This window comes from Choloepus didactylus, chromosome 17 (assembly GCF_015220235.1).
Source record: "Choloepus didactylus isolate mChoDid1 chromosome 17, mChoDid1.pri, whole genome shotgun sequence".
Classification (NCBI taxonomy): domain Eukaryota; kingdom Metazoa; phylum Chordata; class Mammalia; order Pilosa; family Megalonychidae; genus Choloepus; species Choloepus didactylus.
Window position 1 is genome coordinate 24235291 of NC_051323.1, and position 72089 is coordinate 24307379.

The window sequence follows — 72089 nt, forward strand, 5'->3', positions numbered from 1 at the left end:
CAGAACCCATGAATCTCAAAGGCAATTGTATAAAAATGTAGCTTATGAGGGGTGACAATGGGATTGGGAAAGCCATAAGGACCACACTCCACTTTGTCTAGTTTATGGATGGATGAGTAGAAAAATAGGGGAAGGAAACAAACAAACAGACAAAGGTACCCAGTGTTCTTTTTTACTTTAATTGGTTTCATTTTAATTATTATTCTTGTTATTTTTGTGTGTGTGCTAATGAAGGTATCAGGGATTGATTTAGGTGATGAATGTACAACTATGTAATGGTACTGTGAACAATCGAATGTACGATTTATTTTGTATGATTGGTGGTATGTGAATATATCTCAAGAAAATGAAGATAAAAAAATAGTCTGAGGGATACAAAAACATCTTAAATAAGAGAAAGATATATTATGATTTTGAGATGAATGACTCAATATCATCAAAATGTCAATTCTCCCTAAATCAATCTAGAAAATTAATATGATCCCAATTAAAATATGGTTAATATATTTGTAACTATAAGAACTGATGCTAAAATTTATATGTAAATATAAAAAGGAAGTCTACCTTGGAGAAATGTAATCTAAAAAAAGAAAAATTGTGAAGGGAGGCTAGCTTTACCAGCTCTTAAAATACAAGATAATTCCAACATAATTAAAACCTATTGGAAATGGCATAAGACCAAATGAAGCAGTGAAACAAATTAAAAAGTTCAGAATTAGACATAAGTGTACATGTAAATGTATTATAAGATAAAGATGGCATCTCAAATCAGTGGGGAGAAATAGATTATTCAATAAATTATTAGGGAAAATTTAAGTAGCCATCTGGAGCCTCCCAACCCCCACCTCTGAGCCTTTGTATTTTTCGTTCCCAGAACACAAGTCTTTCTCCCTTACCTTATTACGGATCTTTGCTCATATGCCACCTACTCAGTGAAGCACTCTCTGACCACATTATTTAAAATTCAATCTCTTGCTTCTACTGTGGCATTCCCTATACCCTTTCCCTGCCTCATTTTTTCTTGGTAACGTTTGTTATCATCTAACATGAAATATATTTTAATTATTTGTTTACTGTTTGTCTCATCCCACGAAAAATGTAAATGCCACAAGGCCAGTTATTTTTATCTTTTATGATCACTTCTCTCTCTCCATCAGCTAGAACCGAGTCTGGAACATGGTGGGTGCTCAATAAAAAAAATTTAGTGGTTGAATGGTTGTATATAAATGGGAAAACTATGGATTCATTCTTCACATCTAATACTAGGAAAATCCAAATGGATCAACTATTTTAATGCAAAAATATGAAAGCACTAAAATTACTAGAAAAATTATTTTTTAATCTTGGGGTGAGAAAGACCAATCTCAAAGTGGACAAAGGACATGAAAAGACTTCTCAGAAAGGAAATAAATTACTCAATTCTAATAACATTAACTGACATTTATTTACCAATTACTCTGTCATTACTAATGTTCTAAGTTCTTTACAGTGATTATTCATCAAATTCCCACAGTATTGATATAATATACAGGTCAATACTATCTTCCTATTACAGATAAGATGACAGTGTCTTGAGGAGTTTAAGTAACTTATCCAAGTTTCTTACCTATCTAATGGAGGAACTGGAATTTGAACCCCGGTAGTATGATTCCAGAGTCTGTATACTTACAACCATCCTATATGCTCAGCTTCATTCATGTTAAGAACAACCCCCGACTATAATGGTTATGCCCAGGCCTCTTTAGAGCCAGTCTGGGCTAGTTTGGTAACAAGTTTTGAGGCTATTTTGAGAACCTCTATTCCGAGGCTCCACCCTGCAAGGATAGTAGATAGTGGGCGGATAAGCAGGGGGACTGACTGTGGATAGTGGGCGGATAAGCAGGGGGACTGACTGTGGATTACAGTTTGTCTTTTTAACCTTCTACCAATTCCTTAACTGCCCCACCCTGCTAGGCACACCTGTCCTGTGTGAAAGCTAAACTTAATCTCATTTTCACACTAGGATATTAGAATAGCTATAAGGAAATAACTGAAATGGTGGAACTGTAACCCATAGCATTCTTTGAAATTTCCTATATAACTACTGGTTAAATGATACCTTGAAAATTACCACTTTTCTGTATATACATTAAATTTCACAATTAGGAAATAACTGAACTTGTGGAAATGTAACCCGTAACATTCTTTGAAATTTGCTAACTACTTGTTAAATCATACTTTGAAAGTTATCACTGTTCTGTATATATGTTAAATTTCACAATTAAAAAATGAAAAAAAAGTGTATAACTATTTGGAGAAATATTTTTGATAAGAGGGCAAATTTTGTTTTTGCTCACATTCCCTCTTTAAAGTGGGTACCCAAAGAAGTAACATAGGACAGTATGTAGCTTGTCCTCGTTTAACTAAATGATCCATATGTTGCAAACTCAAGATTTCTGTTTCCAAAGTGATTTTCTCAATTTTTTAGCAAAGTAGCATTGTGACTCATTAATAAAGTTCCAGACACGGTACAAAAGCAGAAGCTTGACCAAGAGCCAGCATCAGAGAAATGAAATGTACTGATGGATAACCAAGGTTGGCATGGCAACAGAAATGTATATGTTCTATAAGTACACCTTCACTGGGAAGTTTCTGGGCATGTTTAAATATTTTCTGCCTGACACATGGCACCACTTGGATTACTATTTGTTATTATAGCTTAATTCTTCAATTTCAGAGCTTTTCACTGGACACCTAGAACTGTTCCTATGTTTTTATCCCTTGATTTGCTTAACTTATTTGGCTTCCTTTGAAGTGGAATATATCCAGCTTGCAACCAAAAATATGAGTTATGTGAAATCACAATAATACTCTCCTAAGGTAATCCACTGCTTCCGTCAGCAGTATTCTATATTCTTTCAAATACAAAGACTACATCCAACATTTTAAGAAGAGGAAAATGTGTTTGTGACATTATATAGTTGCTTATTATTGGAAACAACTATGTTCCTCTTTTTCTAATTAAGGACAGAAAATCTAGAATAATGAAACACAATTTTTGTTTTTTGGGTAAGGGCCAATCTAAGAAAATTAAATAGGTTACTCTTTTGTCTGACCCCTAATCCTTTTGGAAACTGTCCCTCTTGTATGTCACATTATTCTGGTAGGACTGTCAATAAATGGACTACTTCTCTGCTTCAGAGGTGACATGTGACCAAGTAGGGATAATCAGAATTCTTGTTTGGTGATTAAGATGGGAACTAGCAGAAGTTACTTCTGAGAAGTTCAGTAAAATAATGTAAACATAAGAATGTTAGGGGCTACCTTTTTTACTATGTGGAGAGAGCCTGGGTGAAGATGAAGGCAACAGGGAGGAAAACAGAATTGAGATAGAGCTACAGAGAGCCAACCACAGGCCATTGTTTGAACACTTGGATAAAGCTATACCTAAAGCATGGATTATAATAAAATAATTAAATTAATAGCTAAAATGTATAATTACATTAAACTGTTTTCAACTATATGGGGGAAAAGCTGTGAGATGCACCTTTAAACCTGAACTTTTGAATACCACACATCAACTGCCTTGTATCTCTTTTTGTATGCCACATTCATTAGAATTAGATTTATGCATGTCATGAAAGCCTATGGTTCTGTTTTGTCAGCATTACCATCATTATACAGTGGTGTTTGAGCAATTCTTTGAATTTTTAATATATTTTGTTCACATTTCACAAAACTGAATGAAAAACAGAATAATTAATGTGCTAATATTAGTGGGTTTAGATCATTTTTAAGTTTAGAAACAAAACCTATCTTTAAGTTCACTGTTGAATTTTCAGCTCTTCAATTTTTACACATAGTTCTACATACTATATGAGAAAAACAATAAGAGACTAATTGAAAGTATTGTTGGAACCATGAATATAACCCAAGTGAATTTGATATAATAAGTCAATTACAAAAAGCAGACAAATAAAAAACACTTTCAACAGCTACTATATCCTGTTATAACTTGTTCTAGTTTGCTAATGCTGCAGAATGCAAAACACCAGAGATGGATAGGCTTTTATAAAATGGGGGTTTATTTCACTACACAGTTACAGTCTTAAGGCCACAAAATGTCCAAGGTAACACATCAGTAATCAGGTACCTTCACTGGAGATGGCCAATGGCGTCCGGAAAACCTCTCTTAGCTGGGAAGGCACATGGCTGGCGTCTGCTCCAAAGTTCTGGTTTCAAAATGGCTTTCTCCCAGGATGTTCCTCTCTAGCAAGCTTGCTCCTCTTAAAAACGTCACTCACAGCTGCACTCCGTCCAGTCTCTTTGAGTCAGCATGTTTTATATGGCTCCACTGATCAAGGCCCACCCTGAATGGGTGGGGTCACACCTCCATGGGAGTATCCCACCAAAGTCACCACCCACAGCTGGGTGGGGCACATTCCAAGCAAATCTACCCAGCACCAAAACGTCTGTCCCACAAGACCACAAAGATAATGGCATTTGGGGGACACAATACATTCAAACTGGCACATAACTCTATCAACACCAAAAGGGTTTTTTTTGTTTACTAATTTTTAAAAATGAAGCCAAATTTGATGACAGGTTGGAGTAGTTGAGAGCTAGAAGAGAACAAAGCCTCCACTGCAAAATAAATCAAAATTTATACATTGAAATAGACTGAATTGTGTAAAGAGGGAATTATATTTACATTGAAGTAAAACAGTTAACATCAAGAATTGTAACATCAGCCTAGAATTGAAAATGAGAAATTAAGCAAATATTAACAAATTGAGCAATAATGAAACATGACAAGCCATGATTTAATTTAGAATGTATTTTAAATGATTATAATGTCTGTGTAACCTCCTTTTAGCTAGATGAAAGACTGGAACTGTTAGGTTTTGGTGATAAGTTTTTAAAACATATATATTTATTAATTAATTAAAATGACATGAGTACTTTATTCAACAAAAGTTATCTACTGGTAAAAGCTAATAATCCTATACAATAAAGCTTATAGGTCATTGAACCTAAAATCATGACATGAGAAGCATGATTATTTCTAATATTTCTAAAACAAGAAGGTATACTATAATGTGTTTTTGTGGGAATAAACATTTACACAAAAGTTAAATTAGGAAGTGATTATTTTTAACAAAAATGATCTCTACAAAAGAATAAGCCACACAATTCCTATTAACTGCAGTCTTTCATTATGCACTTTAAATATTATTTCATATAAATGAACATGTAATCTTTCTGGGAACCATCTATTATAACAAGCAATCTAATTAAAGCTTCCTAGTTAAAATTTTGGAATTGAATTGAAGCATTATTCCTATCAACTATATTACTACCACACAAACACCCATAGCATGTGTGTGTGTGTGTGTGTGTGTGTGTGTGTGTGTGTGTGTGTGTGTGACTCAAATATATAAATGGTTCAAACGAACCTACTTCCCTGGGGATCACAGAGCCTTGAGGGTAGTTTAGATATCTACTTTAATCTCTTCATTTTCATATATGAGCAAACAGATATCCAGAGAAATTCATTTAGGCAATTAATAGCAAAACTAGGAATAGAATCCTGATCCTAGCTATTTTATAAGATAAAATACATACTTGTGTATCTGGATATTTTGTGTTATTTTGGGACTTGTGAAATATGACATGGTTATGTGCAGATTGGAAGTTTCTCATGACTAGCATCTACTTTCTATTTCTCACTATTCAAAATATTTAAAGTTGGCTGCAGTTCCTTCTCTAGTATGAAGAGAACATCCCTAACAAACAGACCATCTCATAGATAACAACTAAAAACCATGGAAAAAATATTTATTTACTTGAAGGCTCTAGAGAATTGACAAAAGCAAGATTTTTTGAAGGGAGCTAACATGTGGAGGCAGTGACCTACAGAAAGTGAGTTTCCTCTATATGAGGCTTACCTCAAGGGCAATCTCAACTGATGAACAGTGCAAAGTGGCTTACCAGCTGAGAGAAAGTCAGCCATCTTTCTGTTCAGAGGAACTACAGGAAGTTGCTGCTAGTGTGTGAGGGGGAATATGAGAAAGAAGAAGGCAAGATAAGGCAAACCCCAAATTCTAGGTAAAAACTCTAAGTCTCTGGCTGAATCCTGAACCATACATGTGCAGAGCTGAATAAAAACAATGTGAATTGAGATTTGAGCTGCTATTCACCACAGGTAAGGCAGTTTGCTGTTTGAATCTATAGAAGTTAACTGTGTGCTAAAACAAAAACGTTGACACTCTTCAGAGAAATATAACCAAATCTAGAGGCTTCACACATAATCATCACAATGTCCAGGATACAAACCATACTCATTCTGCATATGAAGAGCAAGGAAATATGACCTATTCTCAAGGGAAAAGATAATCAATAGAGGCCAACCCTAAGACGAGTTAGATGCTGGAATTATCAGACAAGGTCTTTGAAGCAACTATTAAAACTATGCTCAATAATATAAATGAATATATGTTTGCAATGGATAAAATGATAGGAAATATAAACAGAGAAAACATACATTAGTTATTAGGGAAATGGAAATCAATGAGCTACCATTTCACACCCACTAGAATGGCTACTTTTAAAAATAAAGGAAAATAACAAGTGTTGTAGAGGATGTGGAGAAATAGTAACACTTGTTCATTGTTGGTGGGAATGTAAACTGATGCAGCTGCTGTGGAAAACAGTTTGATATTTTGTCAGAGTTCAGTGTAGAATTAAATGACATGACAATTCCACTTTTTGGTATATACCCAAAATAATTGAAAGCAGGGCCCCGAACAGACATTTTTACACTGATCTTCAAAGACTCATTATTCACAATTGCCAAAAGATGGAAGCAAGCCAAGTGTCCATTGACAGATGAGTGGATAAACATATGGAATGGAACATTATTCAGCAGTTTAGTCTAATACATGTGACAGAATGAGTGACCCTTGAAGACACTGTGTTGTGTGAAATAAGCCAGACACAAAAGGACTACATTGTATGATCTCACTAATATGAAATAATTAGAATATGTAAATTCATAGAGCCAGAAACTAGAATACAGGTTACCAGGGGCCAGGGTGGGAGTAAGAAATGGGGAGATAATGCCTTATTGGTCCAGAGCTTCTATTTAGGGTTATGGACAAATATTGTATGATCTCACTTATATGAAATACCTAGAAGTAAATTTCATAGAGATAGCTAATAGATTATGGGTTACCAGGGGCCAGGGGTGGGGGAAAGAGGGAGTTATTGCTTAATATGTGCAAAGTTTCTGATTGAGGTGTTTAAAAATTTGGGGTAACAGATATTTGTGATGGTAGCACAATATTGGGAATGTAATTAATACTACTGAATTGTACCCTTGAATGTGGTTAGAATGGGAAATTTTGAGTTGTATATGTTATTATAATAAAAAGTAAAACATGTATAGAAAATTATATGTATTTTCAATCTACCCTTAAAATATCCTCTTATAGATCTTTTCTGTACCTCTCCCCTACTCTAATAATTGTTTTGTAGATCTATTTATATTACTGAATGCAATCCTAGCCTATTGCTTTTAATTGTTGCATTGTATACACTTTATCAGTGGTTGTCAAAACGTAGTCTACATTACCCCTAGGATCCCTGAGAGACCCTTTCAAGAGGTTAGCAAGGTCAAACTCTTTACAGAGTAATACTAAAACCTTGTTTTTTTCACCTTGTTGACATTTACACAAGTGATTCAAAAGCAAAGATGGATAAGAACTACTAGCACTGTAACACAAATCAATAAAGTAGAACTGACATGTACTAGCAGTCATTATATTAGTGATAGTTCATGTATCAACTTGATAGGTTATTGTGTCCAGTTGTTTCATCAAGCAAGCAATAAGATAAGTTTCATCCAATCAATTGAAGGCCTTAAAGGGAGAACTGATGATTTCAGCAGTCAGAAATGCCCAATCTCTATGGTCACGTGAGCCAATTCCTATAACAAACCTCATAATATATACATACCATATATATCCTGTTGGTTCTGTTTTTCTGGAGAGCCTAATACAGTATTGTGCCGGTTTGAATGTATTATGTCCCCCAAAATGCCATTATCTTTGATGTACTCTTGTGTGGGCAGACGTATCAGTGTTGATTAGATTGTAATTCTTTGAGTGTTTCCATAGAGATGCGCTCCACCCAGCTGTGGGTGATGACTCTGATTGGATAATTTCCATGGAGGTGTTACCCCACCCATTCAGGATGGGTCTAAATTAAATCACTGGAGCCACATAAATGAGCTGACAAACAAAAGGAACTCAGTGCAGCTGAGAGTGACATTCTGAAGAGGAGCTACAGCCAAGAGGGACACTTTGAAGAATTCACAGAAGCTTAGAGAGAGCTGTAGATGAGAGACAGTTTGAAGATGGCTGTTGAAAGCAGACTTTTGCTCTGGAAAGGCTAAGAGAGGAAAAATGCCCCAAGAACAACTAAGAGTGACATTTTTGAGGAACTGCAGCCTAGAGAGGAACGTCCTGGGAGAAAGCCATTTTGAAACCAGAACTTTCGAGCAGACACCAGCCACGTGCCTTCCCAGCTAACAGAGGTTTTCCAGATGCCATTGGCCATCCTCCAGTGAAGGTACCTGATTGCTGATGCCTTACCTTAGACATTCTATGGCCTTAAGACTGTAACTGTGTAACCAAATAAACCCCCTTTATAAAAGCCAGTCCATTTCTGGTGTTTTGCATCCCAGCAGCATTAGCAAACTAGAACAAGTATCCTTCACTGTCATACCCCTGAAGTTCAAAAAAAGCATTTCTCTTAATGTCTTTTGATGAAGAAGTATATGTCTTCTTAACATTCTGGAGGAACAAATGGGAAGTATAAACATAAAGCTCTTCTACTGCATATTAAAGTACAAAGGTTATCTCAAGGAAAAGCATTTGTTGCAAGCTTAATTAGCTGCTTTTTTCATCAACACCATTTTTACTTGAAAGAATAACTGACAAAGTATGGTTATTCTGAATTAGGTATCTGCCAGACATTTTCTCAAAAATGAACAAAGTTAGTCTATCAGTTCATGGAAAATGAGCATTATTTTTCAAGCAAAAATTAGAACTTTGGGAACTCATATCAGCCACCATGAGTTTGAGAACTTCCAACATTTGACTTATCTTAAGAATGTTGGTGACAGTACAGAAAAGTGATTGTATAATGGCAATTGCCAATATTTGGAAGAGCTGTATAATTTAGTGAACCAATATATTCCAAATAATGTTTGTGTGATATTTTACACATGGGTAAAACATCTATTCAAAGTACTATATATATATATATATATATATATAAAATAGGGGGTATGCTGGTTTGAAACTGTTATGTACCCCAGGAAAGGCCATGTTCTTTTAATCCAGTCTTGCAGATGTGGACTTATTGTGGGTGGGATCTTTTGATTAGGTTGTTTCCATGAGATGTGACCAACCCAACTCTGGGTGGGTCCTTTGATTAGATTATTGCCATGGAGGTGTGACCCACTATTCGGGGTGGGTCTTAATTAGATCACTGGAGTCCATAAGAGAGCTGAGAGCCTACACAGACCCAGATGCAAAGAGATGCTTGGTGATACAAACAAAAAGATATTTGGAGATGCTAAGCTAAGAGATGAAGCTGAGTTTGCCCTGGAGAAGCTAAGAGAGGACCCCCAGGCGCTTAGAGAGAAATGCCTTGGGAGAACAAGCAAGGATGCACAGGAGTTGAGAGAGAAAAGCTGAGAGAGACAGAAGCCCAGAGACAATTTTGAATTTTGGAGAAAGCCATTTTGAAACCAGAACTCGGGAGCAAAGGACCAGCAGACACTGTGAGCCACTGACTGTATACTTTGGATGGATTATATGGTATGTGAAATATCTCAATTAAAATTGCATTAAAAAAAGTACAAATACAAACCAACTGATTTTTTATATACCAATGTATAAGAATTGTATGGATATGGTTTCAGATTCTTCAAGGGAACTAACTTTAAACAACTTTGAGGTATAACTGGCATACAATAAACTGCACATCTTTAACATGTACAATTTAAATTTTGAAATATGTATACAGCCATGACATTACCACAATCATAACAGTGAATATATCTATCACCACCAGTTCTCTACTGTGCATTCCATCCCATCCACCCTTCACCATTCCCATCTGCAAGCAACCATTGATCTGCTTTGTTACAATAGATGAGATTTTCATTTTCTAACTCTGTATAAATCATTCAGTGTACTCTTTCTTTGCGTTCCCTCACTGAGTGTTAAGTGTTTTCATATCCATCCATGATGTTGCATGTATCAATAATGGTTCATTTCTTTCAATATTTGAGCAATATTCATTGTATGGATATACCACGATTTGTTTCTCCACACGTTGATGGGCATCTGGGTGTCTTCCACCTTTTGGTTACTACAAATAAAGCAGCTGAAAGCATCATGTACAAATCTTTGCATGGACATTATATTTCCCTCTTGTTAGGTGGGAGGGTTGTAAGTAACTAGACTAGGATGGCTGGGTCAGATGGGAGGTGTATGTTTAGCTTTTTAAGAATTTTCTAAAGATCTAAACTTAATTGTTTTCTACTTTTTCCATCTGTTCTTTGTTTTCTACTTCTTTTCCTACCTTTTTTAGGATTAATCAATTGTATTTTACTATTCCATTTTATCTAATGAGTTGGCATCCTAGATATAATTGTTTTATTTTAGTCACTGGGGGTTTATAATGTATATTTTTAACTTATTATAGTCTACCTTCAAGAGATATTGTACCACTTAATATACCATATAAGAACTTAACCATAGTACACAGGCAGTTGACACTTTTCATTGTAGTGCAGGACCATAAACATGACTATGCAAGCCATGACTGAGCAAAACAACCTTAATACTGAATGGGAAAATTTAGGATTGTTCCATGTCCTTCAAAAAGTTTTGTCAAAAAATTAAAAACTGCCCACTGTAAATATATAAAGGAAATTTGAAATATAGAGGAACTATGTATTTAGTATACTACAATCTAAAACAGTAGAAACAGAATTACAGGTGTTTTTTTAATTTGCTGTAATCAGTTTATTTTACATTTTTTATTGTAAAATATAACATATATCCAAAAAAGTGATAACTTTCAAAATACAATTTAACAAGTAGTTAGCAAATTTCAAAGAATGTTATGGGTTACAGTTCCACCATTTCAGTTATTTCCTTATTGTGAAGTATAACATATATACAGAAAGGGGGTAACTTGCAAAGTATAATTTAACAAGTAGCTATGGAACACATTTTGAAGCATGTTATATGTTACAGTTCCACCACGTCAATTATTTCCTTCTAGCTATTCCAGGACCCTAGAAACTAAAAAAAAAATAGAAACTAAAAAACATTATAAAGATTCGGTATTCATAATCATTTGTTAAATCCTATCTTGTCAGTTGTTACCCCACTGTCTCAATCTTCAGGGATATCTAGGAAGTGACCAACCAAACTTGTTCATATTGAAAAAAGGTGTAACATTACAGGGAAGGGGAATGCACCTGGCTGATGTTCTCAGAGAAGCTGTTGCCTCTGGGTTTGGGGACTTAGCTATAGGAACATTGTAAGGATTTAAGTTTCTGAAAAGTAAACATAGTGAGTGAAACTTTTATAGTCTCAGATAGGGACTTAAGTATTCTTTAGTATTTTCGGGACTACTGTTGGTTAGGGCTTGGCATACTGTGGCATTTGGAATATCTAGGTGGGGCTTGCATAAGAGAAACCTCCAGGATAGGATCTCGACACTATTTGAAATCTCTTAGCCACTGAAACCTTATTTTATTTTGTTACCTTTCTTTTCCCCTTTTGGTCAAAAAGGCATTCTCAATCCCTCGATGCCAAGGTCATGCTCATTCCCGGGAGTCATGTCCCATGGTGGGGGTGGGGGGGTGGTTAATGAATTTATTTGTAAAGGTGTTTTGTTTTTTTTAGTGTTTTTTGTTTTTTTTTGTATGTAACTCATAAGATAAGCATCTTTTCTATGTGTTGGCAAATCATACTACTACTTTCTAAATTTGGATCAGCTGCCTACATTTTAAACTTTGTTCTTTTAATGTCATGAAATAGCACCGAAAGTTCCTTTAAAGCTTTGTTTGTTTTTGCCAGCATCACGTCCTCAGGGACATCTTTATTCTTTTAATCACCACTTTCCTCATTTATGTTGGTAAGTTTGCCTTCACTAAGCACCTCACTAAGCATCTCTTAGATGCACCCTCTTGAGACGGTGTAGTGCCAACATTCCTATGAACAGCAATTTCTTCTGTAAATCCATTTATGTTGGATTTGAATTTCACTTCCAACATTATTACTTTCTGGTTTTTGCTGCATTTTCATCTTTGTTGGCCAATTTTCTTTGAATTATCCATTTTTGTAAAATGTTATGTGGCTTTATCACTGTGAGAAAAGGAGACAACTCAAGGACAAGTTTTTCTTTGTGTACATGAACTGAATTACAGGTACAATCACAAATAACAAAGTCTTTGAAAGAAGTGACATGACTGGTCACTGATGATGATGTACATCTGTTATGTAAGTGTGATCTGTAAACTGAAAAGTTAGCAGTACAGTTTGGACATTATGCAATTATTTACAGGTAATATACTGTGGTAACAGAAATTTGAACCCTGTTATTGGGGGGCTTTTATTATTTAACAAAACCATGGTGGTAACTCAATCTCATGCATGTTGGTAATGTGTAAAATGACTACCTGCCCTTTCACTTTTCTTCCTTTTATGCTATTGTTATGCATTCAACTTCCACATACATTATAAAACCCATAACACTATTTTTGTTTAAGCAATTATCTTTTAAAGAGATTTAAATAATTTAAGAAGTCTTGTTTACTTACCCATGTGTTTACCATTTCTGGTGCTCATCATTGGTTTCGTAGATCCATATGTCTATCTAGTATCATTTTCCATCTGTCTGAAAAGACTTCAATATTTCTTGTAGTGGAGGTGATGGATTTTTTTTCAACTTTTCTATGCCAAAACAAAAACAAAAACAAAAACCACCATTTCACCTTTGTTTTTGAAATTTATTTTTGCTGTGTACATAGCTCTAGGTTATTTTTCTTTCAGTCCTTTACAGATGTTTTTTTCCCTATATTGTCTTTGCATTGTTTGACAAGAACTCATTGATGTCATCTTCATTTCTCTGCACATGCCTTTTTCAGGGGACTGTTCCAAATTTCTCATCACCAGTTATGATGTGACTTGGTATAGTTTTTCTTCACGTTTCATGTAGGTGGGGTTCATTGAGCTTCTTAGCCATGTGGTTTATAGTTTTCATCAAGTTTGGAAGGTTTTTGACCATAATTTAATCAAATATTTTTTATACTCTTTACACCTCTCTTCTTTGGGGACTCCAGTTAACTTTATAACAGGCCACTTGACATTATTCCATCCACGTCACTGATGCTCCTAATTTTTTTTTCTCTCTGCTTTATTAGATACTTTCCATTGCTGTCTTCAGGTTCACTAATCTTTTTTTCTGCAATGTCTAATCCACCATTAATCCCATCACGTGTAGTGTACCTACCTCAGGGATTGTAGCTTTCATCTGTACAGGTTTCTTTTTTTATGTCCTCCATGTCTTAACTATTTGAACGCATGAATAGTTATAGTGGTTTTAACATTCTTACCTGCTATTTCTAACAATGTGTCAATACTAGGTTTGTTTCAGTTATTGATTATTCTCCTTACAGCTTGTATTGTATTGCTTCGTGTGTCTGGTAATCTTTTATTGAATCCCAGACATTGTGAATTTCACCTCATTAGATATTGAGTATTTTTGTTTTTCTCTAATTATTTTGAACTTTGTTCTCGGATGCAGTTATGTTACTTGGGAACAGTCTGATCCTTTGGATCTTGTTTTTATGCTTTTGGGCAAGGCCCGAGCAGTGCTCAATTTAGGGATAATTATTCCCTATTGAGGCAAGAACTACCCAATTTCCTGTGGCTGGTTGGAATTATGTAAGCACCAGATACTGTCTTCTAATCCTTTCAGATGGCTCTTTCTGCAGACTCAGGGAGTTTCCTCACATTCACGCACTGATCAGTACCGAGCTGAATACCTGAGAGGTGCCCTGTAGATCTCAGGAGCTGTGTGCTCTCTCCTCAGTAGTATTCTATCCTGTGAAATCTTTCTTGGTGTCCCCAAGACTCTATAAGCTCCATCTCCTCAACTCAGGGAATCTGCTGGACTTTGTCTCAGTTCCCCTTCCTTGCGTCATGATCTGGAAACTCTCTCAAGGCAATGAGCTGGGGCAATTGTAGAATTCAGTTTCCCATCACAGGGATCACTTTTCTAATTGCCTGATGCTCAGTTTCTTGAAATCCATTCATTTCATTGTAGTTTGTCTGTTTTTTCATTTGGTTTCTTTTCAGTTGGAAGGGTAAATTGAGTTTTGTTATTACATCTTGGCTAGAAGTCATAACTAACTTTTTTAGTTTTAAAGAAACAAACACAATTATCTGAAAAGACTACTTAAAATATTTCTTCCTTTCCCAACTACATTATCTGTGAGAGACTGGACTTTCTTTATATACTTCAACCATAAAAACATATTGCAACAAGTTAAATGCAAAGACATATACATGAACTTAGCCATTATCTATAAAGTCAAATATCAGCGATTTGCCAAAAATATAAACAATGCTACATTTTTTTCACTAATTTTGTTTTAGAAAATATATTTTTCATAGGAAGTATACTATTCATTAATCTGTAATGTTTGCTACAATTTTTAAGTGAAGATAAATATAATTTTAAATGATATATCATTTCTAATTTGGTGGATATCAACAGATATATATAGAAAGCAGCTTTTTGGGGTCTTCAACCTTTAAGAGTGAAAAAAAGGCCCCCAGCATAAAACATTTGAATACCACTACTCTATATAGTGTGCATTTAACCAGAAAGCTGGATGTGAGTTTTATTAGCAGCTTGCAGTCTGCCATTACATACTGAATTAGGCAATTAAGTTTTTCCCAATAATTTAAAACCAGAACACCCAGAAGTTACAAAAACAATGAAGTACAATGAAGACATTTTAAATTAGATATACATTATATATATATATATATATATATTCTTCTGTTTAATAGTTGAATGACAAAAGGCCATTCCTATGTGGACTCGTATCATCAACACATGCACACCCATACACAGACACACAAAGTACACAGCCATCTGTAACAGAAATTGGAATTAAAAAAACAAAACAAAACAAAAAAACTCTCCTAGTTATAAAATTAAGGGGCCTATAGAATTTTCATGAGTTTTTGGTGTTTTTTTGCACATATGCCTGAAATGCTACAATTCTTTCCTGTACATAAGGAAAATTTCCAAACCACTAGTTCTTATGAATAGTTTCCATGGATTGACAGCATACTCAATGGTAAAGAGCACAATACTTAAACTGCTTGGGTTCAAACACCAGCTCTAACCTCTTTCGAACTGTGTGATCTTGAGGTCACTTAATCTGCATACTTCAGTTTCCCCATCTGTGAAATGGAGGTAAAATGGTAATTTATATGGCTATTTTGGTAAGAGCTTAAGCAAACGTAGAGATATCCAAAGCAGTCAAAGCACAGTGAAGCCACTTTAGAAAAAGACAAAAAGTTCTCAGTTTTTCATTTTTCTTAGGGAATTTACCTGTATTTATTTAGGTCCTTTATTACAAGTACTTTACATAAATAATAAAGGTTATTTAGAATCTGTAATCCACTGTGTATATGAAAATAAATTTGTAAATAATTTACAAAATGATCTATACCTATATAGCAATAACTTAAAATGTATTTAGTCATTTCTATATTATCACAGCTCTAAGACACATGAATAGTGCTGAACAACCATGATAGAATAGGTGTTTCCCATCTATAACTTTCCTCAGGTCTGTTACAGCCATTTGGGAGCAACAAAGCTTCCTTACTGCCTTATGTCCTCTGGTTGGATATCTATTTCTGGCTCAGTAAGTTCCAAACAGGCAAAAGGAGGGGAAAAAAAAAGTAAGAGAGAAGAAAATTAGTAAAGTCAGTAAATTAATCAAGGAGAAAATTGCACAGGTACATGAAAATTGAACAGATTCTCATTTTTATATCTGGTAACAATTCTTTAATACAAAATAAGAAACAATGAGCATTATTAATAAGTAGTCTTTAATGTGTCTTTAATTACATTTTTTTAGTTTTATGCTATAAAATAATTAATGTTTCTTCATGCATTAATATTCTGAAGCAAATGGTATAACTGTCTGGGTAGCCAAAGAAATCATTCTAAACCCAACACAGTTTTAACTTGTCTTGTGACTTTGAGAATAATAGTACTCATTTTTTTCTTATCTATACAATAAAGAAGCTGGACCAGATATTTCTGAAGTTTCTGCCAGCTGTAAATGTTAATAATGATGCTACATTACTTATGTAACCATACTAATCCACAACTTCCTTTTTTCTAAACTAGACTTCTTAAATAAGTGTTGTCCCTAAAAATGTTGGAAAGTTTCAAAATGCATCATGTTTTGGAAATATTAAAATTCAAATCGATTTCAGACTAGAAACTAAAAGTAATTAATAATTTCCTTACAAGTAAGTTGAAGTCCTTTATTTCCTACCAACTATGTTCCTAGGAATATGGAAGTATTAAAATTCAGAAATGTTTAAAAACCACAGTAACAGTTATTGAAAGTAAAATTATAAAGTCTCTATTATCTTAGTAATGAGCTCTGTATTAGGAAAAGACTTAGTATGATAAGTAAAGTATCTACTTTTTGATGATCCTCTGCAATCACAGTACTTAAAAATATTACTTTCCTCTACATAATTGTACGACATAATTGCTAACTTTTCTGAATTTCCAAAATGTGTATGTAATTACTTTCACATACACCTGCAAAGAAAAGTTTCATTTACCATTGCAATCACTGATTTATTAAATAACAAAGTAGAAGTCCATGCTTTATAAGTCAGCATTAAATTTCTCATAGAGAAATTAAGAAAAAATTTCCTATCATGGATAGTTATCAACAGTCTTTGTGAAGTCTTCCAACCATTATTTCATTAAAGAAATTGGGTTAAGTGGGAGCTGCATTTACAGATGATGCTTGTGCTTTGGCCATTCTTCGAACCAGTGCTTCTTGCCTCTTTCTCTGAATTTCTTCAGGAGAATACTTTCTATTTCTCTCTTCTTCCTCTAAGATTTAAACAACAACAACCACAAAATAGATAAATAAATGTATCAGTTTCAGAGACTGCAAAGTTATTCTGAGTATGATCTTTAATTTTTATTTCCAATTTGCCACATTAGTTTAGCTATGAAATCTTACTACCATACAAAATATAAGATTCCAAGTAAATATATACAGATATAAAGCTCCAGGCCAAAAGAAAATCAAACACTGAACAAAGAGTTTACTTTGCCTACCCACCAAATAATTCTTGTGGACAATGGCATCTAATTTATATAACCTGCAGATTAATATATTTTAAAAATAAACAATTTGGGATTTTAACTATTATACAGATCATAAAAGACAGTCAAGCTATAATGAATTCAATTGGCTATTAATATTTCAAACAGTGTATTTTTACTATAAGATAAGCGATATTAATATTCACATCTACATTTTCCTTTATAGTGCGACAAGGTTCTCATTTCAGCCACTGAGAAAAAATAATTTGGAGTGAAATCGATCATGCCAATAAACCTACGTTTGGCCACCTGTGACATTGTCAGTTACGATATTTTTATTGGGAAAACGTATTTTACAAAAACATTAGAAAATTATTCAACAAAGCAGAATATATGAATAAAATCTTTAATATGAATATATTTTAATATATAAAATGTGAAGGTATTTTGATATATTCTTATGCAGTATACTTTAGTTTTTACTTCAGACTAACATACTATAAAATAAACAATGTTTTAAATTAAGTATTTGAAAATAAGAAAGCTCTACTTTAATAAACACATCCAATTCTACCTTTGTCAAAATAATGAGTTCCAAAAAAAGTGAATTCAATTCCATGGTTAGGCCACAAAAGCAAAAATATTAGATTATCTATATAATGCTGATAAGAACCATATTTTAAAATTAGCAAACCTATTATCTGATTTAAATGATACTTTAAATTTAAGATCATTACCTTAATACATATTTAAACCAACTTTTATTGCTAAAATTGTTTGTTATAAAATCTGCTTTTCAGAGAACAAGAATCTATAATATCATCAGTAGAGAAATATTATTTATACTAACTTTTTGATAAAGGTTTAGAAATTGTTATTAAAACATTTCTATTATTAACTAAGGGAAACATTTTTCCAAAATATATCGCCTATCACCCTTTCCTTTCTTGGTATAATCAGAAATGAGAGTGGGTGTTTAGGGTAAGAGATATATATTTTGAATAAACTCCCTTGATTTTTGTAAGTCTTTTATTTCCTAAGCTAATTAGCTTATAGACTGTAGCTCTTTTTCCTTATAGAATGATAATAGGGGATACTTTATAATTAGTTTAAGTAATTATCTAATATTGTACTCTTAAAGTTGAGAAACACAAGAAATTCAGTATACATACTTTCCCAATTAACTGGCCATAAGTTTGGAAGAAAAAGTTTTTGTTTAATAGCAAAAATGAATATAACTTCATTCACAATAGGCTTGGTTTCTGGAAAATGGTTTCAAATGATATAATAAAGTCACACCATGAAAATTTGATTCAGAGAGTCATTTATTTTCCTATCAGCCATTCCTCAAAGTCAATCTACACTAAAAATACACAACAAAGTCTCAAACTATTGCAAGGTACAAAGCAACAGTGGCTCTTCTTTATTTTATATTTTAAGGTAGGAGCTGGCAATTTTATTCTGTGAAGGCCCAGAAAGTGTAAGTTAGCCTTTTTTGGCTAACAACTGCTCAACTCTGCTACTGCAGCACAAAAACAACCAAGGTGGGGGGAGCCATTGATAATACATAAACAAATACTGAGACTACATTCAAATAAACCTTTATTTATGGACAGTTAAATCTGAATTTCATGTAATTTTCAGATGTCCTGAAACAGTATTCTTCTTTTGATTTTTCCAACCATTTAAAAATGTAAAACATTGCTGTTACTACAAAAATGGGCTGCAGGAAGGATTTGGACTGGCCAGAGTTTGCTAACCTCAGCTTAAAGCAACGAGGTAGTTAAGTGGGTTTTGTTTCAAATATATTCTCTGGAGACAGCTTGCTGTATACCAAAATAAAAGGAAGCAGAAACAATAGAAAATATCAACAAAGTTAACAATAATTAAGAAACTAGGTACTATAAATAAGCTTAAAAAAAAATCAATAAGAAACTGAAAGGCAGATTTCCCATCCAAAATCAACCCAGCAATCTTGGGGAAATGCAAATATTCCTGAGTAAGTTAGTCTCAATAGAATTGGAACTATCTGTAAATAAATTTATATTGGGAACATGGTTCAATTAACTGCAATATACTTAAATATAAATTTAAATATTTAAAATTATTACAGATTGACAATTGAAAACTTTCAAAATCTTTGGTTTGGGCTATAATGTAGAGACATTCATTTCTGGTGTTCATAAGAATGTAAATTAGTGTAATTTTGTGGAAGGCATTTTGGTGATATCCATCATAATTCAAAGCATTCTCTGACATCTAGGAATTGACAGTATCATACAAGCACTGGATATCTATGTAGAAGGATATTCACTGGAACATTGTCTGTGTTTGCAAAAATCTGCAAGCAACCTAAACTTTATCAACAGGGAAACAATTAAATAAGTTATGGTACATCCATATAATGACATCCTATAGTTATTTAAAGGACTGAAGCAAATCTATATGTACTAAAATGAAAAGATAGCAATACTATGCTAAGTGAAAGAAAAGCAAGTTCTAAATAGTGGGTATGTAGTATATAATTCCATCTATTTAAATAAATCTATATACACATATATGCACTTGTATTATAACATGCATTTGTATTTATGCATATTCTACATATACGTATATATATATGTGTGTTACCATTCCAAACATACATACATTTGTATATGCATAGAAAATGCTAAATGATGTTTACCAACTGTTATCAGTGGCTTCCCCTAAGGAATGAGTGTGGGAAAGGAGAAATAAAAACCTTCACTTTTTACTTCAAATTATTCTATACTCCTTTCTTTCATTTTTTTTAAACAACTAGCATATAACTTTATAAAGTTTTAAAAGGGGGTTACTTAAATAGAAAAGTAATAGCATCAATGCCAACAAAAGCATCACTTAGAATCTAAACATTTGAAAATAATAATCTAATGTTAAAAGAAACTTGTAAGTAAGAGTCCTATCCTTAGCCTCAAATGAGGGAGATTAATTAAGAAAATCTATATACAAGCCAGCATATAACACAAGTTTGCACAAGTATTGAAGAAACTCGGAGAAAGTGAATCTAAATTATTCTGGGTGGCTAGAAACATATTGTGTCTTAAAGAACAAATGGAAATTGGCCAGGCAGATTTGGTGTATGCAGGTGGGAGTACTTGCTCTGGTGAAGGAAACTGTATCTGCCAGATGCTGTGGTAGGCCTAGGAAATTCACTGGTAAGACAGACAGTAATCAATAAATATTTAATTGCAATCTGTGTAAATGAAGGAAAAATAGTGAGATGGTAGAACTATCGAGGAGAAAATCTATTTATAGGCTGATCAAGGAAGGCCTCTGTGACAGGGTAAAACTTAAACTGAGACTGAAGGATTAGAAAGTGCCAACCAAAGACATCAACTATTTTAGTCGAAGGAAATAGCATGGTCAAAGTTCCTGAACTAGGAAAGAACCTATTTTGTTTGAGGAATTGAAAGACAGCTAGTGTAGCTGAAGCTTAGAAGGTAAGGGAAAAAGTAGAAGGAAATAAGGTTAGGGGCAGGCAGTTCAAGGAGAGATAAATCCAGGCCCCCGTAGGTCATGGTGTATAATCTGTATTTTATTTGAAATGATGGGCAGCCATTGTAGGTTATTTTCAGCATCAGAATGTCATTTCTGCCTATCTGTTTTTAAAAGGTTATTCTGCTGTGTGACAATACAATTGAAATGGAACAGATAAAGAACTACAGTGGTCTAATCAAGAAATGTTGCCTTGGATAAGAGTGGTAGCATTGCAGAGAAAAATGTACAGTTTTGAGACATATTTTTGTAGGTAGAAATAATGGAACTTGTTGATAGAATGAACAACTGGAGAGGGTGAGAAGAGTGGAAAGAAAATGGCAGGTTATACCAGGTAAGTAAATCACAATACAAACTGTCACAACTATCAGTTTTATCTGATATAAAACTAACTTGAGTTTTATATCAGATATTATACCAGCAAAGCTGTTTAATTAGAATGCTCTAAATTTTCAAATATTGTTCATTTCAATGTTCTAAGTGGGAATAAGATTACTCAAGTTTCAAAACAATATTTAACAAATATACACAATCTTAAAACTTAAACAGCAATGCATATTATCTAAAAGAGCTATTTTCCAGGAAATATTTGATAAATCATTCAACAACTATTTATTCAGTGCCAATTACAGGTTAGTCACTGTATTATTGGAAAAGTATACTGTCTACTCTTAGAATACTACAGGATAATTATTTGGAAGAATCACTAAGAATGCTAGTTAAACATCATGGAATGGTTTTTATCTTACACTTTGTTCAAACTTAAAACAAATAACTAGTTTACTATTTTCCAAGATGATACTTTACAGACTATTTCATACATACCTTTTGAAGGTTGTTTCAAAGATTCAGAAAGTCTTGTCAAAGACTGTTGTCGGACAGCCTCCTCAAGTACTGGGTTCACACATGGAGTTTTATTTTCCCCTAAACGCTGTGTAATTTTAGTATCAGATACAATTCCTGTTTTACAATTTTGATTAAACTGAGAAAGAGTCTGAGAATTTTTCATCTTTGTGAATGTATACTTTGAAAATTTAACTTTGTTACAATTACTCTGAGCTTCATCTGTCGTCCTAGAAGATAGATATTGACTACTCATTTTTTCCTTATAATTAGTAATTCCTGTACTCCCATGACCTGAACTCACATTCAAACTTGAACTTCCTGCAAGAACAGACTTGGAACTATTCACTTTTATTGGAACACCAGTGTTATTCCAGGAGACATGCAGATTATTTATTTGACAATTTGAGTTCTTAGAGTCCATAGTCAAATTCATTGTAGCATCTAATATACTTGGGGAATTTCTACAAATTTCCCTTTTCTCCTTCCTCATTGATTTATCTAGTTTTGAGCAATTGGTCAAGGAAGATGTTTGCAACACAATGCTGTCCAGATGCAAATGCTTCGACTGCACCAACTGGCTTCCTTGTTTGGATGTAAACAGGTTTTTAACACCATGTTTGGAACTACTGTTGATCTCAAATATACTAGCTGATGTCTTCTCATCCTTCCTAATGTCTTGTTGCTGAGTTAGTCTTTCAATATCATCACATGCTTGATACAACAAATCATCATCTACATCATCTGCTTCCCAGGTATTCTCTAATTGGTGACATGCTTTAATAATTTCATTGGAAAATGACGGATCATTCCAATCATCAAAGAAAGGACCTAACTTTGAAGCATTAGTCTGATTTAAGTTAGTAACAGAGATTTTGTTGCTTGAAGTTGCAGAACCAAAAGGATCTATATTGGCAGATGCCTTAGAAGAATGATTTAAAACGGGCTTATTTTCTTGTTCATTAGCATGTCCTGTGTTCAAAGCAAACTTTTTTTCAGAAGCACTTATATTTGGAGTTAACTTAATATGAGTATCATCCTTTACTTTTGTTAAATTAGATACATCTGTACCACCTTCAATTCTGTCTTGAGTAACAATTTTATTGAAAGATTTCTCAAATTTAGTTTTATTTCCAGTGGATGGTAATTTATTTGGCTTTTCATTTGGATTTGGTGAAAATCTGTCTTTTTCAGCATCTATTAATTCTCTATTATGTGTATTTGAAGGAAGATCCTGTAAAATTTTTGAATTCCCCAGCCTCGCATCTAGACTTGTATTTGTTCTTGACTTACTTTTATCAAGTTTACTGTTGGAAGTACAAATACCTTTGTGAACAGCACCATGTTTTGTTTTTGGAGCAGGGAAGAGTTCAAGCATTTCAACATTTTGCATAACAAAAGGTTCGCAGTCTAGTAAGTTTTCCCAATCATCTTCAAAATCACTGGTAGTAAATGGATCTACGTGCTTGTTAAAAGCTTCTAGCTCCTTAGTATAAGATGTTATACAGGATTTTGCCATTACGGGAGTACCTACTTGAAAAGAAAGTGATCCTACCATTTTATTTTGCAGTTTTTCAGTGACCAGAGTTTCTCTAGTAATGATTTTCTCCTCTTTCAAACTGCTTTTCTTTCCAAAGGTAGTATTACTGGTGTTCAAAACAGCATCTGATGGATCTTGGCTTAAGTGTCCACTACATTTCTGTGTGGAACCATCAAAAATGGCATTAAAGGCTGCTTCAACATTTTGGTCAAATGGCTTTTCACTGCTATATTGATCATTTGCCACAGACATTCTGGTGTTTTCCCTCATTGGTTTCTTTATTATAGCATTATCAATTTTGGGTACTGTATCATATAATGACTGCTTCTGTACATTATCATTATGCAAAGTCTCTGTTTCTGAAATTGTCTGGATATAATCATGATTTCTATTGTTTTGCTCTTGAATCACATCTAGTGCTTCCATATTTTTATCAAATTGCTTAGCCAACTTCATAAGTTCTTCTTCTTGATTTTGTGTTTTTAACCTATTAAACAAACATTCAAAAAATGACAATTGAGAAATGTTTTAAGAGCCATTTACATTCAATTGTTATTTAACATATTTTGATATGTTAACACTTAAAAATTTAAAAACTTACACTATAATTACTTTAACTCCAATATTTTACATGTCAAAACTAAGGAAAATAATTTATTAACCATTTTAAAGCATTCAAAAAATAACAACAGAATGTCATTCAAAATACTTACTTCACTGAATCTCAGAAAAGCAGAAAAGTTTGAACTCACTTTGTGCAATTGAATTTTGCTCTTGATTTTCCTTTTGCTACACTGGGAGTACAAGGAATAGCAGATGCACCAATCCACATGCCCAGCATAGAATTCGTTGTTGGTTTCTCATCCTTTGGCAGAAGGGGAACAAAAGACATTCAAAAGTACCATGAAAAAGGAAGGAAGGAAGGAAGGAAGGAAGAAAGAGTTATCTACTTTGAAATTTTTTTCCTTGAGCAATAAATTTGGGTGAGGTTATAGTTACCAAACTCAAAAATAATGAGAAGTTTGGGGGTGGAAATAACAAGTTGCAAGAAGTGATCCATTCATGTTTTAGGGAACAAAAATATTCAAATTTAGGAATTCCTTATTTTCAAAAATTTTTAAGTTTTAGGCATTAAATTACTAACCAAATGCATATTTAATAGTAAAAACACATGTTTTTATCAAAAGAAAACTGATGCACTTATTTCAATTAACTCAATATAAAATAAATATCAGAAATAAACAAATTGTGTGGCAGAAGTATTCAGAACTGAGAATAAAGGGAGATACATATTGAATACTTTCTGTATCACCTGACTATACAAATTTTTCCTATTCCCATTATAATCTCTATCTAAATATGAACAACCCATTTTGACCTGAATTGAAAACATTTACATGGAATTAAGGTCAGGATCATGTTAAAGCCTGGTTAGAACTGATGCTAAGAAAAAAATAAGTACAGAAATAGTTATAAGAACAAAAATAAGAAAGCAGAAAAAGAAGTTCAACCAGGATAAAACCTATGAAAAAGCCATTTTAGTACTGTATATTTTTGCCATGCCTTTCAATCACATGACCATGCAAAATTTTAGAGAATGAGCTTTATGTATCAGGTATGAACTAAACCAACCTATCAATCTTATCACTAGATTATAGGCTACTTAAAGGTAAGGAATTCTCTTATGATATCTCAGCATCTAGCACAATTTGGGATATAAAGATGGCAGTTCATGTTTATTTATTAAAAGGATTAGGTGAAAAGAGTCTTATATCTCAGTATATTAAAATCCTCAATTAACAAGTAATGTTCTTAGATGCCCACTTGTACCTAACTGATTCCAGCTTTGCAAAATACTCAAGAAAAAATGGTAATTTCACTTTCAGACTCAATATATATTTTTGCCTTTTTGTTCCAACACAATCTTGAATTTAAGGAAAATAACATCCTTGATTTAATTATGGACTTCTACCCATTTACTAAGTAATTTTAGATTCATCCACTTTTTAGAGAATTAAATTGTAACAACTTTATATACACATAGGTCTTTTGTATGTGTGTATACCATTGTAAGTATTATAGTTTTAAATTCACTTATTAAATTTTACATAATTTACTGATACACTATCCTCTAGGTGCTGTATAAGGCATCTAAACACAGTACTTCATTTAATCCTAGAGTCTACTATGTACATTTGTATATGATGGAAAGATGTACACCACATTTGAACAAACAGTCCTGGAGAAAGTGAAATGACTGACAATTAAATGGAAGTGTGGATTAAAAAAGATGGGCCATATCTGAAAATATTAAAAGGAAATTAAATAATGATTTGATGAAGATAGCTTACCTAAAAAAATAAACAATATTAATATTTGTCATTCTGAGATTGTTGAAAGCTTTTAAATAGATCTTGGTACTGCCAAAAATGTATATGCTATAAAAGTGCTCAGACGAAGAGGGTAACATTTAAAACCAATTTATTTCACTGTATTTTTTCTTTTATACAAGCTACCACTTGCATACTTGCATTTCTTTATGTAAGCTCTAATTTCCTCCCCGTTTACGTAGAGGGTCCAATAATTTACTCAACTGCCTTTCTATCACTATTTAAATTGGCCAGTCCAAACACATTTTATTATATTTCTTTCATGTGAAACCCACAATTAATGAAGATATATTGTTAACTTATAAGGTGAGTAGTACTATGGCATAAATGCTATTTAACTAATGAACTGTATGTAAAATGAAATTCTATGACATGCCACACATGGAATGTCAACTAGTAGCAACAGAGTTGTTTTGACTACACTAGCTATAATTTTAAATATTTTATAGCCATGAAGAAAAACTTCATTTCCTGTCTCCACCACCTGGATGATGGTGATTCTGGAAACCACAGTTTGGGCCACTGTGATTTATTGTTTATGATCAACATATAATAACTAAACAAGGGCATTTTTAGGAAAAATACCATGCTTCCTTCAGAGAAGACACCAGGCAACAAATGGACATTATCATTATTTAAATATTCTTAAATAAGAGAGAGAAGAAAGAAAGTAAAGAAACTCAGAACAGTTTCATGTATTGGACCCTTGCTTCTTGATAACAAGAGATAGGACTAATATGATAAATGGTTAGAGTTACTGGATTCCTTAATGTCAAAATATTAACTAAAATCATATTTTTTTCACTCAAACAATACAAAAACTGAAATGAAGAAAAGAAAAAAGCAACTTTTAAAGGTGGTCTCATTACAGCAAATAACTTCAACATAACCTAACATTTATCGTGCTCTATAATTTACAAAGAATTTAACATAGATTATCTAATTTAATTCTCATAATAATATAATGAAGAGAGTAAAACAAGTAATAATCACAGTTTATGGCTGAGTGAACTGAAGTTCCAAGGGCTTAAGTGACTTGGCTAGGGTCACGCAGCATAGGAGGAGATACGGGACAACTCCTAATCTCCGAGTGTTCTCTCTACTTTTACAAGTGTTTCTTGATGCTCTTATGAGTCAACAAGTATTAAGACGAGCAGCTTAAATGGGGAAAAGGCATTCTATAGATAGTAAGCAAGTATTAATCTCAAAAAAACTCTCAGAAGTTTAAATTTTTATTAGTTACCTTATTGTATTACAGTATTTCAGTAACTTGAAAAATGACATACATTGTTAAACACAAAGCTATAGTCCAAATCATCACTATAAAAATTAAAACAAGAAATATGCTTAGTAAACTATATTACCAATATTATGTTCATCTTTCCTAAGTGTGTATTTCAGAGTTAGAAACAGTAAAAGTAATCTTTGCTGCCCTATTTTTGGAAAAGAGTATTGTAAAAGATAAAATTTGTTTTTCATTTTTATTAGCTGTACAAGGACTTAGCAGAACATTTTTTCACTGTTTTAAAATAAACTATAAAACTAATGATATTTACCTGAGGAGCAATACGATTAACAATATGTGAAATCTCATCACTATCTGGGATGTATATCTGTTTTTTGCTTCTTTTACCTAAAGAACAAAGACATTTCTATAAATTGTAAACAAACAAACAAAAAACTTCTACGTTTAAAAATAGCTGCCACTTCTTAGAAAATGATTTTAATTACCACAGTTTTCATCACTATATGCTCTGACATCACATGCATATCATGGTGATAAGATAAAATTCTCAGAAAACATCTACTGAACCAAAGTTCCTTGTGTTGTTACCCTATTGAAATTCCACAGTTAACTCCTAATTATTTATCAAATATTTACCCACTGAAAAGCATTAATAACAAATTACCTAACTGTTTTGTCATCGGAGAATTTTGATCCCAAAAGATATCATTCTGTCCATCTGGATCATTAGGAGAACTGAAGGTACATGGGAATAAATCCATTTTCAGCATTCTCTTTGGTGTTTCATACCTTTCTATATAAATATGATTAAAATAACAATTGTTGCACTTAAAGGCATCATTTTACAACATAATATCCAAATGTCAAATCAGGTTGATTATTTTTTATAACAATAAAATCTGTAATTAGATTGCTTTTTATAGTCCAAAATAAAATTGTCTCCCAGAGATTATATTAACTAGAAATGAAACATTTGTTTCACATAAAAATCTGTTAACATACACAAATTTGACATTTTTATGTGATAGTAATATATCAAATGTTCAGATTATCTAGTTCTTTGAATGTGAGATAATGTACTATATAACCTAGTCACTTGAAGTTGGAGGCTTTGGGGAGTCACCTGTAATTCATCACTACATTTCAAAACTCGAGATTCACAATGGAAACTTCAGTAAGTCTTTATTTAGCCCCCTTTCACCAACTCTATCCATCTTATATTAATTATCTCAAAAAGCATTAGTGATACATTTCTTGCGAAGTATTTTCTAGTATCACCTGAATTTCTAAAAGACTTATTTTTGTTCATTCTGGAACTGCTTTAGGGGAGCCAAAGTAAACAAATACATGTAAAGTAACAAAAAACCAATTTTAAGAACACGCTCTAGGAAAAAGTTTTTGCATGAGTTTCAGTTCCTACCAAAGTTTATTACAAACTTTCTTAAGAATGAAACATCAAAAATTGATCAGAATGAAATGCTACAGGGCCTTTAGTTCCCTACTTTGGGGGACGCCCTACATCGGAATTACCAGTTTATCAGTAACAGGAGTGGCATTACCAAGGCTTTGAAGAAACAGCAATAATATTTCATACGGGCCCCTTCACTAAAGTTTAAGGTGGAACTAATTCCCCCGGGAATAGGCTAAAGGCAACGAGCCGATCAGATATTTCTCCTCACTGCTGGTGACTGGAGGAGCCGCCTAGAAACTAGCCCTCCCCACTCCCACCCCCCACCTGGTAAACCACACGACCTGTCTCTGTGCAGGGCGACCAGTGGGTAGCTGACCTAACGTTGCAGTGTTCAAAATCGGGGAAATGGTGTCAGGTTATTCGCGACTCATGAGGGAAGATGCCCAGAAAAAGTAAACACCCTTTAGGCTCCACCCTCACCCTCACCCTCACCCCAGACCCCAGGTTTCCCTGTTGCCAGCTGGGTTATGGGGCTGCAGCCCCAGAGAGGCCGCGCTGCCGACGTCTCACCCTCGGGATTACTTTTACTGCAGGTAGCGGCTGCAGGAAGCTGCGCTTGCTGCCGCCTTGTCGGGGGAGGCACCTCCGCAGCCCCACGGAGCCCCGAATCGCGGGCCGACCTCAGCCGCCTCCTCCCTGGCTCGACCACCGAGCTGCACTCCTCAGACACCGCCGTTTTACGCGGCATGTCCCTAGGGCCAGGGCCATCTCCGTGTTTCCTTCGTCGACTCATCGCCTATGACCCCCTTGCACCAGCCTTTTCTCTTTTAGCATTTTGCAAAGGCAGAAGGGCAGCGGCAGTACGAGCGGGAGCCCGCCCCAAGGACCACCGCCATTTTGGCCGGTGGGACTCGCGTAAGAGACGGCCGCTGATTGGCGGCGCCGGGGTTGGGGGCGGAGCGGCGTTGGTCTTTGCTGCGCGCGCTTCTTTGGGCCGGAATGGAGCCTGCTCTGGACGCGGCTGCGGCTCACATTTTGAGGCTCATGGGGTTTAACAGAGGGTGGAGGCGTGGTGAAGTGGGAAGATTGAATTCGCAAGCATCTTTTTATTGAATTTACAACTTGAAGGACAGGTTATTATTTTAGTCTGTCAAGAAGAAGAAAGCTGTAAAGAGTGGGAAGGAGAAGTAAGATTGTAGTTTTCATGGGTAATGTGTTACGTGCATAGAGAACTCCGAAAACTGGGACAAAATTATTAAATTAGTAAGTTAGTTTAACAGAGTTGCTGGATACCAAGCATTGAAAAATTGTGTTTCAAAAACCACATGATTGAATTTCTAAAGAAATATGATTGACAGTTGCTTACAAAATATTAAATAACTAGGAAGAAATTTAACCAAAGATCGGATTATCTCCATGGAGAGAACTCAAACGTTTTTGAAAAAAATGGAAAGATCTAAATAAATGAAAGTTTATGATGGCAGAGGATTCTTTGCCTGATGTGCTTAAATGACCAGTTCCTGAGACACCTGGGTTTCAAAGAGCGAAAGAGTTTATTGCTAGGCACAAAGCAGGAGAGCATATGGCCTATTAGCTCAAAAATCTGTCTCCTCAAACTGCAGTTATTCTGATAGTTTTATAGTATTAAAAGATGGGCAAGTTTTAGGATAAAGAGCACAGTGGCTCCAGATGATGTAATTAGAGATGATCTAATTATTGCGCATGCTCAGCTTGATTACCTGCTTAATCACAGGACATATATAAGAAAACAGCGGACTTCATATGATGATGGACGTGATTTTTAGTATTATAATGAGGTATAGGTCACTTATAGGTTACAGTCTGAGCTATTGTGTATGTCAACAGGGCTCATTTTGGTTAGATCCAGCTTAGATTATCAAGATAACTTTAGAGTTGGGGTGGGTTAATTCTGGGCTTACCCAAGACCCTTCATTAGTAAATATTAGGGTCTGTCTTTAGTGATAAGACTCTAATGTCAAAAAAACAGATAAAGTGGGTACAAATGAAGGTCAAAGTTTTTACGATCGCAAGAGCATAAGATAAAGGCTATACAATCATTATCAGAGATCAAAGCAGCTGGATTACAGTTCAGAGATTTCAGATATTTCCCTCTGTCTACTCTAATATACTAGAGAGTAAAAAGGACTATATAATGATTCAGTAATCGTAATCATCCCTAAAATCCCAACATCTTGGGTACAGGTTATACCATGTTCATGGGTTGGGAGACTCCATATTGTTACAGTGACAATTCTCAGATCAATCTACAGGTTTAATGAAAATCCATTCAGAATTCTAACAGTTGTTTTTGTTATTTTGTCTTTTTTTAAAAAATTGTGGAGCATGAGTTTATTCTAGAATTTATATGGCATAAATGCTGAGTAAGTAAGCCAGACACAAAAAGAGAGATATTGTATGTTACCACTAATGTGAACTCTGTGAAAAATGTTTTTAAAAAAATGTATTTGGAAATACAAAGGGCCAAAAGTATCCAAATAGTCTTGAAGGTCTCTTGAAGAATAATGAAGTGGGATATCTACCAGGTGTCAAGACTTAATATAAATTTAGTATAATTAAGACAGTGTGGTAATGGTGAAAGAATAGACATATAGATGAAAGGAACAAAATAGATTGCCCAGAAACAGACCTCCACATAAATGAACACTTGTTTTATGCCAAAGATGACCTTCCTGAACAGTGGGAAATGGACTTTTTGAAAATAAATAGTGCCTGCTCAATTAGATATTCATATGGGAAAAAAAAATGAAACTTGACCTCTCAGACCATATTCCCAAATCAAGCCCAGAAGAATTAAAGATTTAATTGTGAAAGAGAAAATAATTAACATTCTAGAATATGACATAAATTGCCTTCATGGTAGAGAATGAATTTTAAACAAAACCAGAAGGACGCTAACCATAAAGAAATAGTTTATAAGTTTGACTACAGTAAAATTGAGAATCTGAGAACTTTCCATCCAAAGACAACATTAAAGAAAATGAAAGGCCAGCCACAGATTAGAAGAACATATTTAGGAGACATATAATTAAGGGTTTATATGTAAAATATATAAAAGACCAATGTAAATCACTAAGAAAATGATTGACTACTGATAATCAGGAAAATGCATATTAAAATGAGAAACTACTGCATTCCCACCAGAATGGCTAAAATTAAAAAGACTGACCATATGCATATCAAGGAAGTAAACCAACAGGGACCACTTACATATTGCTGTTGAGATTAGGAATTTGGTACAAGCATTTTGGAAAACATTTTGGATATTATTGACCTTTGGATCTTACAGTCCCACTCCTAGAAGTATGGTCAATGGAAATGGATAGACTTGGTGCCTGAAGATTCATTGTATAAAAATAATGCTTTTAATAGTTATTTAAAATTACCCCAAAGTGGAAGCTAATCACATTCCCTTCAAGAGTAGAATGGTTAAATATATTGAAGTATATTCACATAATGAAATATTAAATAGTAATCAAAATGAAACACTACAACTCCATGCCAAAATGTGGATAAATCTCACAGACATAAAGTTGATCAAAAGTGGCCAGATTCTTCCCCCTCCAAAATATTGTATAATTATACTTACATAAATTACAATAGGCAAAATTAAACCAGTGTGTATAGGGATGTAAGCCTAGGTGGTAAAATTATAAAGAAAAATCAAGGAAATTACCGTCATAAAAATCTGAATAATGGTTATTTTTGAGAGGAGAATAGATGGTGATTAGAAACAGAGTGGTTAGCCTTGTTCCATTTCTTGTCCTAGTTGTTGGTTACAGGAGTGTTCATTTTGTGATGACTCATTGAGCTGTACATTTGTTTCATGTAGTTTTTTGTATGTATGTCATATTTATTAATAGAAAAAATTTTGTTTCCATCGAGGAACTGATGTATTTCTTCTATTTTTGTAATTTACTCCACTTTCCCTTTAGTTTTGACTGACAGGAATCCTAGAACTAAATCTGAGGTTCAGCTCTAGCAATTTTGCAACCCATCATGACCAAATAATTCCATTCTTTTTCCTCAGTCCTTGACTGTCTACTAATACTTTCCCTTGCCATGGTTATTTTTACCTGTATGTTTTTAAAACATTATTTAGTTCTATGTATTTATCACCGGATATGACTGCCTTGGATATATGTAAGGTTTTATCTCTTAAAATTCAAATTAATTACTTGAACCCAATTTCTAAATTGGCAGGAAGACTTATTCTCCTGGTAATGTTTCCTACCTCTGAACTGAATCCCAGAGGCAGAAAAAAAAGGCTAATGTCCACTACAATACTCTATTAAACAGATAGCATCATAGCTGTCTAAAATACCTAATTTATCCTGAGAAATACCAATCTCACATTTGGAAAATAGTTTAGAAAGGTGTTTGAAGAATTTAATGATGCCTGTAGGAGTCATAACCGTATGCTAATCCTTTAAAGCATATTAATGCCCCAAATAAAATAACAGTGAATAATTTCCCATAACTGTCCAATTTCTACAGTGCCCAGGTAACTGTTGTTACAGGTAACAACTAGAGCACAAAGAACAGACATGTGTTGTTACTTTAGCACACCCAGGATGGCTGTAATCTATAATCATTATCTGGTAGGAAACTATCTTAAGTTTTAGCTTGAAAGTTATTTACTTCACACAATCTGTTATAGTTCTAGTGTTTCAAATTAAATGTTCTTCCTGAATATAACTCCAAAAATTAATACAGTACAATTAGCTCCTTAATAAAATGTTTTTAATATGAAACAAAGATAAAAAGACTTCTAAACATTTGAATACAGTATGATTCAAAACCCCTAAATTTTGCATTTCCAGATGTTTGTTTTGAATGATAGGAGCATATAAGTAAGGTTTAAGACAAGTGCAGACTTTTTAATGAACCAGAGTTAAACTCTTATTCATTTCATTTTCAGAAATTATCCATAAGCTTGATGGTGATTATTAAGCATTGAGAGTCTGTTGCTGAGGGGTTTCTGTGTGGAGTGATTGCCTTGTCAATTATATTACAGTGATACTATCTGCTGCATCAATGGCTAATTTTGAGAAGCCTTTGTTTCAAGAGAAAAAACAATATAACATGCTATCGCTACATTATGGGTACAGAGTTCTGGCTACAAATCTATCAAGATACATTTTGTAGAACCTCACCAGGTAACAAAATGGTTAGAGATTTTTTTAGAGCCTGGTTAGTATGTTTTTTTAAATACACCTGAAAATGCACCTGGTAAATAAGTGCTGGGCCCATTTTCCTCAGTCCTAGCCTATTGGCAATTAAAACCATCATGCCCATCCCCATTCCAAGGAAACCCTTCCATCAAGGGTCTCCGTTGCCTTTGTGACTGTGTGTCCCATAGGTGGTCCCAATCAGGTAAAACTGGACTAGAGGTAGACACCCAACTTTGGTAACCAGTCCATAAGCTGCCTCTCAACCTCTGATTTGTCACAAAAAGGTACAAGACAAAGATTATCCAGTTGCACGTTCTCCTTCCTGTCGGGAACATGGAACTTCAGGAGCTATCACAGGACCACGAGGACTAAGAATGGTGGAGCAAAGTATTCAAGGAACCTAGGTTCCCAATGCATCAGAGAACCATTATTTTTGCCAAACATTTGTATCCGTATCCAACGTCTGCTTGGTATTGATGATCAAGTAGTTCTGATGTGAATGTTGGTTGATATCTTTCTTTACATTAAATGAGGAAGATGAAAGATATAATATATTCACTCGTTCGTCAATTAAGTGAGCAATTTTTTTGTTCAATTGCTTAATAGTTTTTGAATACTAGAGGAATATTTCTTCAATTTTTTAGTGCTATGCACAAAGTTATGCTATAGAAATGACACACTTTAAAGTTTAGTCTGCAGTTTCTCCAAAACTGTCTTAAGTCTAGATGGTCCATAAAACAATAAATCAAGCTTTGATCTGTAGTGTTTCCCACTTTCCACAGTTTAAATCCTACCACCATGGTTGATTTCAGGCTACCAACTTGACATCACATCACAGAAGGTGAGGTTTGGAAGAGAAATGCAGTATCATGCCAGTATTTAATATATCTACTATTCAAAGACAATAGACTTATAGAATATGCAGATAAGTAATAAAATGTAATAAAATCATTGGAATGGATGAGTTTTTATTACCTTTTTAAGAAAACTTTATTAAGGTATATTCGATATACAACAAACTGTACATATTTAAAATGTACAATTTGATAAATTTTGACACGTGTACACCTGTACCACCTTCACGATACTCAAGAGAACGACTTATCCATCATCCCCAAAAGTTTCTTTGTGCCCCTTTGTGTTCCTTTTGTTTGTAATATAATTTGTTTAGTTGTAAGCTTTAATGGTTTACATATTAATGGCTGTGTTTAACAACCAGTTTGCAAAATTCCTAAAATTTATCATTCAGCTCTTGTGAGTTGGTATGAGCTGGCTACAGCACAGCACTGATCCTTTTGCCTCTTATTCTTCCTTTCTCCAGTTCAAGTTACCTCCGTTCCTCAAATATTTCCTTAACTAACCTATTTTTCATGATAAGTTTTAAGCCTTTCACTAGATAGTTGAGTTCAGTACTGGTCCTAGAAAGTCCTATACTATAAGTTATAGGCTTAAAAAATTAAACAAATCTGTAAATGTTAAAGGAAAAAGAATGCCCAGGGAAGTTTATAATCCCTGGGAAATTGGAAGGGACCTCTACCATAGAAGGGGCCCCCATCTAACTGAGTCACTCTTGGGAGTTAAAATTGTGGCTATCAGTAGAAGGACAGAAGCAAAGCAGGTTACCTGATCCTGGAGTGGCACATAATTCTGTGCATCATCCTTCCTGCAGACATTGCTTAGCAGTAATACTAATCGAATCCAACCCCAATGACCATTTCAGGCACCCACCCCCATCTCACTTATGTTTTCCCAAGAATAATGGCTGTAGGTATCATAGATGTAGTTTGAAAAGACATTTCCCTCTACTGCTTTAAGTGAAATCTTAGGAAAAAAAATAATCCAAGCAGCCCCCAAATGTCTTATTCGTGGTTAGTAACTTTCTTTTCCCTGGCCGTAATGGAATTCAGTCATCATCTGTGTGTTTTGACTTTATGAATACCCAGAAGATGGACTAATTTTAAAGCTTATTCTTGACTTGCTTTGAAGTAGCAAGATCCAGTTTACTATGTTGCCATCATTTTAATTTAAAACTGTGTCCAAGGGAGTTGGGCAAGATGGTGGCATAGAGAGGAGTGGAAGCTAAGTAGTCCCCCCTGGAACAGCTACAAAAAACCAGAAACAACTAGTAAATAATCCAGAATAACTGCGGGGGGACAAACAAGACCATCCATTCATCATACACCAACCTGAATTGGGAGGAATGCCTGAGAACACAGCATAAAATCTGTAAGTAAAACCTGCGGATCCAAGGCGCGAGACCCCATCCCCCATAGCCCGAGCTGCAAAGCCTCGTGGTGCCAGAGAGAAGCTCTCTCCCAGCAAGTGAATATAGCTCAGCTGAGCTCCAACTGGGGTTTTAAGTAGTGAGTGTGAACTGCTCACTGCAGGTACGCATCCCCAAAAAACAGACAGAGGCTTTGGGCGACAACTGACCTTGGAGAGACAGAGGGTCGCCTTGGACTGGGTCTGAAGGGGACTATCTGTTTCTTTTTTGGCTCAGTGGAGAAAGCCCCAGTCATATTCAGTTTCCAGGGCTGTGACTTGGGGAAGGGTGGAGACATCACAAGCAGAGAGAGAGACCATTGAGATGCTAATGACCTCCACCTGAGGGGTCTGTCTTCTCTAGGAGGAAAGGGATGGGGCCCTTTCCATTCAGAACCAGACCTCAGAGCCTGGGGGAACACGGCCATACCTCCTCACACCAGTCAAGAATTATAGGCTAACAGGCATCACCTGCTGGGCAGAAAAGCACAGTGACCTGAGGCATCATAGGGTGGAGCAATTTTCTAAGACACACCCTCAGGAAAACCAGATACTGAATATTTCTTCCCTCTGGGACCTGAGCCTGTTCTGGTCTGGGAAAACCTGATTTGGATAACCAAGGAAACCATGCCTAGACAACAGAAAATTACAACCTACACTAAGAAAAACAAAGTTATGGCCCAGTCAAAGGAACAAACACACTTCAACTGAGATACAGGAATTTAAACAACTAATGCTAGATCAATTCAAAAAGTTTAGAGAAGATATTGCAAAAGAGATAGAGGCTGTAAAGGAAACACTGGGCATATATACGGCAGAAATCAAAAGTTCAAAAAAACAGCTAGTAGAATCTATGGAAATGAAAGGCACAACACAAGAGACGAAAGACACAGTGGAAACATACAACAGCAGATCTCAAGAGGCAGAAGAAAACACTCAGGAACTGGAGAACAAAACACCTGAAAGCCTACACACAAAGGAGCAGATGGAGAAAAGAATGAAAAAATATGCGCAACGTCTCCGGGAACTCAAGGATGAAACAAAGTACAATAATGTACATATCATTGGTGTCCCAGAAGGAGAAGAGAAGGGAAAAGCGGCAGAAGCAATAATAGAGGAAATAATTAATGAAAATTTCCCATCTCTTATGAAAGACATAAAATTACAGATCCAAGAAGCGCAGCATACTCCAAACAGAAGAGATATGAATAGGCCTATGCCAAGACATTTAATAATCAGATTATCAAATGTCAAAGACAAAGAGAGAATCCTGAAAGCAGCAAGAGAAAAGTGATCCATTACATACAAATGGAGCTAAATAAGACTATGTGAGGATCTCTCAGCAGAAACCATGGAGGCAAGAAGGAAGTGGTATGATATATTTAAGATACTGAAAGAGAAAAACCACCAACCAAGAATCCTATATCCAGCAAAGCTGTCCTTCAAATATGAGGGAGAGCTCAAAATATTTTCTGACAAACAGACGATGAGAGACTGTGAACAAGACACCCGCCCTACAGGAAATACTAAAGGGAGCACTACAGAGTGATAGAAGACAGGAGTGTGTGGTTTGGAACACAATTTTGGAGATGGTAGCACAACAATGTAAGTACACTGAACAAAGATAACTATGAATACGGTTGAGAGAGGAAGGTGGGGAGCATGTGAGACACCACAAGAAAGGAGGAAAGATAAAGACTGGGACTGTGTAACTTGGTGAAATCTAGAGTATTCAACAATTGTGAGAAAATGTACAAATATGTTCTTTTACGAGGGAGAACAAGCAAATGTCAGCCTTGCAAGGTGTTAAAAATGGGGAGGCATTGGGGGAGGGATGCAATCAGCATAAGCTAGAGACTGTAACTAATAGAATCATTGTATTATACTTCCTTTAATGTAACAAAGGTGATATACCAAGGTAAATGCAGATAAGAGAGGGGGATAGGGGAGGCATGTTAGACACTTGACATTGGTGGTATTGTCTGATTCTTTATTCTACTTTGATTTAAGGTTATTTTTCCTTTTGCTGCTTCCTAGCTGTCATTTTTTTTTTCCTCTTTCTTTTGCCTCTCTACCTTCTTTGATTCTCCCTCCTGCCTTGTGGAAGAAATGCAGATGCCCTTATATAGATAGTGGTGAAGGTGGTGAACACATAAATGTATGACCATGCAGAGAACCATTGATTATTTACTTGGGATGGAATGTATGGTGAGTGAACAAAACCATATTTAAAAAAAAAAATGGGTTGATGACAAAACCTCGAGGGCAATGTACTGAGTGAAATAAGCCAGACACATAAGGATAATTATTGCAGGGTCTCACTGATAGGAGCTAATTATAATATGTAAACTCATAGACATGAAATATAAGGTACCAAGATACAGGGCGAGGCTTAAGAATGGGGAGTGGTTGCTTAGTATGAGCAGAATGTTCAATTAGGATGAACTTAAATGTTTGGAAATGAACAGGGGTGTCGGTAGCAAGATGTGAGAATAACTAACAGCACTGAATGGTGTGTGAATGAGGTGTAAAGGGGAAGCTCAGAGTCATATATGTCACCAGAAGGAAAGTTGGAGGTCAAAAGATGGGACTGTATAAAACTGAATCCTATGGTGGGCAATGTCCATGATCAACTGTACAAATACTAGAAATCGCTTCCATGAACCAGAACAAATGTATGACAATACAATTAGAAGTTAATAATAGAGGGGCATATAGGGAAGAAATATATACCTATTGCAAACTATATACTACAGTTAGTAGTATTTCAACAGTTTTTCATAAACAGTAACAAATGTGCTATACCAATACTACGAGTCAACAATTGAGGGGGGTTGGTTAGGGATAGGGGAGGATTAGAGTTTCCTTTTCTTTCTTTCTTTTTTCATCTTTCACTTTATTTCTTGTCTGGAGTAATGAAAAGTTTCTAAAAATTGAACAAAAATTAAGTGTGGTGATGGATGCACAGCTGTATGAGGGTACCCAGGGGCAAGTGATTGTACACTTTGGATCTTTGGATAATTGTATGGTATCTGAACAATCCCAATAAAAATGAAAACAAACAAACAAACAAACAAACAAAAACTGTGCCCAAGACTATTACATATGTCTCTATTTTGCAGTAAAAATAAAGACTTACATCTTTTACATATTTTAATTGTGTATACGTTAACCTAGCCAAATGCGGCCTAGGGATGCTTTGAGTGTCCTGAATGTAAATGGTCCTTCACACAGAATACTCTGGTCAGAGGTGAAAATGGTTTTTGATTGCTTTAAACCAGACTAAAGTTTTAAATAACATTGAGAGCAATTTGAATGTAAAAGAATAGATAGGAAAGCGGTTTGTTAAATTGCAAAAACTGTATCACAAAACTAACATGAGTCAATTCAATTCAGTTCACAGCCTATGAAAATGTGCATTTTATCAAGGCTTTTCCTGTCTTTCAGATTACTAGAAAAATTACTGGTGGATTTCACCTGAATGTAAGGGATTCTTTTGGCTTTCATCTGGTATCAATGATCAGGGTGACAGTGTTGGGAAAACTGAGCCCTGGAGTTGTCATCTCATTGGCAAGAAAGATAAGGAAAATGCAGGTGCATTCATTCCTCCGTTGAACTTTTTTCTAAATCTGCTACCATGGTTTCCAAGTGCAATAGGCAGACCCCTTTATCTGTTTCTCTTCATGCTTCCAGACCTTCCCAGTCCTATTAAAAGTTCTCGCGCTTCAGAGTGCAGGGTGTAAGAAGCCCATCCCTCAGCATCAACTGGGAGCTAGTTGGAAGTGGAGAACCTGGGGCCTGTCCCGGAACCCTCATGGTAACAAGATCTTCATGCCATTCACAAGCACTAGAAAATTCCCAAGATAATCCTCTCTAAGAGGATCCTCTACAGGAACTTTCCCTAATAATTTGGCCCACAAGGATTAATGCCTTTTTTTTCTGAACTCCCACCTTATTTCACTCTGTTCTATATAATTGAGCTCTGGGCTATATATTATAATTTCAGGTTTCTCACTAATTATTGGAGGTATACAAATAACAATTCCTGTCAATATTTGACTTCAAGGACTGGCACATTTCTGTAAAAGGCCAGATGATGAATATTTTAGGCTTTGCCAGCCACATACTGTTTCTGTTGCATATACTCTGAATTTTTGTTTTTTTTTAACAATCCTTAAAATATGTAAAAACCTATTTAGCTCAACGACCATACAAAAACAGGCACTGAGCTAAATTTGTCATTTGCCCACCCCTGCCCTAGATAACAGGGCATGTGTTGTGTGCTCGGCTCTTGGTACAGTGCTGTTACTAAGATTTGCAATCACTGCTTGTTAAAAGTCATGCCATAATCCTGTCTACCTTAGGTTCCAAAGCATCTTGAAGTAAAGTTTAGGAAAAGTTATGAATTTTTTCCCTAATATTAATAAAAATAAATATTTACATGTTTTAGATGCTATTAATTAGAATGGAAGATTTCAAATAACTTTATACATACTTTTTCTCTTCTTATGATGCCTGTATTGTGTATTTAAAATGAAAACATGGGAGTCCACTTAACCAAAGATCTAGAATATAATCATAATCCTTAAGTTTTTGTTAAGACAATATTCATAAAGGAATATTGATATTTATTCCAACCTGGTATGAGTACACCAATAGCAGAAAGCATGAAGGTAATATACCACAGCAGTTTAAAATTTTTTATGGCAATATCCTTATTGTGACTTGACCATAGTATTATTCTTCAGTCTCTAAATGCTTGTAAGTATGCAACTTAATATCATTATGGGCCATTCCTTGATCTTAAGGTATATATCCATCAGGATTAGTTCCCTGATTGCATTAATGCTCAAAGGTTTAAAAATAATATTAGCAGGAGAAAATGAAAAAATCTTCTAGGAAGAACAGCAACATAACACATATATTATACACACACACACACACACACACACACACACACATGTACATTCATGCACACAAACACACACATGAGTGTGCTGACCTGACTGCGTTACTGCTCCAGGCTATCTTGGAGAGAGAAATGGGTTTTCTGTTTAGGCTGATATTTTGTGGATTTTTTTTTTTTTTTTTGACCCTTATGAGAAAACCAGTAATAACCTTATTTTAAGGCCAGAAAAAAAATGTAGTTTTCCTATTAGAAAAGACCAAAAAACATTACTGTTATGTATCCTGTAGATTGTTTCTTTCATTGATATAAAAAAATTAGCTTATTTTTTAAGGTCTGTATTTAATGATAGCTACACAGAAGATAGTTTATAGTTGTAATAAATTTGCTATTAATATGATAAACAACAACTGCTGTAACCTCAGCTTGGCCCATAGTAAAGCTTGGCAATTCTCGTGGAGAATCCCCACCTCTTCCATTCTTCCCACAGCATTTCTTAACCTTCATCATTGAAAACTCCGTACATAATCTCCCTACTGTTTCAACTTCTTAGCAGACCATACCTTACCCTCCATGATCTGATCTCTACCTAGGTAGGTTGGCTTTTCTTACCACTTCCTCACACATCTTTATGGCTTCTGCATGTCAAACTTGTTTAGCCCCTAAAGACCACTATATAACTCCCAAATTAAAAAATTTGACTGTAGCATATAATGCCCTCTGTTCTAGTTTGCTAATGCTGCTGGAATGCAAAACACCAGAAATGGATTGGCTTTTATAAAAGGGGGTTTATTTGGTTACACAGTTACAATCTTAAGGCCATAAAGTGCCCAAGGTAACACATCAGCAATGGGGTACCTTCACTGGAGGATGGCCAATGGTGTCCAGGAAACCTCTGTTAGCTGGGAAGGCACATGGCTGGCATCTGCCCTGGAGTTCTGGTTTTAAAATGGTTTTCTCCCAGGATGTTTCTCTCTAGGCCGCAGCTGCTCTTCAAAATGTCACTCTCAGTTGCTCTTGGGTGGTTTTCTTCTCTTGGCTTCTCCGTAGCAAGAGTCTACTTTCAATGGCCGTCTTCAAACTGTCTCTCATCTGTAGCTCCTCTCTCAGCTCCTGTGCATTCTTCAAAGTGTCCCTCTTGGCTTTAGCAAGAGTCTGGGCCTGTGTGGCTCTGTAAAGTACTCCAGTGATCCAATCAATACCCACCCCGAATGGGCAGGGTAACATCTCCATGGAAATTATCCAATCAAACGTTTCACTTACAGTTGATTGAGTCACATCACCATAGAAACACTCAATCAAAGGATTCCAATCTAATCAACACTAATACATCTGTCCCCACAAGACTGCTTCAAAGAACATGGCTTTTTGGGAGACACAGTACATCCAAACCAGCACACCCTCCCATAAAAATAGTGACGTGTAACTGAAAAATATAAGTGGTCTCACAGATCCCTAATGAAGATTATTGCATGAGAGGCAATCATTGGCCCTCTTACTGGCAAGGAAATGCTCTCAAGCCCACCAGCATTTTAGATGTAGTCACCCTTCAGTGACATGACAGGCTGCTGCACATCCCCTTGACTTGAATTACCCACATAGTGAAGCCTGAGCTCCTGAGTACTAGGGACTTCTGGATTAGCAGTTCTGGGAAACATCTTTAGGCTTTCTCTCACTTCATACTTTGCACACGAAATTCCCTCTGCCTAAAAGAAAAAGATTCTTTCTCCACCCTCACCCCCTTTCTTTAACTGGTGAGGCCTTACTTCTGGTATTAGTGGATCAAAATTTACAAACCTTAAGACATTGTTATGCATATCCCTGAACTATTTCTTAGGAATGTGTTCCAATTTAGATTCCTACTAGCAGTGTGTTGAAGTGTCCTTCCCACAGCATGGAGAAAGTATTTTTTAATATTTTGTGTTCAAAATAATCTTAATTGAGTTATTTCATAAGATTGTTTTAAAATACATAATTGCATGTATGTCCAAATGCAATATTTTGTTCTGTGAGTTATAATTATGTTCTTTATCTTGGTTTATTCTGTGGAATTATTTCAGCACTTTGGGAGAAATCATTCTGGGCTTATTGTAAAAATTTTTTACTAGTCATGAGTGGTACCTGAAACTGTAGGATTTAAGCGATTGCCTCTTGGGAAGTGTTCATGCAAGTGCAAATGAGTTTGGCTCTGAAGAGATTTTAGCAGGCATTTGACAGCTTGGATGACTGGCACATTGTCATCTTCATAACACACCTTAAAAGCAGAGTGCCAGAAGTCACAAACAGGTTGGGTGTAGTTAAAGATCGTGAGACCTTGTCCAACTTAGTTAATCTTTTAAATCATAGCAGCAGAAATATGCCAACTTTAATTAAAATTGCATCCTTAGTGTAAAGCATGATTATCTTATCTGAAAATGTTTTTTTATTTTTAATATTCCATATTTGTGTTAAAATGTGTCTTTGCAAGACTCTTATGCAATACGGGATTGACAGATGATGGGACTGAAAACCAGCTTGTGGAATGACAGTATACCAACCAGCATTTTCTTTCTCTGGCCATTTTGATTTCTTGCTCTGGGACTACGAAACTCAGGGAATTTTTATTGATGAGGAGCAAAATTCATTTTTGTGATATCATATGATGTTAATAAACATTATAAAGGACAGTGAAAGTACCTAGAGAGATCAGTGGTTAACAGCACATAAAACACTCATCTCTGCATGTGCCAGGATTTAATAAAAGGCACTTGGGATCATGGTGTGTATGTGTGTGTGTGTGTGTGTGCATTTTGGTTAATGCTCATGATTTAGTGGAATACAAAAGGGAGAGAAAGGGCTTGAAAATGCATAAGAATCAATCTTTTTTTTTTTTTTTGAGTTTGGTTTTCAGAAATATTTATCATGTGCAAAATATTCACTAGATCTTTTCATTCCTAGCACAATAAGTCATTAATATATGTCAGGTCCCCATTTTTTTCCTTTTCACTAATTTTTTTCCCAGAGAGGGAATCTAGGAATCCTGCTCCGTTAAAGGTCTGAGTGTGCAGGGGCATTGCATATGCAAAGGAAAACAGGCATCGGTGGTAGAAGGAGACTCAGGAGAGTTTGCTATGTTTTCCTGAGAATCAAGACTAGAGCATGATAGCATAATGGAAGCAAGGACATTGGAGAAGAGGATGCTGAATTTAATTAATAATTAAATTACTGATGGTCCTGAAAATTAATGCCTTGAGGAATGGTCTTATCATAAAACCATAAAGAAATAAAGAACTGTGAAAGAGCATGGTACATTTTCAATTCTCTCCTTTTCCAAACAAAGAAACTGAGATCCATAGACTTGTCCAAGATCTCACAATGAGATGGGGTTAATAGTGCAGCCATGGGCAGATACTAGATTTCGCTCTGTGATCTTGCTTTGATGATTCAGAAAATATGTCCACTTGAAAATTTGAATTCTTTGAAATCTATACCAAATGTGGCTGATGTTTTTTAGAACAAACATGCTAGAATTTACACACTCAAATGAGTTTTATCCTTTAATAGGATCATGTTAAGAAATTATACATTGATTCTAAAACTGACTTATGAGCTAGTAGCCTTAGGCAAATTACTTACCCTTTCATTGTCTCTTCTGTAAGATGAAGACAATATTGACATTGCAAGGTTGTCATAAGTTATAGAGACACTGTGTGTAAAGCATAAGAGCCACTCAATAAATAGTACTAGTGATTAAAAAAAAATAGCTAATATTTGATATTACAATTATTTAGTAATTTGCATTAAATATATTTGATCATTAGGTTGTTTTTATGGAGATTGCTATTTTTAAAATATATATTTATTATTGCTCAAAGTATGCTCTGGCTCTTTTTTTGGAATGATTTCATTTGACTGATCAGAAGAGCTGGCATTATGAATGTGAAGCAGCTGCTTCATGTAGGCAGCACCTCATTTCATAGCACTGTGTATTGTTTTTGAGGAGGTATATTAGTTTCCTCTTGCTTCTGTAACAGATTGCAACAACCTCAGTGGCTTAAAACAACACAGATTTATGATCTGAGGTCAGAAGTCCAACATGGGTCTCCCTGGACTAAAATCAAGTTGTTGATAGGGCTTCCTTGCTTCTGGAGGCTCTAGGAGAGAAACTGTTCCCTGGCCTTTTCCAGCTTCTGGAGGCCTCCTTCATTCCTTGGCTCATGGCCCCATTTTTCCATCTTTAAAGCCAGCAACATTAGACCGAATCTGTTCATGGTCCCTCTTCTGTTCCCTCTTCCACTTAATAAGGGCACTTGAGATTACATTGGAGCCACCTGGATAATCTAGGATAATCTCCTTATTTTAAGGTCTGCTGATTAGGAAACTTAATTCCATCTGCAGCTTTAATTCTCTCTTGGCACATAACCTAACATATTCCTTGGCTCTGGGGATTAAGACATGGTCATCCCTAGGGAGGCCATTATTCTACCTACCACAGGAGGTCATAAAAGGAAGAAGAAACTATTAGTTGGGAGTTGAATAATGTCATGTTATTACATTAATGTTCTCTACAGGGAAGACTCTGATAGGATTGACATATCCTTGTTTCAACATCAGTACTGTCTTGCAAAGGTGAGCTTTTTTTTTTTTTTTTTTTTTCATTTTTATTGAGATTATTCAGATACCATACAATTATCCAAAGATCCAAAGTGTACAATCACTTGCCCCTGGGTACCCTCATACAGCTGTGCATCCATCACACTTAATTTTTGTTCAATTTTTAGAAACTTTTCATTACTTCAGGCAAGAAATAAAGTGAAAGATGAAAAAAGAAAGAAAGAAAAGGAAACTCTAATCCTCCCCATCCCTAACCAAGCCCCCTCAATTGTTGACTCATAGTATTGGTATAGTACATTTGTTACTGTTTATGAAAAAATGTTGAAATACTACTAACTGTAGTATATAGTTTGCAATAGGTATATAGTTCTTCCCTATATGCCCCTCTATTATTAACTTCTAATTGTATTATCATACATTTGTTCTGGTTCATGGAAGCGATTTCTAGTATTTGTACAGTTGATCATGGACATTGCCCACCATAGGATTCAGTTTTATACATTTCCATCTTTTGACCTGCAACTTTCCTTCTGGTAACATATATGACTCTGAGCTTCCCCTTTCCACCTCATTCACACACCATTCGGCACTGTTAGATATTCTCACATCTTGCTACCAACACTCCTGTTCATTTCCAAACATTTAAGTTCATCCTAGTTGAACATTCTGCTCATACTAAGCAACCACTCCCCATTCTTAAACCTCGTCCTATATCTTGGTACCTTATATTTCATGTCTATGAGTTTACATATTATAATGAATTCCTATCAGTGAGACCCTGCCATAATTGTCCTTATGTGTCTGGCTTATTTCACTCAATATATTGCCCTCGAGGTTTTATCATCAACCCATTTCTTTTTTTAATATGGTTTTGTTCACTCACCATACATTCCATCCCAAGTAAATAATCGATGGTTCTCTGCATGGTCATACATTTATGTGTTCACCACCTTCACCACTATCTATATAAGGGTATCTACATTTCTTCCACAAGGCAGGAGGGAGAGTCAAAGAAGGTAGAGAGGCAAAAGAAAGAGGAAAAAAAAATGACAGCTAGGAAGCAGCAAAAGGAAAAATAACCTTAAATCAAAGTAGAATAAAGAATCAGACAATACCACCAATGTCAAGTGTCTAACATGCCTCCCCTATCCCCCTCTCTTATCTGCATTTACCTTGGTATATCACCTTTGTTACATTAAAGGAAGCATAATACAATGATTCTATTAGTTACAGTCTCTAGTTTATGCTGATTGCATCCCTCCCCCAATGCCTCCCCATTTTTAACACCTTGCAAGGTTGACATTTGCTTGTTCTCCCTCGTAAAACAACATATTTGTACATTTTCTCACAGTTGTTGAATACTCTAGATTTCACCAAGTTACATAGTCCCAGTCTTTATCTTTCCTCCTTTCTTGTGGTGTCTCACATGCTCCCCACCTTCCTCTCTCATCCATATTCATAGTTATCTTTGTTCAGTGTACTTACATTGTTGTGCTACCATCTCCCAAAATTGTGTTCCAAACCACGCACTCCTGTCTTCTATCACCCTGTAGTGCTCCTTTTAGTATTTCCTGTAGGGCAGGTGTCTTGTTCACAAAGTCTCTCATTGTCTGTTTGTCAGAAAATATTTTGAGCTCTCCCTCATATTTGAAGGACAGCTTTGTTGGATATAGGATTCTTGGTTGGTGGTTTTTCTTTTTCAGTATCTTAAATATATCATACCACTTCCTTCTTGCCTCCATGGTTTCTGCTGAGAGATCCGCACACAGTCTTATTAAGCTTCCTTTGTATGTAATGGATCACTTTTCTCTTGCTGCTTTCAGGATTCTCTCTTTGTCTTTGACATTTGATAATGTGATTATTAAGTGTCTTGGCGTAGGCCTATTCATATCTCTTCTGTTTGGAGTATGCTGCGCTTCTTGGATCTGTAATTTTATGTCTTTCATAAGAGATGGGAAATTTTCATTAATTATTTCCTCTATTATTGCTTCTGCCCCCTTTCCCTTCTCTTCTCCTTCTGGGACACCAATGGTACGTACATTATTGTACTTTGTTTCATCCTTGAGTTCCCGGAGACATTGCTTATATTTTTTCATTCTTTTCTCCATCTGCTCCTTTGCGTGTAGGCTTTCAGGTGTTTTGTTCTCCAGTTCCTGAGTGTTTTCTTCTGCCTCTTGAGATCTGCTGCTGTATGTTTCCATTGTGTCTTTCATCTCTTGTGTTGTGCCTTTCATTTCCATAGATTCTACTAGTTGTTTTTTTGAACTTTTGATTTCTGCTGTATATATGTCCAGTGTTTCCTTTACAGCCTCTATCTCTTTTGCAATATCTTCTCTAAACTTTTTGATTTGATTTAGCATTAGTTTAAATTCCTATATCTCAGTTGAAGTGTACGTTTGTTCCTTTGACTGGGCCATAACTTTGTTTTTCTTAGTGTAGATTGTAATATTCTGTTGTCTAGGCATGGTTTCCTTGGTTATCCAAATCAGGTTTTCCCAGACCAGAACAGGCTCAGGTCCCAGAGGGAAGAAATATTCAGTATCTGGTTTCCCTGCGGGTGTGTCTTAGAAAATTGCTCCACTCTTTGATGCCTCAGGTCACTGTGCTTTTCTGCCCAGCAGTTGATGCCTGTTAGCCTATAATTCTTGACTGGTGTGAGGAGGTATGGCCGTGTTCCCCCAGGCTCTGGGGTCTGGTTCTGAATGGAAAGGGCCCCACCCCTTTCCTCCTAGAGAAGACAGACCCCCCAGGTTGAGGTCATTAGCATTTCAATGGTCTCTCTCTCTGCTTGTGCTGTCTCCACCCTTCCCCAAGTCACAGCCCTGGAAACGAAATATGACTGGGGCTTTCTCCACTGAGCCAAAAAAGAAACAGATAGTCCCCTTCAGACCCAGTCCAAGGTGACCCTCCGGCTCTCCAAGGTCAGTTGTCACCCAAAGCCTCTGTCTGTTTTTTGGGGATGCGTACCTGTAGTGAGCAGTTCACACTCGCTACTTAAAACCCCAGTTGGAGCTCAGCTGAGCTATATTCACTTGCTGGGAGAGAGCTTCTCTCTGGCACCACGAGGCTTTGCAGCTGAGGCTATGGGGGAGGGGCTCTCATGACTTGGATCCGCAGGTTTTACTTATAGATTTTATGCTGTGTTCTCAGGCATTCCTCCCAATTCAGGTTGGTGTATGATGAGTGGATGGTCTCGTTTGTCCCCCTGCAGTTATTCTGGATTATTTACTAGTTGTTTCTGGTTTTTTGTAGTTGTTCCAGGGGGACTACTTAGCTTCCGCTCCTCTCTATGCTGCCATCTTGCCCCGCCTCCCTGAGCTTTCTTTTTGCCAGCAAAACTGTTTGCTAGTAGAATTCATATGCAGCAATTTCTTTAGGATACGTTAATATTATAATCCCCAATATTTCCCAGCAACTTGCTCTTGAGGAGATAGTGTGCAGGTGAAAAAACATCGTTTGGGACTGTGGGGGCTGTTCTAGTTTGCTAATGCTGCCAGAATGCAAAACCCCAGAAATGGATTGGCTTTTATAAAATGGGTTTATTGGTTACACAGTTGCAGTCTTAAGGCCATAAAGTGTTCAAGGTAACACATCAGCAATTGGGTACCTTCACTGGAGGATGGCCAGTGGTGTCCGGGAAACCTCTGTTAGCTGGGAAGGCACATGGCTGGCATCTGCTCCAAAGTTCTGGTTTCAAAATGGCCTTCTCCTGGGATATTCCTCTCTAGGCTCCAGTTCCTCAAAAATGTCACTCTTGGTTGCGCTTAGGTCATTTGTCCTCTCTCAGCTTCTCCAGAGCAAGAGTCTGCTTTCAACGACTGTCTTCAAAATGTCTCTGATCTGCAGCTCCTGTGCTTTCTTCAAAGTGTCCCTCTTGGCTATAGCAACTTGCTCATTCTGTCTGATCTTATATAGTGCTCCAGTAATTTAATTCAGACCCACCCAATGGGTGGGCCAACACCTCCATAGAAATTATCTAGAGTCGTCAGCCACAGTTGGGTGGGGCACATCTCCATGGAAACACTCAAAGAATTACAATCTAATTAACACTGATAGGTCTGCCCACACAAGATTACATTAAAGATAATGGCATTTGAGGGGACATAATACATTCAAACTGGCAAAGGGGCTCAGGGAGAACTGAGTATCAGCCTTGTCTTTACTGTGTGTGTAGCAGGCAGGTGAACCTGGGTTTGAGTCTCACTTCCCCTTAATAGCCAAGTGACCTTGGACAAGTTATTTAAATTTCACAAGCCTCAATTTCCTCATATGCAAAATTAAAATGTTAGTGCTTAGTCACAGGGTTATTGGTATTTAATGAGTTATTGCATGTAGGGAGTTTAGCGTGGCACTTGAGGTATAGTGAGAACTCCACTAAGGTGAGTGGCTGGCTGTTATTGTTACCATTTTTCTCTCTCAGAACTTTAGTTCCCTCATCTGCAGGAGACAGATGAACCCATGTGTTAAGATTCATCCAGTTCAAACAGTCCAGATATTATGCTTGTACCAAAAGATTAAATGTTTTTAAAAAATTTAGTTCTATTTTGTTTTGTTTTGGGAGAGTGAGGTATGTCAATTTTAATTAGGGATTTATTTTCTGTGCTCTGATGCTTATATATCCATTCAGGCTTCTTATGTTTTATTTTTCTGAGACAGTTCAGGTAAGTTATATATTTTTAAGAGATTGCCCTTTTTATCTTAGGTTTCATATTTAATGGTGTAAGTTTGGGAACAGTATTCTCTTTTGAATGAAAAAATTGCACTCTTTCTGTAGCTGTGTGTGGGAGTGCTATGGATAAAAGATCTATAATGTGTGCAGCTTCTCGTACTTGGCTTCTCTCACAAACGAGAGAAATGTCACTTCATCTGATTCCCATCACAAACGATGGGAACATCTTGTGTTTGTCCTTGATTCCTGTCCTTGCAAAAAAAAAAAAAAAAAGATGTGGGAATTCTGTGGATAAAAAACTTGTAAACTCTGCTTCTGCTTCAGCATGCGTATAGGCAGAAGCCTGCCTTTGTCTAAACTCCTATCGAAGATGATGGGAATGTCTTGCTTTGCTACTCTATGTTCTTGCACATAGTACATTCCACTCCCAAGGCAAAGCTTATCTGTTGTCTACTTGCCTGTTGATCTTTGTATCATAAAGGTCAAAACGTCCTGCCTCCCTAAACGGCCTTGAGTGCCAGCACGTCTCCCTACCCCAAAAATCTCAATAAAAACTGAGATGAGAATTGCTTGAGAGGACACTCTCTCTTGAGTTGTTCTCACTCTCGCCTCTCTTGACTTTTGTCTTGAGTAATTCATTGCATCACCGTGGTTACTGCTGGACAAAAAACCACAGCTATGTCCTTTTTTGCCTACTTTTAGTATTATTTATTTATTTGCCTTTCCCCTTGTATTTTCTTCATCATTTCTGCTAGTTGTTTGTCTAATTAGCTTTTACTTCTAGTTATCTTTTTTACTTTTTGTTATTATTTTTAAACATTTCACCGATTTCTGCTTTTATGTTTATTATTTCATTTCTTATTCTTTGAATTCTTGTTGACATCTTTCTAATTTCTTGAGTTAGATACTATAATTATTGATTTTCACTCTTTTTCTTAAAAAGTATATATATTTAATAAGTTTTCCTGTCAGTATTGCTTTAAGTGTGTCCTACAAGTTTTGATATGTAGAATTTTCATTGTCATACAATTATAAATATTTTGAAACTACCATTGTGAGAATGAGAACCTATGAATTATTTAGATGTGGAGTTTATTATTTTCAAGTATATGGGATTATCTTTTCGTCTTTGATGTCTAATCTTGTATTTTTTCAGAGACTGTAGTTTGAATGCCAGAAATTCTTTGATATTTGTTGAGATTTCCTTTGTATCATAGTAGATGGTAAATTTTTGTAAATCTTCCTTGTAGTCTTGAGAAAAATGTATATTCTTTAACGGTGGCAGCAGTTTTATATGCAAAAGTAATGCACAACATAGATTTTGTCCTTGACCTATCAGTTGCTAAGAAGAGAGTGTTAAAATCACTTGTAACATTATTGTGGAATTACCAATTTATTATTGCAATTCAAACCATTCTTGCTTTAAATATCTTGAGACCATGATTTCGCAGTTTTTATATCTTCTTGTTAAATTGTTTATATCTTCTTGTTAAATTGTTGTTGCTTTTAATATGTAATGACCTTCTTTATTTCAAAGTACTTTGCCCTGGTGTAGTGACAACACTTTCTCTTTTTTTTACCCCAGATGCTAGTTAATTTTATGTGTCAACTTGGCTAGGTTATGATATCTATCTGTTTGGATAAACAGTAGTCTAGATGTTGCTGTGAAGGTATTTTTCAGATGTGATTATATGATTAGCATCTACAATCAGTTGACTTTAAGAAAGGAGATTACCCACGATAATGTGGGTGGGCCTCATCCAATCAGTTGAAGTCCTTAAAAGTAAATAGCTGAGGTTTCCAGAAGAAGAAATTTTGCCTTGAGACTATGCCACCTCCTCCTCTCTGAGATTCCAGTCTGATGGCCTCCCTATGAATTTCAGACTCAATACTTCAGCATCAACTCTTACTAGAGTTTCCAGCCTGCCAGCCTGCCGTACACATCTTCAATTTGCTATTCCAAAAATTGTGCAAGCCATTTCCTTGAAATAAATCTCCATATATGTATACATAAATACATAAATATTGTTGTTTCTGTTTCTCTGGAGAACCCTGAAAAATGCACCAGGTGTATTTTTTTCTGTCTTTGCCTTCAACCTTTCTATGTCTTTATGTTTTAGATATCCCTCTTTCAACCAGCATGTAGCTGAATTTTCTTTGTTTATGCAGTCTTAGAATTTGTAACCAATTTCTTTTTGTCTACACTGAAAATCTTTTAACTGGAGAATTTTTTCCTTTAGTATTTGCTTTTATTAATTGTATTTGGGGATTTATTCCTACAATATTATTTTGTATTTCCCCTGCTTTCTGTTTTAGTAGTTAAGTTAGAACTTAAATGTGGAAATTATGTACAGAGATATGATTGTGGAAGCCTTGGGAGTGAGTTCACTGCCAAGAAAGAGAGTAAAAGAACAGAAAGCCAGGGAAACAACTTTGGGGAGGGTTTAATAAGTCAGTAAAAGGAGAACCAACAAAGAAGACAGATTTATGAAAAGAAAGAGGATCTGCCGGTTTGAATGTTTTAGAATCTAGGAGCTGGAAAAGTTTCAAGGAGGTGTGGGTGGTCAGGAATACCAGATGTTACAGACTGTTGAGTATTGAATCATCTCCTCCTCCAAAAGGCACGCTCAAGTCCTTACCCCTGGTCCTGTGCGTGTGAACCCATTTATAAATAGAAACTTTGAGATGTTGTTTGTTAAGATGTGCCCAAACTGAATGAGCATGGACCTTAATCCAATATGGCTGAAGTCCTTATAAGCAAAGGAAATTGGACACAGGAGAGGAAACAATGAGGAGCAGCCAGAAGACAGAAGTTAACAGAACCTGGAAGAGAAAGGAGAAGCTGCTGCCATGTGCATCGCCATGTGATGGAAAAACCAAGGAACCCCAAAGTTTACAAGCCAGCCAGAAAATACCAACCTCAGGAGGAAGTAGCCTCTGATAGCATGAGCCAAAACATTCCTGTTGTTAAGCCATCTCATTGCATGGTATTTGTTTTAGCATCTAGGAAACTACAACAGGTACTAAATTTGGTGGTTAGAAGAATGCTGAAGACTTTTAAGAGACTTGCTTTAATAGAATGGTAGGTATAGTTTCGTGGGCAAAGAAAGGAAGGATATAGAATATAATCTCTGCATGGAAGATTTATAAGGATGGGGAGACTTCAGCATGGGAAAATATGCATGTCAAGAGGCAGGAGTAATGGTGTAACAGGGCAGAGGTAACTGATGAATCAGAGTCTTCCACATAATAAAAACGTCTACACTTTCTTGTGTAGCAGTTGTCTTTTCAAGAATCCACTTAGAGTCTGCACAGATCATATGCCTAATTGTGAGTTGGAAGAAATGCAATATAAATGACGAGGGTGTCTCCATAGGCTGCACTGATGAATCCATTAATTTGGGTGTCGTCGATCAAGCTCTGTGAAGTTAATCCTGTGATGTGGGTTAGATCAGAGCATGCATTAATAAACGCACTTGACCTATAAAATGAATGATCAACATGTCCCATAGGGCCGTGAAACCAGTGAGCTCTCTCAAGAATCATCACTATCACTAAGCCGTTTTAAAGGCCTGGTTTTAGATTTTCATTAAGAGAAATATCTCTGAATATCTTTCCTAATGAAAACCAAGTGCCTAATTTCTACTAAAACAGACTCAGGGCAATTATTAAAGTTTTTGCTCTTAAAGTAAAAATAAAGTAATTTTACTTTAACTTCTCTTTTCTCCCCTGACTAACTTCAGGACATAAATGTGACCACCAATTTAGGTAGCAAATATTTATTGAACAACAGTTAACAGTGTGACATTCAACCTGAATGATAACGCTTATCAAATAACTTGTGAGGAGCTATTTATATTTTATTTAGGAAAGGAGTAGGTATCTAGGATGGACTTCCTTTAGGCATCTCAAATAAAGCATTATTTCAGGGTAAAGGTAGTTATCCACACTGCTGAGAGCTTTGACCACTTAAACAAGGCTCGTTCATCAACTCCTAAAACACTAAAAATTGAGTAGGAAAAAATAATTTTAATGGTGGTTGCCCATTAAGATGGCTTTGAGATGACTACCCTCCAAAACAGAGGATTTCTCTTTTTGTAGGTAAAACATTTTTTAAGGCCCTTTGGTTATGAAAAGCGAGTGAACCTGGAAGCTTGTCTAGATGTTGGGGAGAGTGCTTTATTTGCTCTCTGTAATTAAGTAACATAAAATCTGTCAATTGATTCCTGGCAGCTCAAGAAGGACTTGTTTTGGGGCTTTGGCAGTATTCAGAAAGGAGGAAAGATGGTGTTCTAGTTTGCTAATGCTGCCAGAATGCAAAACACCAGAAATGGATTGACTTTTATAAAAGGAGGTTTATTTGATTACACAGTTACAGTCTTAAGGCCATAAAGTGTCCAAGGTAACGCGTCAACAATCGGGTATCTTCACTGAAGGATGGCCAATGGTGTCCAGAAAACCTCTGTTAGCTGGGAAGGCACATGGCTGGCATCTGCTCCAAGTTCTGGTTTCAAAATTGCTTTTTCCAAGGACGATCCTCTCTAGGCTGCATCTCCTCTTCAAAATGTCACTCTCAGTTGCTCTTGGGGCATTTGTCCTCTCTTGGCTTTTCCGGAGCAAAAGTTTGCTTTCAAGGGCCGTCTCCAAAATGTCTCTGTAAACTGCAGCTTCTCTCTCAGCTCCTGTGCATTCTTCAAAGTGTCCATTTTGGCTGTAGCAAGCTCGCTCCTTCTGTCTGAGCTTTTATAGGGCTCCAGTAAACTAATCAAGGCCCACGCTGAATGGGTGGGGCCACACCTCCATGGAAATTATCCAATCAGAGTTATCACCTACAGTTGGGTGGGTCACATCTCCATGGAAACACTCAATCGAATTACAATCCAATCAACACTAATGCGTCTGCCCACACAAGATTGCATCAAAGATAATGGTGTTTTGGGGGACTTAATACATTCAAACCAGCACAGATGGCATGAAAGGGTCTTAGAAGGAAGAGTGGGCCCCAATAGCATGAGCACAGGTCAGGACATGGGAGAAAGAAAATTGACAAAAGGCTCCCTGTGACAGAATGGCTGAGTATATTTATGATATAAGATATTTCATTTGAAGTTTCTTTTTAATCTGTGGTATAATATAATTTCCTTCCATAATCCACAATAAAAATCAGTTTACACAACCTTTGTTAATGGTGCTTTGGATAATGAAGAAGAGCGCTTCCATCCTAGGGGGAAACTGGAAAAGAGGAAGATCTCACCATGAGGTGAGATGGCAAGGAGGATGGTTTCAGAAGGAGTAAGAATTTTGGACGGAGGAAGCCCTTCAGGAACCCATGGAAGTATTGTGGAGACTTCTCACAGAAAGTGGAATCTTGAGAGAGTGATTTTGGTTTTTAAAATTTGGTTCTTGGTTCCTGAATGCCAGGGAACTTGGAGATAGTGGCTTATACTTGAAACACTGATGACACTGCCAGCTGGTCAGGAGAATTTATTCACTCTGAACTGCCCAGAAAAAGACAGACGTTGAAACTTCTAGTACTTCAATTGGAAATAGACTTTTCACTTTATTCCAATGTAAGGGCTATTCCAATATTAACATTTTCCTGTCTAGTTAGCACTTCTTTTTTCAAGTATTATTCAGCTGTAAGGAAGCTTATTAGGTCAAATCATATTCTGTATAGTAAGAATTGTTTCATGCTTTCAAGAATGTTAGTGGTTTGTGGCCCAAATGTGGTCAGAGATTGTATCTTAACATTTGCTTCACATCTTCAGTAGCCCTTCACAAAGGATTCTCATGCAGAATGTACTCATAGTCATTGGGATTAATATTTGCTGAACATATCAGCATCTTCCAATGAGAATGATCATTTTGCTACTTTTCTTCAACTAGTATTTGTCATGATATAATAAGTCATGCAACCATATAACAGAAAGCCCATGATGTGTCAGAGAAAGCTTAAGAGGAGACTAGCAGAGCATTTAAGGGGTTAAAACACCAGTTCTGGCATTAAACCGGTTGGATTGAGATCCTGGCTCTGTTTCTCACCTGCTGTGACTCTGGACAAGTGACTTAATCTTTCTGAGCTGTAGTTTCTCTATCTGTAAAATGAGAGGATTCAAAAAGCTACTTCATAGAACAGGGCCTACCCAGAACATGGTAAGTGCTTAATAAGTGTTGATGATTTTTGATGCTACCTGAAGAAGTCATTTTTTTTTCATTCAACATCTATTGCATACCTTGTATGTGCCAGAATTTGTTAGACTAGGGATATGCCAGGGAAAAGATGCTGCCCCTTTCCTCAAGGAGCTCACAGGCTTTAGAATTTAGCCTAAGGCTAAGACTAACCCTCTCCAGCTTCATAACCAATGAAAAATAGCAAGATGATGAATTAGGATCCAAATTTTATAATTGTAAGCCCAATTATAAAGTGCAGGACCCCTGGCAAAGAGAGATGGGAGCATGGCATACCCCAAATTCCACCTATCATTCCTTTGCAGACTGAGAAGCTGAGGGATCTGTCCCTTCCCCTCAGGGAGGAAGACCCCACTGTGGTGTAAAGTGCTTCATGCAGGCAGGAAGGGATGAGGAAACACCGCCCCTTGAGAAAAAGCAGGCTGAGAGCATGGGAGGGGAGCCCCCTTCCCATTTGGAAGCAATGTAACCCCACCCACGAGTGGACGGGAATTGGCCTAACCTCTCCATCATACACCTGAGTCCTTTTCTAATCTTGAGAACGTGCATATGTGTGCAGTTTTAAACACTCAAGGGAATGGATTTAGTGTTAAAAACATCTCCCTTCATGTTTATTAACAGAGGGGTTGTAGAAACAGGACTGGTGTTTGTTTCATTTTTTTAGCACTTGTGACAAGATGGCCCTGGACCCCGCCATGCAAGGACATTACCTTATTGATTAAATAATGTGGTGAAAGGGAAAGGGTGCGCATGTGTTGAGGGAGTATTGCCAGAAACACTTGGCAAATAAAGTGCTGAAAGGAGAGCAGTGTGACACTTTCCCTGCGAGTGAGTAATCAGCAGCCAGTTGGAATCAAAATGCCTTATCCTAGGGAAAGTTCAAGATAATGCTGCAGGTTCACATTTTTTAAGGCATGTAGAATCATACATTTTGTTTCCCCATCGAAGTCATTTCTTTTTACTCTGAAATAAAAAATAAACATCTGAAACCATAGTGATATAAAACAATATATTTGAAATGGCACCAAAGAAAACTGTCCAATTTTATAGAAAAGGGACCTGATTCTAATCTCAGGTATCATATATAAAACAGTAAAAAATTTCAAACAAAACATTTATTACATTGCTTTATTGCAGTTTTTAAAGAAGTCTACAATCTCATAAATGTTACAGGGTGTATGTGAAGCAGATGTATTTGTTCAGGCATTTGTGGAAGAAATTGGACTGGACTACTAAAGAATGTAACTTGACATTTATCCTTTGGCCCGTGGACTGGTTTGAAGGGTGGATTTGCTGAGAAAGATGGGGATCCATAGGAACCTGAGGATCCACTTCAAACATGAGCACCAGGATCTACTGTCTGCGTCATACAGTCTAGCCCTACTGGTAAGGTGTGCATGGAGCATTTTTGGCTCCTTTTGACAATTTGCCATCTATTCCATGACTTCAGTACTGTTCAGATTTTTGTTTCTAGCTTCCTTTTCTTTACCTTTATATATATGTGTGTGTGTGTGTGTGTGTGTGTGTATAGATTTTTTTTTTTTAACTTGAAAAGTCTTTGACTTTTAACTGGTGTGTTTAGTTTGTTAGCTTCTTTGTGATAATGATATATTTAGATTTACTTCTACCATCTTATTTTGTGCTTTTTCTATCCACCATAATTTTTCCTGAAATTTCCTTTTCTTCTTTCCCGATTTCTGTGAAATTAATAGCATTTTTAAATTTATTTATTTATTCATTTTTTTAAAAAACATTTTTCCCTCCATCTTTTTCCTCCCTAAATTTATTTTTTATACCCATTTTTTTAATAACCATTGGGGTATTGGTTTCCTAGGGCTGCCATAAGGAACACCACAAACTGGGTGGCTCGAAAGAACAGAAATTTCTCTCCCATAGTGCTGGAGGCCAGACGTCCGTAAACATAATCGAGCGTCAAGATCATGCTTCCTCCCAAGTCCCTAGGGAAGAACCCTTCTTTGTCTTTTTTTTAGCTTCCAGTGTTGCCAGCAATCCTTGGCATCCCTTGGCTTGTGACAGCGTAATTCCAATCTTTGCCTCCCTCTTCATATGGACTTCTTCCCTGTGGCTCTCCATTGTCTCTGTATCTCTGTGTCCTAATCTTTCTCCTTATACATTCACCAGTCATTGGAGTTAGGACCCACTCTGAGCCAGTATAATCTTATCTTAATCTGATTACATCTGCAAAGATCCTATTTTCAAATCAGGTCAATTCACAGGTACCAACCATTAGGATTTCAACATATAGTGGTGGGGAGGGAGCACAATTCAATCCACAGCCATTTGTTTGGAGGGTATATATCCTATCTATATTTTTGTAAGGGATATTGTTAAAATTTTATTAAGTGTACTTGAATTGTTAAATATGTATATGGTTTATAGCACTACCATCTTTTAATATTGTTTTTTTAATTATTTGGTATATTACAAATATCACAGGTACAATTGTTTATGTAGAGTTTAAAGATGAATAATAGAATAAACATCTATGTCAGTATCACTTAGTTTAAGACATTGAATATTATCAGTACCTTAAAAGTTCCTGTGTGGACTCTTCCCATCTACCATGGTTGTGGTAGACTGAATAATGGACCCCAAGATGTTCATGTGCCAACCCTTGGAACCTGTAACTGTTACCTTATAAGGCAAAGACCTTGCAGATATGATTAAATTAAGGATATCAAGATGAAGAGATTATCCTGGATTATTAGGGTGGACCCTACATGCAATCACACATGTCCTTAAAAGAGGGAGGTGAAGGGAGATTTCACCCAGACAGAAGAGGGGTAGGAGATGTGACCACCAAGGCAGAAGTTAGAGTGATGTGGCCACAAGTCAAGGACGCTGGCAGCTACCAGAAGCTGGAAGAGGCAAAGAATGGATTCTTCCTGCTGGGCCTCTGGAGGAATCACGGCATTGTCAATACCTTAGCTTTAGCCCCCATGAGATTCATGTTGGACTTGTGGCCTCAAGAACTTAAAGAGAATAATTTTCTGTTGTTTCAAGCCACCAAGTTTGTGGTAATTTGTTATAGCAGCCATAGGAAATTGATATAATGATATAGTGGCTGTTCCAATTTGCTAGAGCTGCATTATACAAAATACCAGAAATGGATTGGCTTCTGTAAAGGAGGTTTATTAGGTTACAAATTTACAGTTTGAAGGCCATAAAGGTGTCCAACCTAAAGCATCAGCATGAAGATGCCTTCACTGAAGAAAGGCTGATGGCATCTAGAACACTTCTGTTAGCTGAGAAGGCACCCGGCTGGCATCTGCTGGTCCTTTGCTCCCGGATTGCATTTCAAAATGGCTTTCTCCGAAATGTCTCTGGCTTGTCTCTCTTAGCTTCTTCATTTCCTGTGCATCTAAGCATCCAGGGGTCCCCTCTTAGCTTCTCTCTCTCACCTCTTGTGCATTCTTGATTGTTTTCCCAGGGTGTTTCTATGCATCTGTGAGTCCTCTCTTAGCTTCTCCAGAGCAGACTCTGGGATAGTATCTCCAAACGTCTCCAAGCATCAGTGTCTGTGTTGGCTCTTGAGCTTTCTTAATACTCCAGTGAACTAATCAAGACCCACCCTGAATGGGTGTGGGACACACCTCCATGGAAATAATTCAATCAGAGTTCTCACCCACAGTTGAGTGGGTCTCACCTCCATGGAAACATTCAATCAAAAGTTTCCACCCCAATCAAAACTAGTAAGTCTTTCCCCTACAAGACTGCATTAAAGAACATGGTTTTTGTGGGGAACATAATAGATTCAAACCAGCACAGTGGACTCGTATTTTAGTTCCAACATTTTTTCTTAATTCATTTTCAAATTTACATACACATACAGTAAAATTCACTTGTTTGGTGTACAGTTCTATGATTTTTGACAAAAGCATAGACTCATGTAACCACCACCACAATCAAGTTACAGAATGGTTCCATCACTTGGCCCTCACTGCCAAATTTCCTCATGCTCCTCCTTTGTAGTAAAATTCTACCCCCTTTCTTAACCCCTGGAAACCATTGGTATTTTCATCATTATAATTTTGCATTTTCCAGAATGTCATATAAATTTAATCATCAATATGTAGCTTTTTGAGTTTGGCTTTTCACTTAGTATAATGCATTTGACATTCATCCTATGTTATTTTGTGTACCAATAGTTTGTTCCTTTTTATTGCTGAATAATATTCCATTTTATAAATGTTCACAGTTGGTTTATCTTTGTCAATTGAGGGACCTTTAGGTTGTTTCAAGTTTGGGGCAATTATGAATAATGCTGCTATAAAGATTTGTGTACAGGTTTGTGCTGGTTTGAATGTATTATGTCCCCCAGAAAAAGCCATATTCTTTGACGCAATCTTGTGGGGCAGACATATTAGTGGGGATTAAGTTGGAATGTATGGATTAGGTTGTTTGCTTGGAAATGCGCCCCACCCAACTGTAGGTGATAGCACTGATGAGATAATTTCCATGGAGGCGTGGCCCCGCCCATTCAGGGTGGGCCGTGATCAGTGGAGCCATATAAACGTGCTGACTTAAAGAGATGGAACTCAGTGCAGCTGTGAGTGACGTTTTGAAGAGGAGCAAGCTGACACAACCAAGAGGGACACTCTGAAGAATGCCCAGAAGTTGAGAGAGGAACTGCAGTTTGAAGACGGCTGTTGAAAGCAGACCCTTGCTCTGGAGAAGCTGAGGGAGGACAAATGCCCTACGTGCAACTAAGAGTGACATTTTTAAGGAACTGCAGCCTAGAGAGGAATGTCCTGGGAGAAAGCCATTTTGAAACCAGAACTTTGGAGCAGACGCCAGTCACGTGCCTTCCCAGCTAACAGAGGTTTTCCGGACACCATTGGCCATCCTCCAGTGAAGGTACCCAATTGCTGATGTGTTACCTTGGACACTTTATGGCCTTAAGACTGTAACTTTGTAACCAAATAAACCCCCCTTTATATAAGCCAATCTGTTTCTGGTGTTTTGCATTCCAGCAGCATTAGCAAACTAGAACAAGGTTTTTGTGGGAACATGGGTGTGGTAGTCCATTCTCTGGACCCCCAAAAGACATGTTCTTCTCACATGCAAAATACTTTCACTCCACCACAACACCCCAAAAGTCTTAAACCATTTTAGAACAATGCTAAGTCCAAAGTCTCATCAAAATCAGATATGGGTGTGGTCTGTCCTGGGGTAAAATTCCTCTCCATCTGATGGAACTGTGAAACCTAGAAAACAGGTTATCTTGCTTCCAATATACAATTGTAGGACAGGCATAGCATAAACATTCCCAGTCCAGAAGGGAGAAATTGGAAGAAAAACAGGGGTCACAAGTCCCAAACAAGTCCCAAACCCAGCAGGGCAAACTCTGTTAGATTTCAAGTTCTGAGAGTCATCTATGGATTGATATATTGTCCTCTGGGCCTGATAGAGTGGCAGCCCCACCCCTTCCAAGTGCTTGCATGGTGGGCATACACTCCTTAAACACTGGGCTATAGACCCCACCCTCTGTGAGCATTGGGATAGTGGCCAGGTTCTGGGTACAGGGCCCATCATCTCCTAACATTGGGGTGGTAGCACTCTCCCTGAACAATGGGGTGCAAGGCCTGCCCCCCTCCAAGTGCTGGGGCAGATGGCCTGCACACATGGGTGGGCCTGCTTTCTTGGCTCAAGAGATCTTTCCAGTCCAGACCTTTGCTTCTGTGGTTTTATCTTCAAAGTCATTTCAATTTGTCCCTTCTCTGTCCCTTTCAGTCCAGTCTGGCAGTAGTTTTGTTCATACAAATTTTGCAGAAAGCCTTGGCTTTGCATGCAGTTCAAGTGAGTCTAAACCATCAGACAGTAAAATCTTCCACAGATCCTTCCTGGAGAACTTCATTTCCAATCCTGACTTCCACTGAAGGGGTTGATGGGATCCACAGTTGGCCATGCCCTCTTTAGCAAAGGGTCCTTCAGATAAACCCTCACATGGAGCCCAGACCTCTGGGAAGGTACTTGGTGAAAGCTCAGGGAGGTCCCTGATAGAGCCCCTTGTGGCTCTAGTCTCCCAGCACACTATCTGGAGAGGCTGAGAATTTTCCAAATCATCAATTAGCTGGTTCCTTTTGTGCTTAAGAGTTCAGGTCTCAGCTTATCTCTTTCCTATCACATTTCACTAAAAGCTGCAATTAGAAACCTGACTGTACCTTCCACACTTAGCTTGAAAAATCTCCTCAGCCAAATACTTTCAAGTTTTGCCTCCCATCCAATATCAGAACTCCATTTCACAAGGAAAGATCGCTTTTCTTGCAATTTCCAATGACGCATTCATCACTTCCTTTAAGCCCTCACCAGAAGTACCTTGGACATCCATATTTCTACAAACATTCTGTTCAGGCTGAAATATGTATTCTCTGAGATGAGACAAACTTTCTCTACAGTTCTCACTCATTTTTGAGCCCTCACAATTCTTCTAGCCATCACCCGCTAACCAATTCCAAAGTCTTTTCCACAATTTTAGATATTTGTCCTGGCAGCACCCTACTTTTTGGTTCCAAAATCTGTTTTAGTCACTGTTCTCCAGAGAAACAGTAATATTGCACGAATTGGCTTCTGTGACTCTGGAGATTGGCAAGTCTGAGTTCCATAGGACAGGCTGCAAGTTCAGAACTCCCATGAAGATTTTGAAAAATTCTCCAGGAGAAGCTGGCTGGTTAAAGTAGAGATGGAAATTCTCCCTCTGACTGCTGAAATCATCACTTCTTTTAAAGCCTTCAACTTCTCTCATTGCTGAAGACAGTCTCCTTTGTTGATTGTAGATGTAATCAACCATATATGCAATCAAACGACTAATGATTTAAATCCACAAAATATCCTCACAGTAACAATCAGCCCAGTGCTTGCCTGACCAGACAACTGGATGCCCTAACCTAGCCAGGTTTGACACATGACAATCACAATGGATTTTATTTCACTTAGGTAGATACTTAGGAGTAGAAATGCTGGGTTGTATGGTAATTGTGTTTAACTTTATAAGAAACTGCCAAACTGATTTCCAAAGTGGTCATAACATTCTGCATTCACATCAGTAGTGTATGAGAGTTCTGGTTGCTCTGTACTTTTTCTGGCATTTGATATTGTCATTAATTTTTATGTATATATTTATTTTAGCCATTCTGATAGGGGCAGAGTGATATCTCATTGTGGTGTTGGTATTTCCCTAATGACTGATGATGTTAAGTATCTTAACATGTGCTTATTTTTCATTCATATGTCTTGTTTGCCGAGGAATCTATTCAAATATTTTACACACTATTATAATTGGGTTGTTTTCTTCATTTTGAGTTTTGAGAGTTTTTCTATATATTCTGATACCAGACCTTTAACAGATAAGGTTTGCAATTATCTTCTTCCAGTTGGTTATTTTTCCATTCACTTAACAGTGTCTTTTGCAGAATAAACATTTTTAATTTTTACAGAGTCTGTTTGTTTTGTCTTTTACAGGTCATGATTTTGGTGTCACATCTAAGAACTCATCTAACTTAAGGTCACAAAGATTTTCTCCTACATATTCTTCTAAAAGTTTTATAGTTTTACCTTTCATGTTTAGGTTTTGATTCATTTTGAATTAGTTTTTGTAGAGGTGTGAGGTATAGGTTGAATTTTATTTCCCCAGCATCATTTGTTGAAAAGACTGTCCTCTCTCCATTGAATTGCCTTTGCACGTTTGTCAAAAAATAAATTGATCCTATTTCTGTGGGTCTATTTTTGAACTGTCTATTCTGTTCTGTGAATCCATGTGTCTATCCTTTGTCAACACCACACTGTCTTGATTTCTGTAGAGTAATACATAGTAAGTCTTGAAATCAAGTAGTGTTATTCTTCCAACATTGTTCTTTCCCAAAATTGTTTTGGCTATTCTAATTCCTTTGTCTTTCCACATAAAATTTAGACTTGTTAACATCTACAAAAAAGAAGACTGCTGGGATTTTGATTTCACTGAATCTATAGATCAGTTTGGGAAGAAGTGACATCTTAACAATGTTACGTCTTGCCCAATTTGTTTTTAAACTTCCACAAATACATCAGGATTTTAAATTATTTTTATACTCAATGTTTGTCTAGATCTTTCCACATTTTTTCTAATTTCTTTATTCACCATTGCCTCCTTCAAACTGTTCTTCTCCATTCAATTTTCTTGCTTCTGAAGAACAATCTTTATGTGACTTTCAGCAAGCATTTAAAAGTGGCTAATTCTTTCAGTATTTATGTAATGTATCTTTATTTCATCCTCATTCTTACATAATAGAGCTACATACAGAGTTACAGAATAGAGTTATTCTCTTACTATACATTCTTCCATCCTCTAATACTGTTCAAAATAATTTTATTAGCAATATTTTATTAGTTTTTCCTGTTTTTTTTTTTTTTAAATTCTGTCTGTTTTTTTTTAAATTCTTCATTTTCACATGGTATGTCTTGGCATATTTTTTAAAGTTTTTTTTGGCTTAGGGCTCATGATTTTGGAATTTGTGGACTCATCATTATCTCTTCAGGTACTGCCTCACCCTCTTACTATATTTTTCTGGGAGGTCTGGTGTGTGTGTGTGTGTGTGTGTGTGTGTGTGTGTGCATCTGTGTGTATGCATGTAATCTTAACTTCTCATTTTCCATTTCTGTATGAGATTGTCTGGGCAATTCCTTTAGATATATGTTTAGATTACTAACTCTTTCATCATTTTGTCTGTTTTTTTAAATGCATTTGTTGCTTTTTATTTTATTTTATATTATATTATATATAGTTTATCCTTCATTTCTAGAAGTGTTATTTGATTCTTTTAAAAATCTGACTATTCTTTTCTCTTGGTGTTTTGTTCTTTACTTGGCGGTTTCCATTCCCTTCCTTTTGTCTTGATTCATTTTGTACTAATATATTTTAATCATTTTTAGATAGCTGTATCATATAAATTTTCTCTAGGTTTGTCCCTGTTGTGTTTTCTGTCTGCTGACTCTCAATCATGGTGGCTTTTTTCCAGATGAATTTTGTAATTTTTCTTTGGGAGATAACTGGAAAGACTTCCTCAGTTGCTGGGTTATCAACTACTTGGTATCAATTCTTATGTAATTTTCTGATCTTTGGACCCCATATTTGCATTAGGCCTTTGGTTTTGAGTTGTCAGGAGAGGTTTTGATTTGATATTTCTCATACCCTATGCCAGAGTATAGATTCATTTTTTTTTCCTTCCTATCACCCATCCTACCCCAGAATCCAACTTTGCCTCACCTCCACATAGTTACTGCTTTTTGTTTATGGGCCTGGGCATTTTCCTTTATTTTCTTGCAAGCTCAGCTATTTATTTCAAACATTTTGTTGTTGTTGACAAATGATTATATACTGTTAATTCTTGAAGCCTCGAGGAGGACTTTACTATTAGCATGGTCCACTGTCCTACTTGAGGAAATCCTATAGTTTATTAGTTACTTGTCTACCCACTCCACCGCTCCTTCAATGTAAGCACTATTTCTTACTGTTTTTTTTCTGTTCCATAATGCCTAGTATAGTGGTTATGTGTAGTAGATACCAAAAATTACTTGTTGAAGGAATGAATGAAAGTCAAGAGTGTGTTTCAAAATTCTCTGGTAGACTGGAAAATAAATTATTTCTAGAAATGTGGGATAAATGTAAGAATAGAGATAGCATTTTGACTAGTTAAAATTCTCTGCGCTTCTTGACCCTGCTCTGTGTTCTGGAAGACTGACCCCTAAGACTGAATCATCCTGACTTCCTTGCTCTCTGGCTTCCAGTTGGATTGGGCTAATGGGAAGCACCAGTAAGAGAATGTAGGGCAAGAAGACAAATAGTTTAGAGCAGGGCTCCTCAAACTTTAATGTGTATGCAAATTACCCGGGGTCTTTTTGAAATGCAAATTCTGATTCCGTAGGAGCAGGATGGAGTCCACGATTCTGCCTTTTTTACAAGCTACCAGGTGAGGCTGCTACTATTGCTCCGAGGACCACCTTGGAAATGGCAAGAGGTTAGGGAATTTCTTCCTTATTCCCTCTGCCAGGGGTGCTCGCATTCTGACATGGTGCCTTCTCACTTTAACAGCAGTTCTCTACTTGGGCTACACATTAGAATAATTTGTGGAACTTTTGAAAACCTGATGCCCTGGTGGCATCTTAGATACATTAAATCAGAATTTCTGGGGGTGGGACCCAGGCATCAGTAATTCTTAAAGCTCTCATGTGCAGCCAAGGTTGAGAACTCTGCTGGTTTGTATATGTTATGTCCCCCAGAAAAAGCGATATTCTTTAATGCAATCTTGTGGGGGCAGATACATTAGTGTTGATTAGGTTGGAATCTTTGGATTGGGCTGTTTCCGTGGAGATGTGACCCACCCAACTGTGAGTGACACCTTTGATTAGGGTGTGACCTCTTGATTGAATGTTTCCATGGAAATGTGGCCTCACCCATTCAGGGTGGGTCTTGGTTAGTTCACTGGAGTCCTATAAAAAGAGCTGACAGGCAGAAGGAACTCAGTGCTGCAGCTGAGGGACACATTTTGAAGACTGCCGTTGGAAGCTGATGCAGACATTGTGGAGAATGCCATTTTGAAATGAAACCTGGGAGCAAGCAGATGCCAGCCACGTGCCTTCTCAGCTAACAGAGGTTTTCTGGATGCCAGTGGCCTTTCTCCAGTAAAGGTACCTGATTGTTGATGTGTTACCTTGGACACTTTAAGGCCTTAAGATTGTAACTGTGTAACCAAATAAACCCCCTTTCATCCATTTCTGGTATTTTGCATAATAGCAGCATTAGCAAACTGGAACAAGAACCAAGGATGAACCTGACTTGAGCTTCTGTTGGGTGGCCTCTCTTCCATGGCTCCAGCTCTCAAAAGGCTCTAATAACCTTAATTCCCCCCACCCCCACCCCACACATCCCCTTCTCCTGCAAGCTATGGATAAGAATGGCTCTGATTGTTGCTGGTGTCTGAGTATCTCAACATCCCATTTTGGTTTCCCACACCTCTATAATTGATCTCTTCATTTAATTCCCTTCAAACTCCCAGCTGTTTCCTGCCAAAATCCTGGCTGATATATCAAGATAAGAGGTTTGATTTTTATTTTGTGGGTAATAGGGAAAGTAATGTAATCTTATGAGTAGTGAGCATCAAGTTCAGAATTATGCATTCATGATTGTTTCTAAATGAAACTTTTCATTTCACATACTTTACATGTAGAAGTATTGAATTTTACAATAAGGAGTCAAACTCAAACATTACTTTTATATGTAAACACTTTTGCTACAAGTATGACTTAGATAGCACTAACCTTTTGAAAGCAGACACAAAGAGCAGTATCACATTAATTCAGTTCCTAAACACTATAAGTCCTTAGCCATAAGGTAGCCATAACATAACCTGCAAATCAGATGGATTTCTTTCTCATCAAGATTTTCCTGAACTCATGCCTTCACGTCAAAAGGTGATGAGTCACTGTGTTATTAGGCTCTTGTTTTTCCCCTGGAGGGACGGCAATGCCACACCTTTGTGACCCACTTGCAGTTTCATCACTTGAAATACTGTGCTTGAGTTTATCTTTTCTTCTTAAGTACTAACCATTTCCTTAGAATTCACATTTCAAGAACTCCCTGGATATTCCGACTAAATTGCCATTTTAAGAGGCTCTCCATTTCAATTTCTCTACTCTCTACCAATAATCCTGCCTTTAATCCCAGCAAAGGACTTTCCCTACAAGACTCTTAAACCATCATTCCCCAGGAGAAAATTATTCTCTAATCTTCCCCTCAATTTCTTTTTGTAAACATTGAGCCTTTGACACTCTTCCCAGAGAGTTGTTAGCCTTTTGTCTCTTCTTCCATATGAATGGGCTTTTGCAATCAGACCTGAGTATAATCATGAGTTGAACTCAAATGAACAAATGTTTTCCTCCCTGCTGTTGTATTATAACTCTGCAGTGGAGAAAAAAAGGTTTGTAATCTGTTTTCACTTCTAAAGACAGGGTAAGGGTTTGCTACTACTAATCCTACTTTGGGGCACTGTCCTATTTTGAAGGTAAGTATAAAAAAAATCAACTCTTAAGAAAGTGGTTCTCGAGTGAAGGAAAGTGTTCTGTAGCTCTGCAGATTTAGACACCCCAGTTCAGCCTATTTAGGAATAGTCCCTTCAGGGCTGTATTTTGTTCCTTCTCTTTTGTAAGACTGGAGAGAAGAGGAGAGTATAAAAATCAATTAGAAGTCTAAATATAATGTGATGGTAAATAATCATGATTGCAGGTAACTTCTCTTTCATGTAGATAGAACACACCAAGTTGAAAAAAATTTCGGAGAATATTTTACTAGGGCCTTCCAGAAAAAATGATATGTATAAGATATACTTGCACATGCCTTTTTAGAACCATTTATTCGTTGTTAAAGTATCTTCTTGTGGCTGTATGGATGCAATCTGAGAAATTTAAAAAAAAAATAAAACCATCAAGATGCACTTTGAAAGAAAATTAGCTTCTCACTTAGGCTTCAGTGGACTTTTAAATAGGCTTTCGTTTAAATTTTGTAGATTAATTCAAATGTTAATAAAAAGATAAGAGAATTGATCCAAAAGTCTTTATTCCTATACTCATAAACCAAATTCTGCACATTGGTTTAGAAATAATGAACCTCTAACCAATTATAAACACCTCTATTCTAATTATTTTCATTGAAATACTTCTAAGGACTGAATCTAACCATGCAGTTATTAAAATGAATGCTTTTTGTAAGGTTTTTCTCTATAGTGTCTTCAATTTTGTTTTTTTTTTAAACTTAGAAGTGTTCTAAGTGTTTCAGGGTATTCTTCTAGCTATTCATTGGCAAGAGATGAAATAATCAGTGACACAAAGAGAATGGATTACTGGGTTCTTGGATGTATCCTTCATACTTTGTGGTACAGGTCAGAATTTCTAAGAAAACAGGGAAAATACGCCCAGCCCAACGATCCCTGCTAAAGGAGGCTTGCAAAGGCAGCACAAGTCCCCAAAACTGTTCACACACATCCATTGGATATTAAAAGCAGTTTGCTATGGAGAGACTAAAGAACTGTGTCAGAATTAAGGAGACTAAGGAGAAATGACAATTGAATGCAATGCATGATCTATGATTTTCTTTTGCTATAAAAACATGGTTGAAGCACTAGGTAAAATTAAAACAAAGTCTATAAATTAGATACTAGTATTGTACCCATGTAAATTTCTCATTTGGGTAATGGTATGTGATTTCGTAAGAGGATGTCCTTTTTTATTAAGAATACACACCGAAGTATTCGTGGATAAATGTGCATCATTTCTGTAATATATTCGCAAATGATTCAGAATACGTGTGCATACACACATGTATATGTAAGGTATATGTGTATTTGTGTGTGTGTGTTACACACAACAGAGAAGGATAAAACACTTGGTAAAATGTTAACATTTGGGAAATGTGAATGAAGTATATGCAGTAATTCTTTGAGCCATTCTTGGAATTCTTCTGTTAAGCCTGAAATTATGTCAAAATAAAAAGTCAAAAGAAGAGAAAAAAAAGTTTGCAATTTTTTTGACAGGGGAGCAGTGGCTCAGAAATAATAAGACAGCAGTAAAAACGCAACCAAAATATGGGAAACTGCAGGCTCTATTTGAAGAAAATCAACAATATCAGTTTATATATTTTCAGAAGGATGCTTTTCAAAACGACAACAAAATTTTCACTTACCATGTCATGCCAACAAATAAATCAGTTAGAAAAAAATCCAGCCAGGAAGTAGGAAGTAGCAGTTTTTACCTTCCGTTTATTAAATAGGTTGGCATTTGTTTATTTTCATGAGCACCGGTACTTTTCAGGTGTTTATGTCATTAATCTACCTAATTTTCTTCTTTCTGGTAATGAAAATTCTAGGTCCTGAGTGGAAAGATGGAAAGAATCTGGGTTCCAGATGACACTGGTAAGCTGTTGAATCAACTATCCCTGGAACTGGTCTTACTTTTGGACTTTTCGATAACACAGACGCCTATAGCTGGAATTGGTGTTATTTGAAGCCAAATACATTCTGTACTAATACTGCATACTCTTGAAGTTTTCTACATAAAATAGAAAGTTTCTATTATTTATTATTAAAAAGCCAAACCTAGTTAGATTCATCAACCCAATTGGATAATGCAGGCTATCTATTTCATTTAAAGAAACTATAGAGATGCAGATTCCTGGAGTCAGTCAGAATCTCATTCATCTTTTGAGGTAGATAGTAAAATTTTAGAAAAGGAGATTATGATAAGGAAGATGAAGGAATTCTTCCTGTTAAATGGGAGTTTTAATATTTACCTACTTCATAAAGTGGTTGTGAGAATTAATGAATTATCACATTTAAATCTCTTAGAACAGTGGCTGGCAGGTCATGAGTATATAATAAGATTGTTAACAATAGCAATAATAATAATTGTTCTCTCTTTTTTTTGCTAAGAAACTATCTCAATTTTAATTATTTTTATTCTAAATGATAGATTCTTTGGGAAGCAAATGAGCAACACCAATGAATTCAACTTTCATGAGAGCTGGGAGAAGTAAATCTCCTCATTTGTTAGGAGAAATCTCATTTATTGGGTGAAAGACTTAAATCACATTGGTAGAACTTCCTATGCAACACCTTCAAGGACACATGTTCACCAGCTAGTTTCAATTCCAATACAGCATAATTTAAATTTTTGAAGGGCAGCCTAGTGCATTGTTTATCAAATTGTGGGTCATGCTACAGTAGTAGGTGCTGAGTCCAATTTAGTGGGTTGCAACCAGAATTTTAAGGAACTGAGTTATTATAGAATATGGGTCAAGTCAGAGTAAATTGCATGTATAAAGGTAAATATTGTTTCATGAAGCTTTTGTTTCAATAACCTATAGATACATGTATGTGTCTATTGGGTTACAGTTTGAAATGTATTTCTCACTGGGAGTTTTGGTCATTGGTATGACAGAAAAAACATGGGCTCTGCGTCAGAGCGGCTTGGCTTCAGATGTCTTCCTCACTGGCTTGTTGTGTGGACAAGAGGCTGGGACAGTGCCTACAAGCCTAGTCAGCCCTCAAAACAATGCTCTTTCTTTCCTGCCTCTGTCCAGAGCCCCCACCCTCGTCCACCCATGTGGACACGACCTTGGGGAACGGCAGAGTAAACCCGCAAGGACAGAACCAAACAAGGCCTCTTCAAACAAACAGATACAGCCGTTTTATGTATCAGATACTTATTCAAGCTTGAAGCGCCGAAGCTCAGTGGGTCCTGAAGCTAGGAAAATCAATTTTATTTAAACTACAACAAATGGCATCTACCCTGTTTCTCAAGCTAAGAGATCACTCTGGCCCAATTCTTAAAATAACAGGTATTTGCGTAGAACTATTGATTGTTTTTAGTTTTATTGCCCCTGCAGAATGACGTTCCATCCATTAAAAACGGGAGCGTGAGCACAGAGCTGCCGCCGAGCGCGTGGATGCGCCGGGCCGTGTGCGCGGAGGCCGCGGAGCACACGCGCAGCTGCCGCCCGGCAGAGGGCAACCGGGGACCAGGGGAACACGTGTGTGGTCACGTGGTGCCCGTTGCTTGTTCCCACAGAGCTCACTCACCACAGGAACGGATCTTTGTTTTTTTTTCCTCTGGCCCGATGCTTTTATTTGATATTATTTACCTTAACTCCTTATTTATTTGTGGATTGCTCCAGTGAATCCCGGGGGAAAAAGACAAGCCATTACTTGGTTTCACTGACTTAGCACGGAGCATAAACAGACTTATTCTTCCTTTCTTTCCTCCCCTCCTCCCTCCCCCCACTTCCTCCC

At 36.4% G+C, this 72089-nt stretch overlaps 1 protein-coding gene across 4 annotated transcripts; it reads right to left on the reverse strand.

Moving 5' to 3' along the window:
- Positions 1 to 11318: 11318 nt before the first annotated feature.
- Positions 11319 to 29323, reverse strand: ETAA1 (ETAA1 activator of ATR kinase). Of its 4 annotated transcripts, none has more exons than XR_005212396.1 (7): positions 29007 to 29323; positions 27678 to 27806; positions 27324 to 27400; positions 24130 to 24242; positions 21820 to 23864; positions 12890 to 17238; positions 11319 to 11363 (listed from the first exon to the last, which is right to left on the reverse strand). XR_005212396.1 is itself a non-coding variant. In XM_037807259.1 (6 exons), exons 1-6 carry the CDS (start codon positions 29215 to 29217, stop codon positions 17120 to 17122), a joined length of 2706 nt encoding a protein of 901 aa, XP_037663187.1. In that variant the 5' UTR covers positions 29218 to 29323; the 3' UTR covers positions 11884 to 17119. The 4 variants fall into 4 exon arrangements, 1 of the variants encoding a protein (XP_037663187.1); XR_005212395.1 differs by having other exon boundaries at positions 28995 to 29323; XR_005212397.1 differs by lacking the exon at positions 29007 to 29323 and having other exon boundaries at positions 27683 to 27722.
- Positions 29324 to 72089: the final 42766 nt, after the last annotated feature.

What these genes read in the sequence shown, in the direction of transcription:
- ETAA1 (XM_037807259.1), bottom strand. Translation starts at nt 29,217, where the DNA reads ATGAGTCGACGAAGGAAACACGGAGATGGCCCTGGCCCTAGGGACATG. An exon ending in CAGTAAAAGTAATCCCGAGG is followed by an intron (nt 27,807 to 28,994) that starts GTGAGACGTCGG and finishes ATATTTATATAG; the next exon opens with AAAGGTATGAAACACCAAAG. An exon ending in TTTGAAACAACCTTCAAAAG is followed by an intron (nt 17,239 to 21,819) that starts GTATGTATGAAA and finishes TTTAAATCTTAG; the next exon opens with AGGAAGAAGAGAGAAATAGA.